The sequence below is a fragment of the Coregonus clupeaformis genome, chromosome 27 (assembly GCF_020615455.1).
Source record: "Coregonus clupeaformis isolate EN_2021a chromosome 27, ASM2061545v1, whole genome shotgun sequence".
Classification (NCBI taxonomy): Eukaryota; Metazoa; Chordata; class Actinopteri; order Salmoniformes; family Salmonidae; genus Coregonus; species Coregonus clupeaformis.
The window spans coordinates 32425945-32498033 of record NC_059218.1 but is presented as its reverse complement, the minus strand read 5'-3'; the positions used below and the strand labels follow the sequence as shown (position 1 = coordinate 32498033).

At 42.4% G+C, this 72089-nt stretch overlaps 1 protein-coding gene across 2 annotated transcripts; it reads left to right on the top strand.

Annotated features, from left to right (window-relative positions):
- The first annotated feature begins 16223 nt into the window (after nt 1-16223).
- Nucleotides 16224-64189, top strand: LOC121541808 (gamma-aminobutyric acid receptor subunit beta-4-like). 2 transcript variants are annotated; one of them, XM_041851116.2, is made up of 11 exons: nt 16224-17181; nt 17307-17424; nt 18814-18908; nt 38278-38345; nt 42308-42528; nt 51637-51719; nt 60008-60145; nt 61396-61548; nt 61983-62239; nt 62886-62975; nt 63333-64189. In XM_041851116.2, exons 2-11 carry the CDS (start codon nt 17345-17347, stop codon nt 63684-63686), a joined length of 1539 nt encoding a protein of 512 aa, XP_041707050.2. In that variant the 5' UTR covers nt 16224-17181; nt 17307-17344; the 3' UTR covers nt 63687-64189. The 2 variants fall into 2 exon arrangements, with proteins under 2 accessions (XP_041707050.2, XP_041707049.2); XM_041851115.2 differs by having other exon boundaries at nt 16224-17424.
- The last annotated feature ends 7900 nt before the right edge of the window (nt 64190-72089 follow it).

Here is a 72089-nt window from a genome sequence, read left to right as displayed (position 1 = left end):
GGAGGCAGATGCTGAAATCCATCCCTTCCTAATTAATCTCAGCTGACATGGCTCAGAAACAGATATAATGGACCATTTCACAGCTGACGCGCTGGCCTGGGCTCAAGTCATGAATCGACTGATCCACAGTGAAATTGTGACATTTCTTTGCTGATTGCAATTGATATTTGATACTTTCTTTCTAAAGACAGAGAGATGAACAACAAACATGATAGCTAAGTCCTTTGTGTAATTTCTCTGTGTGCGTGGATGCGTGTGCTTGTACACTCTGTATTCACACCTCCTCATTTTGACATAGCAGGCTTTATTGTCACAACGAATCGGGTGGAATGTTAGGAATGTGGTGGAAGGTTAGGAATGTGGCGGAAGGTTAGGAATGTGGTGGAAGGTTAGGAATGTGGTGGAAGGTTAGGAATGTGGTGGAAAGTTAGGAATGTGGTGGAATGTTAGGAATGTGGTGGAATGTTAGGAATGTGGTGGAAGGTTAGGAATGTGGTGGAAGGTTAGGAATGTGGTGGAAGGATAGGAATGTGGTGGAAGGTTAGGAATGTGGTGGAAGGTTAGGAATGTGGTGGAAGGTTAGGAATGTGGTGGAAGGTTAGGAATGTGGTTGGGCCACAGAGTGAATTCTGTGGGTTAGGGTTAGAATAGGAGGGGAGGGGATAGCAAGGTGTGGACCCTAACCCTAACCCCTTTAGTCCTCACTTATGGACAGAAAGCCCTGTCTATGGAGCTCTGCAAGTCACCAGAGGGAAGGGTTTTTAAACAGAACACACTGTGCTCTGTCCCCTCTCTCTAACCCACAAACCCATGCTTTGCCAAACATTAGTAGTCCCTATGGACCTAAAAAGCTTTTAAATTCATATCAAAATATTTATGAATCCAAATACATTTATATTGCTGTAGTGTCTAAGTACTGTACCAACAGTGAATGCTGTAAAAACTATAGAGCCAGATTTGCAGATTGAAGCATAAAAGTCAATTTGGGTAGCACTAGATATGATTAACATGCCATTGGCACGGAGGGTACTTAAAGGCACTGAAAATTGAAAAAATGTGTTCTTCTGCCTAGAGAGGGAACCAGGTTAGATGGTTATGTGCATGTCTGATTCCTATCTTTCATCTCCATATTACAGTCCTCATGTTTCTTTTGTATTTACTTGATGTGATGTATGGCACAGGAAACACACATTCAAGACTTTCAAATTCCACTCGGGACTGTCAACTCTGGACTCTTTTTACGCAGATGAGATTTATGTAGCCACTATTGTTTATTTATAATGGAAGCATTAGGAGTATCCATCAAAGTAAAGAATAACAAACAAAAATGTGTCTGTGTGTGCGTGCGAGTGCATGTTTGTGTGTGTGCGCCTGTGCGTATGTGCATGCGTAAGTGTGAGGGGGGGGTGGGGTGGGGGGGGAGAGTGTAAACGTCATCACAGCCCTCCATCTCTCCGCCCCCCTTCACTCACTCTGACTGCTAGGCACATTCCCTAACGTCTCCTCCATAGCCTGTGAATTAATTAATCTATCAAGTATTCTGTTATTATTGGGCATGTGTATGAACGCTGTAATTCCACAGCCTACAGTATGCCCACAGAGTATAGAACAAAGTATTATGTCCCACCTACTTCTCTACTGCCTTGACCTCGTATTGTGAATGCACATTGGGTATCTCCATGGTTATCCCCACATGCAGCTCCAGTCCCAGTCTCACTCCTCTGAATCTGAAAGAGACAGAGATGGAGAGGGGGGAGGAGGACAGGAGAAGAGGGGGAGGAGGACAGGAGGAGGTGGGGTACTCACTCATGTGGCTGATGCTTCTGAGGTTTTTTTAGTTCTTAAATGCAGCTATGTGTGCTGGAAAGCCTATGCTCACTGAATTTTAAAATACCTCCAGCACCATTGTTTTTTTCCTCCTGTGTGTACCGAATACAAGCTGTCAGCAGCTGTTTCCATGGCAATATCTATCTGTGAGAGGAATTCATTAACCGTTTCTTGCAAGAATACAGTTAGGCGGACAGTAGGCAGGGACGCTTCTATTTACAGAAGCTTTCTCACATTTGATACATTCTAGTAAATCCATACATGCTTAATTTTTGGACATGACACATATTGCTGACTTCCATTGTTTTCATCCATTTACGTTATATTAGCATATACATGCCTTGATGAACTTGTTCAAATTCAAGCTTGAGCTGGAAAGAGAGCCTGTTAGGTGTCTTGAGTCTAAATGTGATGGAAAGAAAATCTATTAGAATTGTCTTTATTTAACATGGCTGATCCATCCCTTGTGAAATGTGCATCAAGACCAACAGTGTGTTAAACATGCCAGCTGTGAACAGAGGGTTAAGAGGATGTCCAGATGTAGCTCATTGCCCCTTTAAGTCAGGTTCACATCACAGTTAGAGCTCAGCATGTATACTAAACAAAGGGCTGGCTGAAATTCAGCTTATCAATGAGAGAGAAAGGAGAGAGACTGAGAGAGAGAGAGGAGAGAGACAGAGAGAGAGAGAGAGAGAGAGAGAGAGAGAGAGAGAGAGAGAGAGAGAGAGAGAGAGAGAGAGAGAGAGAGAGAGAGAGAGAGAGAGAGAGAGAGAAAAGGAGCGAGACTGAGCGAGAGAGAGAGACAGAGAGAGAGAGAGAGGGAGAGAGAGAGAGAAAGAGAGAGAGAGAGAGAGATAGAGAGAGAGATGGAGAGAGACACAGAGAGAGAGGAGAGAGACTGAGAGAGAGGAGAGAGAGAGAGAGAGAGAGAGAGAGAGAGAGAGAGAGAGAGAGAGAGAGAGAGAGAGAGAGAGAGAGAGAGAGAGAGAGAGAGATGGAGAGAGACACAGAGAGAGAGGAGAGAGACTGAGAGAGAGAGAGGAGAGAGAGAGAGAGAGAGAGAGAGAGAGAGAGAGAGAGAGAGAGAGAGAGAGAGAGAGAGAGAGAGAGAGAGAGAGAGAGAGAGATGGAGAGAGAGAGAGAGAGAGAGATGGAGAGAGACAGAGAGAGAGAGAGAGAGAGAGCGAGAGAGAGAGAGAAAGACTGAGAGAGAGGAGAGAGACTGAGAGAGAGGAGAGAGAGAGAGAGAGAGAGAGAGAGAGAGAGAGAGAGAGAGAGAGAGAGAGAGAGAGAGAGAGAGGGAGAGAGAGAGAGAGAGAGTGGAGAGAGACTGAGAGAGAGAGAGAGAGAGAGAGAGAGAGAGAGAGAGAGAGAGAGAGAGAGAGAGGGAGAGAAAAATATGTCCACAGAAATCACAGGCACCCACGCAGATAGGTATGTACCCACAAACACACACACAAACACACACACACACACACACACACACAAACACACACACACACACACACACACACACAAACACACCTGCCACTTCACTGATGATTGTGCAGCAGTCTCCTGCCTGTTCATCTGGCTCAATAGCCAGTCAGGTGTGTATGTGTGTGTGTGTGTACACATGAGATTTTGCACTTGCGCCTGTGTGCACGTGTGTGAAGTAACTTAACATTACTTGACTTAGTGCTTGTACCATTGTGCAAAAAAATATGCCCCATCGACACAATGTTGACTTCTCTAAATATGGTTCAATAATGATGGGCCATTGCAAAGATTGACCCTCTATTTTCCTTTTACAAACACTTAATTATTCATGTGTTTTGAATTAATGGGTGTCATGTCTGTATAACGAAAGGTTAATAAATTGTGAGGGAAGGGGGTTGAGTAAAGGGAAGACCCCACAGACATGCCATTCTGCACGTTTGCATTGTCTTACTCATTCTCTGTCACTAACAAGAATCAAGTGTTAGGCTGTCCCAGCTCATTTCTTGAGTAGGTCACATGTCACGTGACGATGTGGGATGTGCAGTGTCCTGGCACAGAGGACAGCTGAGTGTTTGAGGCCAGGTAGTGAGCTGCTTGGAGGGAGCTGGGCCTGTGGGTCAGGCAGGTATGGGGAAGTACAGGTAGACAAAATGGTGTCTGGAGGAGGCTGGGCTTGTATGGGGGTTATTGATTACATCACAATAATAACATTCAGGGTTCTCCCCAGAATTTGTTAACAAGGTGGTGTTGCTGAGTACGGCCGGGGGGGACGCACAGTGAGATTTTAGCGGTTTTGAACACCTGTAACTACCATTTCCTGCAATTTGGAGCAAAAAATTGCCTTATATGATAACAAGTAAAGTAAAAAAAAAAAAAAAAACATTGATGTAGGTAAGAGTGAGTAGTGACAGCGTCAGCACATACTGTAGGTCTTCTATGTGCCTGACATATACTGTATGTTTCTTCAGTGACAACGTTGCAATTTATTGGCCTCATTGCTTTTCCAGTGTTTCTAAGGACGAAATGTTACACATTCAAAATAAAATATTAAATATAAAATATCATTTTTAATGACTGCATGTTTTTTGTGCTCCCATTTGGAGCCTATTGAAATTAGTGAGATAGCGTGGCAGTTTAATAAATTAATGAGTTAGATAGCATGGTAGTTGAACAAATGAATTAGATAGCATTGTAACGATCCCGGCAGTCTGAGTCGGGTCCTGTCTGGTGACTAGTTTTTCTGTTCGTGATCTCCAGTTTCCCGAGGGTTCGGGAACGCTCCGGGGAGCTCTCTTGATTTCCGCACCTGCATCCCATCAGCAATCTGCACACCTGGTCCTGATCATCACCCTTCTTAGGCTCTGGCCTAACATCCATTCCCTGCCGGATCGTTAGCCATGAACAGTAGGTTTACCAGAGTATCAGTCTTAGAGCCTAGCGTTAGTTTTGTTGTTTTTGCACCTTGTTGGTTTGTTGCTTACTTACCCCCGTTTTGTTCCATCTGCAGTCACCCGTCCGGAACCTTCATCCAACCTCTGCCTGGTGGTCGGCGGCTGCCGACCCAGGATGGGATCAACCACTGCACCCCCAACAACTAATCAACGCCGCCCGCTCTGTTCCCTGGATTATTCAGCATCACTCTTGAATTTGTAATAAACACTCACCTTCGTTTCAACTTACCTTGTCCTGGTCTGCTTCTGGGTTCTGGCTTAGCAACTCGTGACAGAACGATCCGGCCAGTAATGAACCCAGCGGACCTGGACTCTGTTCGCCATGCCATTACCCATCAGGAGAAGATGTTGGGCCATCATAGCACGGTACTACAGGAGATCGCGTTGTCAGTTCGGAACCTTTCTACCGGTCTGACGGAGGTCCAGAACCAACGCAAGTTTCCGGTGGAGGATCCACTACCGGTTTCACCCATCTCGCCTGCCGCTTCTGGAGCTGTGTCCTTCCGTGAGCCCAAGGTTCCGACGCCGGATAAATATGAGGGGGAGCTGGGAAGATGCCGTTCCTTCCTTATGCAGTGTGGATTAGTGTTCGATCTACAGCCCTACTCTTATGCCACAGACAAGGCTAGGATAGCCTTTGTGATTGCGTTGCTGCGTGGTCGAGCGCTGGAGTGGGCTTCAGCCGTTTGGGAACGACAAGACCCCTGCATGGCTTCATACCAGGGGTTCACGGCCGAGATGAGGAAGCTCTTCGACCATTCCGTCCGAGGGAGGGACGCAGCTAGGCGCCTGTTTCGCTTCACCAAGGAACTCGCAGCGTGGCCGACTTCGTGATCGAGTTCAAGACGTTGGCTGTGGAGAGTGGGTGGAACGAGGAGTCTCTGCAAGCGGCCTTTTACCAGGGTCTGTCGGAGCAGCTCAAGGATGAGTTGATCTCCTATCCGGAGCCTAGTGACCTGGACAGCTTGGTAGCCTTGTCTATTCGGGTGGATAATCGAGTCCGAGAGCGAAGGAGGGAGAAGCAATGGGGTCCGTCCAATCGATCAGCTTCTCAGTTCCCAGTCGGGTCGGGTGGTGGACCAGAACACGTCGATCATTCTCCACCACAAAGGATTAGTGGAGAGGTCCTCTCTCCCGATTCTGAACCCATGCAAGTGGGGGCGGCACGGGTTAACCAAGGAGGAGCGTCAACATAGACGTAAGACCAACTGCTGCCTCTACTGTGGTAGCTCGGGACATTACATCTCCACTTGTTCCCGGCGGTCGTCAAACTGCCCGGCTCGCTAAAGTTGGGAGGACTTTTAGCGAGCCAGTTTCAACCTCTCAGTACCTCTGTCAGACCCCGCTTCCCGGCTACCCTTGTGAACAGGAATCAGAGCTTAGCGATTAACGCTTTTATCGATTCAGGTGCCGATGGAAGCTTTCTTGATGCCGAGTTGGTGGAACAGCTGGGGCTTTCCAAGGAGCAATTGCCGGAAGCCATTGAAGCGACCACTCTGAACGGCAGTAGTCTGGCACGTATCACGATGAGGACTGAACCGGTTAAGATGCGGTTGTCGGGGAATCATTCTGAGATGATTTCATTCTTCATTCTGCCGTCTTCCCATGTTCCTCTGGTCCTTGGATACCCCTGGCTGAAGGAACACAATCCCACGTTCGATTGGGTGACGGGCAAGGTAACGAAGTTGGAGCCTTGATTGTCATGCTAACTGTCTCAAGACTGCCTGCCCCCATTCGGTTCCCAGTCAGGTGATTGAGGCTAAACCCCCAGATTTGTCCCTGGTTCCCGAGACATATCACGATTTGGGGGAAGTTTTCAGTAAGCAGAAGGCTCTGTCACTCCCTCCCCACCGACCATATGATTGTGCCATCAACCTGTTCCCTGGAGCTGTCTACCCCAAGGGAAGGTTATACAGTATCTCCCGACCTGAACGTGAGGCTTTGGAGACCTACATCAAGGAGTCCCTAGCTGCTGGTCTCGTTCGTCCCTCGTCATCACCCCTGGGGGCAGGATTCTTCTTTGTGGGTAAGAAGGATGGCTCTCTTCGACCGTGTATTGATTATCGGGGGTTGAATGACATCACGGTCAAGAACAAGTATCCCCTGCCCTTGATGAGTTCTGCCTTCGACTCCTTACAGGGTGCTACGGTGTGCACCAAGCTAGACCTACGCAATGCGTATCACATGGTCCGGATCAGAGAGGGGGACGAGTGGTTGACGGGTTTCAATACACCGATGGGTCACTCGGTATCAGGTGATGCCGTTTGGACTGACCAATGCTCCAGCGGTATTCCAGAGTATGGTGAACGACGTCCTGAGAGATATGATCGGTCTCTTTGTGTTTGTTTACCTGGATGACATTCTGATCTTCTCGAAGGAACCTTCCGACCACGTCCAGCATGTCCGGCAGGTTCTGCAGCGATTGTTGGAGAATCGCCTGTTCGTGAAGGCCGAGAAGTGCGAGTTTCACGCCCACACGACATCCTTTCTCGGGTACATCATCTCCAGGGGAGAGATTAGGATGGACCAGGAGAAGGTTAGAGCGGTTCTGGAATGGGCCCAGCCCGGTACGAGATTGCAGCTCCAGAGATTTTTGGGGTTTGCGAATTTCTACCGCAGATTCATCCGGGATTACAGCCGTGTGGCCGCTCCGTTAACTGCCTTGACTTCCAGTATCAGGACCTTCAAGTGGAATCCGGAGGCGGATCGAGCGTTTCTGGATTTGAAGAGGCGATTCACCAACGCACCGATTCTCTCTCAACCGGACACGGCCCGTCAGTTCGTCGTTGAAGTGGACGCGTCTGATGTGGGAGTTGGCGCCATCCTGTCGCAGCGATGCTCCACGGACAGTAAACTCCATCCCTGCGCCTACTACTCTCGTCGCCTTTCGCCTGCGGAGAGGAATTACGATGTGGGTAACCGGGAGCTTCTCGCGGTGAAACTTGCCTTGGAGGAGTGGCGCCACTGGTTGGAGGGGCGGAGCAACCGTTTATTGTCTGGACTGACCACAAGAATCTTGCTTACGTGCAATCGGCTAAACGTCTCAACTCCCGTCAGGCCAGGTGGGCGTTGTTTTTCGGACGATTCAAGTTTTCCCTGACGTTCCGACCTGGATCTAAGAACGGCAAGGCGGACGCCTTGTCCCGGATGTTCTCCAAGACGGAGGAGAGTGGGTCCAAGACCGAGACAATTCTCCCCCGGAACTGCGTCGTGGGAGCAGTTATGTGGAAGATTGAGGAGGAGGTGCTGGCGGCCCTTCGGACTCAGCCCGGTCCCGGTAACGGTCCACCCGGTCGGTTGTTTGTGCCTGAGTCGGTTCGTCCTGCTGTCCTCAAATGGTCCCACGCCAGCAAGATGGCTTGTCACCCTGGCGTGGCTCGGACAATGGCGTTTCTTCGCAGACGTTTTTGGTGGCCTGCCATGGCCGAGGATACTCGGGGTTTTGTTGCTGCCTGTCCAGTGTGTGCGCAGAATAAGAGTACCAATCGGCCCAGCTCTGGACTACTTCACCCCCTTCCTATTCCCCGGCGACCATGGTCGCATCTGGCCCTGGACTTCGTCACTGGGTTGCCCGCTTCTGAGGGGAACACGGTCGTTCTGACTATCGTGGACAGATTCAGCAAGTTCGCCCACTTTGTGCCAATTGCCAAGCTTCCCTCTGCCTCGGAGACGTCCGAGATCCTGGTTAGGGAGGTTTTCAGGGTCCACGGTTTGCCCAGTGATATCGTTTCCGACCGTGGCCCTCAGTTTACCTCTGCTGTCTGGAAGTCCTTCTGTTTGGCCATTGGAGCTACAGTCAGTCTCACATCGGGTTTTCACCCCCAATCCAATGGTCAGGCGGAGAGAGCCAACCAGAAGATGGAATCCACGCTACGCTGCCTGGTCTCTTCCAACCCCACCTCCTGGGTCTCTCAGTTGCCTTGGGTTGAGTATGCCCACAATACTCTCCCTACATCTGCCACTGGGATGTCTCCCTTCCAGTGCCTGTATGGCTACCAACCTCCCCTGTTCCCTTCTCAGGAGAAGGAGCTCTCAGTGCCTTCTGTTCAGGCCCATATTCGTCGTTGCCACCGGACCTGGCATCGGGCCAGAAAGGCACTCCTTAGAGTTTCGGACCGGTATCAGCTCCAGGCGAATCGTCGCCGGATCCCCGCTCCCACCTATTCCATCGGAGATAGGGTCTGGTTGGCCACACGGGATCTTCCGTTACGGACTGAGTCTAGGAAGTTGTTACCGAAGTTCATTGGTCCGTTTGTGGTGGAGAAGGTGATCAATCCGGTGGCAGTTCGACTCAAACTCCCGAGGACGCTCAGAGTCCATCCCACCTTTCATGTCTCCTGCCTCAAGCCTGTTTTCCTCAGTCCTCTGTTGCCTCCTCCGCCTCCTCCTCCTCCTCCTCGGATGATCGGAGGTGGTCCTGCCTACACGGTGCGTCGCATCATGGATTCCAGACGGCGGGGCCGGGGTTTCCAGTATCTCGTGGACTGGGAGGGGTATGGTCCTGAAGAGAGGAGTTGGATTCCGCGGCGACAGGTCCTAGATGCTGACCTCATCAGTGACTTCTACCGCCTCCATCCTGGCGCTCCGGGGAGTCCGCCCGGTGGCGTTCGTCGGAGGGGGGTACTGTAACGATCCCGGCAGTCTGAGTCGGGTCCTGTCTGGTGACTAGTTTTTCTGTTCGTGATCTCCAGTTTCCCGAGGGTTCGGGGAACGCTCCGGGGAGCTCTCTTGATTTCCGCACCTGCATCCCATCAGCAATCTGCACACCTGGTCCTGATCATCACCCTTCTTAGGCTCTGGCCTAACATCCATTCCCTGCCGGATGCGTTAGCCATGAACAGTAGGTTTACCAGAGTATCAGTCTTAGAGCCTAGCGTTAGTTTTGTTGTTTTTGCACCTTGTTGGTTTGTTGCTTACTTACCCCCGTTTTGTTCCATCTGCAGTCACCCGTCCGGAACCTTCATCCAACCTCTGCCTGGTGGTCGGCGGCTGCCGACCCAGGATGGGATCAACCACTGCACCCCCAACAACTAATCAACGCCGCCCGCTCTGTTCCCTGGATTATTCAGCATCACTCTTGAATTTGTAATAAACACTCACCTTCGTTTCAACTTACCTTGTCCTGGTCTGCTTCTGGGTTCTGGCTTAGCAACTCGTGACAAGCATGGTAGTTGAATAAGTTAATGAGTTAGATAGCATGGTAGTTCAACAAACTAATGAGTGAGATAGCATGGTAGTTGAACAAACTAATGAGTGAGATAGCATGGTAGTTGAACAAACTAATGAGTGAGATAGCATGGTAGTTGAACAAACTAATGAGTTAGATAGCATGGTAGTTTAAGAAACTAATGCGGTGAGATCTGAAGGCCTCATAACGCATGATTGGCTGCACCCAGCATTTTTATTTGTTGTTCTCCCTGACGATTTCGTTCATTACCCTTTCTGTTCATGCTTTGTCAAGACTTGCTCATCCATTTGGTTCAGATCTACTGTATTTTTGTTCATCTGCCCCTTAACTCTCTCTCTCTCTCTGACCAACATTAGCCTAACATAATGGCAGTAACAACGTACTGATTATAACTATATGTAATCCAATGATGTGGCCTAAATGGCTGTGTTATATGTCTGTCAACACAGCTTTTAATGGCAGTTGTGGATCTACATGGATGGGAACCCCCAGACGAGTGAGATTGTTTGCCTCAGTAAGACTTTTCACAGTACTGTACATGATGCTTGACGCCCAAGTAGCATCTCATAGCATGTATTAAATAACATTGTTATAATACACTATGGAAATGTCATGTTATTATTCAGATTCAGTCCTCAAAAGGCAATACATTTTGCAGCAGTCAAAGTACATACAGACAAGATCAAGTCTAAAGTAATTTTCTCTGTATCATGTTGCTTCAGTTCCTCTTTATTCGCACTATACATTTTGCCGTACCATAGCATTTATAGCACTCAAACAAATGACCTGATTCTAAACCTCTTCAAAGCAAGTTTTAAGGTTACAGTTACAATGAACTCCCCTTTAGAGCAGAACCCTATGGGGGGATTCAGCTGGCTGTGGCTGTCATAGGGTTGGCCTACAGTACAACACATCGTTTATTACTGGCCTTTACGATTTCTGTTCTGTCTAAATATAGTGAACTGAACCCCTCATGCCCCATCAGGCCTTGCAACAGGGACCAGGGAGAGACTAGCAGGGTCAGTGAGTGCATGTGGAAACTCATCAGTGAGATAATACCCTGAGCAGAAAGCCCAGAGCATTCATTAATTATACAACCATTGATTTTCACATTACTTTCTTTCTTCCGCCCAGGCGCTAGTTGTCAGGTGTGACTTGAGAAAAAGCAGTGTTTTTCAATCCCTGTTGCTCCATAGAGGTCTAATGGAACTATCTGTTCCCTATGGAGGAGAGAAAACATGAAGACAAATGATGGTCTAGCCCTGGAGAGATGGACTTGAGCTCTTCACCCAACAATGTCACCCTCCCTATCCCTTTATCGGGCCAATGTGGCCCTCCCAAAACAGATGTGTCACAGGAATCATTGAGTGGCTTGAAAGAGAACATTAACAAAAGTTTATCTGTGCTGTTTGTGGGAAAGAGAAGAAAATTATAGCTTTTTAACAAATCAAAGACAGTCTGTAGAAATGTCCCCTATTCTTTATCAAGCATGACCAAGGGACCTCTCTGTAAGGAATGAGATGGAGTAGCATGTAGATGTTGCTTAGTTTAAAGGCCCAGTGCAGTAAAAAAATCAGTTTTGCCTGTGTTTTGTATCATACTGTACAACAGCTGATGAAACTAACAATACAGTGTGACAAAATGTGATCAGTGTTAATTCCTCATACAGTGAGGGAAGAAAGTATTTGATCCCCTGCTGATTTTGTATGTTTGCCCACTGACAAAGAAATGATCAGTCTATAATTTTAATGGTAGGTTTATTTGAAAAGTGAGAGACAGAATGACAACAAAAAAATCCAGAAAAACGCATGTCAAAAATTTTATAAATTGATTTGCATTTTAATGAGGGAAAAAAGTATTTGACCCCCTCTCAATCAGAAAGATTTCTGGCTCCCAGGTGTCTTTTATACAGGTAACGAGCTGAGATTAGAAGCACACTCTAATCTCAGTTTGTTACCTGAATAAAAGACACCTGTCCACAGAAGCAATCAATCAATCAGATTCCAAACTCTCCACCATGGCCAAGACCAAAGAGCTCTCCAAGGATGTCAGGGACAAGATTGTAGAACTACACAAGGCTGGAATGGGCTACAAGACCATTGCCAAGCAGCTTGGTGAGAAGGTGACAACAGTTGGTGCAATTATTCTCAAATGGAAGAAACACAAAATAACTGTCAATCTCCCTCGGCCTGGGGCTCCATGCAAGATCTCACTTCGTGGAGTTGCAATGATCATGAGAACAGTGAGGAATCAGCCCAGAACTACACGGGAGGATCTTGTCAATGATCTCAAGGCAGCTGGGACCATAGTCACCAAGTAAATAATTGGTAACACACTACGCCGTGAAGGACTGATTGTTATTCTGTCTCTCACTTTTGAAATAAACCTACCATTAAAATTATAGACTGATCATGTCTTTGTCAGTGGGCAACCGTACAAAATCAGCAGGGGATCAAATACTTTTTTCCCTCACTGTAGTTGCTGGTTGAAAATACAATTTAATTTACACAGGACCTTCTAATCAGCGGGTTTTGCATGGGTGGTGTTTTGGCTTGCCTGGTGACATATCACCAGGTGGTATAAGTTAATAGACCAATAACAAAGAGATAACAGCTAGTTTTCAGGTTACATATACCTCCCATTATTCCCCTCCAATTAGGTCCCTCACTGAGACCACTGCCAGACAGTCCTAGCAAAATTCTTAATGAGAAATTGTTTTTACTAGAATAACCATTTTTCTTGCTATTTGACCATTTTAATGGAGAACTGTTACAGTAAGGTACAAATTGTTACCCAGAAATTATTTGATATTGAGATGAAAACGGCTGCATTGGTCCTTTTAAAAAATGATGGAAGAAATCTATTCCCTATTATTTACAATGAAAAAGATGAACGTTGGAATGCAATATGGATGACACAGGCTAGAAAACAGATCAAAGTTCATGGGAAGCCGTCCCCTTCGGCCTTCTTGCTTCTTCCTTCCTGATTAGGTGTTCCTGTATTTATTTCCAGGGATTCTTGGCTGCGCTTAGACGTCGCTGTCCATTATCTTGTGGCGCTGAACTTCGGGATTCACATGATGGCGCTGTCCATGGTGCTGAATCACCGATCGCCGCTATATACTGTTTGTTTAGCACCATCGGACCTTTTTGTCTTGTGACAAAGTCACCACCGCTAATCCAACGGAAACATTGTAATTTAATAGTTTATAGATGAACACACCACAGTAAAGGAGATGTTGAGAGAGAAGTGCAACGTGGTTTTATGTATGTCATTATGCCCAGGCTATATGTTAAGTGCAATTAGCAAAACACGTTAATTCCTCTCTCCACAGGGTGGTAAAGCAGAAACCCGCACATAGTCTACCTACAGTAGTTAGCTGATTCCAAAGCTTCAATATTTATCAAGATGTTGTTTTTGTTTTGTTTTGGTGTGATTTGAACGTTTGGATGAGATGAATAACAAGTTAAAAAGAGCAAGCGAGTGTCTGGAAGGCCGCAATGCATTAAGAATGTGATACTATTTATATCGAGGTAGCGGTGACCCAGTAACTCACATGCCTTATGCAACATGTGAGAGAAGGTGAAAAAGAGCAGAGGGCATACATATCTGGAGGCTTGGATGGCCCTACCACAGAAGCCAATAAGAGCCAGGTGCTGTGGTCAGGTGAACCTGGAGTCCAGGTTTCCAGCGTGCATGGATGGGCTTGCGGGAAAAGACAAGTGTACAGAGGCGTTGATTTTGTGTCCCCCATAGATGTTGCCAAGGGAGATCCGTCTGCCACATTGTGTGAGATGCTCTTTCGCGCTTTCTACATACTAGTGCTCCAGCTAAGCTGACCCTCGACCTTCCTCTGCCACAACACACAACCCAGCCTGCTGAAGACATGTTAAAGGTTGTCTGAAGGACATAAAAGGGAAATCAATTGAAGTGAAATTTAAATCGTTATTTTCCACATTTTAATATTTTTTGTTTGTTTTTTAATGAATATAGCCTACTATATGCCAACCCTAACCATATACCAGCACATACAGTAGTAAGAAACTCATAGGCCTAAATGTTATAAAATACTTATTGAAAATGTTTGACATAAACATGTTTGAGATTCACCAACCAAAATGTGTGATGTTTACAAAGTAAATGTGTGTTGCCAACAATGCATTGCAGTGTTGCAGTTCCAAACAGCATGCTTGGCTTTGTTCATTGGGTCAGGAAAAATAAGTATGTTGGCTTCTTTCTCTCTCTCTCTCTCTCTCTCGCTCTCTCTCTCTCTCTCTCTCTCTCTCTCTCTCTCTCTCTCTCTCTCTCTCTCTCTCTCTCTCTCTCTCTCTCTCTCTCTCTCTCTCTCTCTCTCTCTCTCTCTCTCTCTCTCTCTCTCTCTCTCTCTCTCTCTCTCTCTTTCTTTCTCTCTCTGTCTCTCTCTTTCTCAATTTCAATTCAATTCTCTCTCAATTTTCTCTCTCTCTCTCCCTTTTTTCTTCAAGAGTGCCTCTTAAGTTTATATTTTTACAATCATACAGGGAAATGAATGAATTAAAAAATATATACATATTCAACATCTTGTGCTCTTCAAGACTGTATATTTGAATTTAAATGTTCATGCAACAAATATAATTAACTTTTAAAATGTAAATACAGAGGCTGAAATTAAAAGTTAATTAAATGTTTCCAGGTGTATTGCCATGGATTAAGGTGGCCTAAGTGTATAAAGCAGGGATGCCCAACCATCTTCCTGGAGATCTACGGTCCTGTGGGTTTTCAGTCCAACCCTAATTTAACACACCTGATTCTACTTATTAGCTGCTCAACAAGACCTTAACTAGCTGAATCAGATACGCTAAATTAGGGTTGGACTGAAAACCTACAGGACAGTAGATCTCCAGGAAGAGGGTTGGGCAGCCCTGGTATAAAGGTTTTCTGCTAATTAAGATCAGCGTCAGCTATTGACACATCTGACAATGAGCAGTCCACCACAGGCGGCTGCTGAGGGGAGAACGGCTCATAATCATTCCTGGAACGGAGCAAATGGAATGGCATCAAACACCTGGAAACCATGTTTTTGATGTATTTAATACCCTTCCACCAATTCCACTCCAGTCATTAACACGAGCCCGTCCTCCCCAATTAAGGTGTCACCAACCTCCTGTGCTGTCCACTGATATTGATTAGCTGTTTTAATACTTTTTTTGTGCAAATGTGTACTTTATCATCAACAATCAAGTTGATGATGCAGAGAAAGCCCAAATAGTTGCTGGTTTGACCTCAATATCAATCAACCCAGCAGCACTGACAGAGTGGCTCTCTAGCACAGAGGTTCAATACAAACTCTTGTCCTACTTGGTGAGAACATAAGTTACAGTAAGTTTGTTCTATTATTTTTGTTATATTTCAAAGCTTTCCTCAAGATTGTATTACATGATGTTACTGTCATGATGATGATGATGATAATAATGAGGTGAGGTGAGGTGGGGTGATTCAAACTGTTGTTAGCCATAACAGGGGAGGGCAACTAAGTTCATTATTGTGCAGTCAGAAAACAAGCTTGTCTCTGTTATAACACTGACAAAACACTAGAGTGTGGTGAGGTTTGAAAACAAGCTGAAAATAAGGTGAATCAAACTGTAGCCATAGCAGTGACTTCAGTCCTCTCTAAAATGTAGGGGAGGCCAAATAAGTGAATAACTGCGCAGTGGGAAAACAAGTTTGTCTCTGTTAAAACACTGACAAAGATAACAAGATGTAATGAAATTAAAATATAATTAATACAGTATTCCTGACCCATCACATCACTTAACCCTAGTTATTAGTTCAGATATATGTTAAAATTTGGAAGTATGGTTCACACATGGGCCTATACATCAGTCAATGTCTTCTCCTCTGTCCCAGAGACCCCATAGTAGTGGCAACGGTCCTTTAAATGAGCCTTGGCACATAGCCTTCAAAACACCACAACTGCATCAGTGCTTGCTGGGTTGCTTAGCAACTGGACAGCACATAAGATCCCTGCAGAAAGCCTACTCTTCTGTATAAAATACATATTGTCTGATTGTAGCATGTGATGTGCATGAGTAATGATATGATTATCATTCAAATAAATACTTAATAAAATTGTTTCATGCTATTCAAAGTATTGATGCTCAAGTGGCCGCAGGAGTGTGTATGTGTGTGTGTGTGTGTGTGTGTTTCCTTCAGTGAGTAGCCTATGAGTGTTGCTGTGTGTTCAAATATGTGGTAAAGTGGTATAAATGGATGAAAAGGCACTCGCAGCATTCTAATGGGTTGCAGGGGGAATATAATCATATGGGCATAATTGTATCTTCAATCCTTGGCGATTCAGTGGATAGGCTGCTGCTGAAATTTCTCCTTCGATTTCAGTTTTTTTTTATTTCATTAAACATTAGCATTTTATACAATGCATTAGGCAGAACTTATTTCCCACGAAATATTGTAGGCTACAAGGGAATTTCAACACTTGTTTTCACCACCAGTGCTCTTGCGGGTGTTTCTAAATCTGTTTCATTATTTGCTCAGCGCTTCGAGGAGAAGATGAACGAAACATGTTAAGGTATTCAATCGAGAGATAAGGTTGGACAACGGAGACGACTGGGCTTTTCAGTAGGTTATCCTCTTTGACATTAAATCCAATGTTGTGATACATGCATTGGCCGATATATATGGACGGGTCATCCATATTTCTCTGTGTCTAATTTTTCACCAGAGGGTTGATATAGCCTGCTCTGACGTCTGCATTAGATATTGCCCTGTGCATTTTTTTATGTTCATTTTTTTCCTCAGTGACTTTGAGTTGAGAGAATCAACTCTACATCATCATCAGCAACAAAAAGGGAATGAAGATTTCATTCGTCATTTTTTTACCCTCCGCTGCCCCTCACCCCCTAACGTTTACAGCTGAAACAAATCCTTAAACACATCATAGCCTACATTGTGGAACAATTTATAGAGCCGGAGCACCGCTGGAACCATGTCTCTTCCGCAGGTTTGGACTGGGAAATTGCAACTGCCAATTTAATCAACCAGGCGCTGCTGTTCTTTATCAAAAGTCTCTCGTTTTTGCCGGACTTATTCGTTTTTAAGGAAGAGGACTTGTTATCACTTTTTGAAAGTCTTCTGTAGGCAGTTTTGAGCAAGATGTCGGATCTTCTGGTGTTGGTTGAGGGGGTCTGTGACCTGCACGGATTTCCATAGCTTGGGAAAACATCTGGGACCAATTACGAGGTTTAAACACACGCATGTTTTTTATAAAGCCATTACATGACCAAATTTATCATATCTTTTTTTCAAGCAATTTCTTTGAATTGCTTTTGTAAAACTTTATTTTCACAATTTTCTTTGGACCACAGGCGGTTGGATTATTGAAACTATATAAGGATTTGTGGAAATGTTGGGTCCTCAAGAAGATAAATTATGTGGAATTTTCTCTGCTTTGGCGGCTCTGTCCTTCGTTTGCTTTGCTCAAAGGTAAGAGAGCATTCTAAGATGTATTTCCATAAGAGCAAAGGCTTATCATAAAGCTGCAGTATAGGAAATAAAAAACACACTGACATTTTTCTCGGCACCGACATTAAGGCGACATTACTCATATTGCACTTATGCGAAACCATTTTCTGCGGCGCACGGCCTGTGTGTGGGAGCAAGAGGAGCGCGTGCATGTTGTCTATTGTAAAACGCACTCCTAGATCCAAATTGTAAATAGCGGCTAATTGGCTGGGGCGAGTATCAATCCTATTAAATAGATAGTCATACTGGACATAACCGATAATTAGGCAGTATTAAGGCTGGGTCCATTAAATTAGCCATATCACTGATCAATCAGCATGACTATCTTGTTAATGGATGTTAGCCAGAGGAATGTAAGCCATGTCCTTACCTTCATTTAAGGCATTAACTATAGACTGTATAGGCCTAATACCGATTCATAATTGATCAGCAGGATAAAATCTAACCAAAACGCCTGTCAGTCATTTCAAGTAGGTCATCATCACTTCAACACATATTAGATTAAACCTTTTAATTAGATTAAACCTTTTAAATTCAATATTCACACTACTCTTCAGTCCTCCAATATTGCGTATTTTGAGCACCTGTAACCGCCCTAGCTGAGATGGAGAAGTAGGCTTAGCTATAGATGGACGATTTCTTAACCAATATAGGCTTTGTCATGTTCAGTGTAAATGAAGACATACATGTAGGCCGAGAAAAATAAGGGCAATATTCACCACGTTACCATGGTATATTCCCAGCTGGCCTACATTGCATTATTTTTAAAGAGACTGACAACATTCTCCCGCTAATCAAGTAGAGGGGGCCCCAAACTGGGTCTTCCATTTTGACATTTCGATTTCATAGTGGCCTATCGTGACAGGAGATATACGGGAAGATCGCTTTAATTACACTTCACACGCGCCTACAAGCATTGACAAATCTGCTCTTTGATTTCATACTTGTTAATGTATCATGAATTATGTGGTTAATGACATTGTTATTCAGTGTTAATAACTAACATATCAGGCCTTTCATTTAATTCGAGCTATTATGTCAAAATACTTCTGTTTTCTCAATGGCCTACTGACACTGACATGCATTTAGATTAGATATATGTGAATAAGAGGTGAATCTTTAGCATGCCAGGTGTAGCCTAATTCAGATCCCCTCAAGACAACAGGCTTACCAATTAGAAATGTCAGAAATATGGAAATGTCATCTTTTAGGTTTGGTATTGAATATTGAGCACGTTGAAGGCTACAAGTGTAATGTGAAACATATTCAAAAGTAGGCTAACTGAGCTTCAAGTTTAGTTTCCACTCAAGGCTCTTGACAGGGTCTTAAAAATGTGATTTCTTTCCTCAGCACCTCCACTGGACAAACTGGAATATCTGTGGCCAAGGCCACCGTGGACAAGTTGCTGAAGGGGTATGACATCCGTTTAAGGCCTGATTTTGGAGGTATGTGAGATGTGCTTGAAAATGATACCCCACTCCCCCTTCATCAACGATGTAGGCTATTGGTCATTATTTTCCTGAATCCAGTTGAAATGTTAGCCTTTGGAACAGCAAAGGCAGATGCTTTGAGGTGACTGCAACCATCTCATTGCTATGCATCTATTCACCACCACACATGGAAGATGGATTCTTCTCTAGAAGTGGGGCACACGCATAGAGAACCATTCTAACACTACGTTTCTTGGCGTGCAGCTATGTTGTAGGATTGTGAACCAAGGGTTGCACTAGTACACAAAGTCTTTGGAATAGAAAATGACAACAAACTTCTGAAAGAGGCTTTGATGCAGCTTGTGCCAAAAGCAATTAATAGTAGGATCTAGTCTAGTACACAGTTATAACCATAGAGAACAACATAATGGGTTGAAACACTACTCTCTCTCTCTCTCTCTCTCTCTCTCTCTCTCTCTCTCTCTCTCTCTCTCTCTCTCTCTCTCTCTCTCTCTCTCTCTCTCTCTCTCTCTCTCTCTCTCTCTCTCTCTCTCTCTCTCTCTCTCTCTCTCTCTCTCTCTCTCTCTCTCTCTCTCTCTCTCTCTCTCTCTCTCTCATTTAGCCTGCTGGTCATTAGTGGGAGCACAGCCTTTGAATGATGCTTTGCTTAATGGTCTACACTTGAGATCACCATAAAAACAGTGCAGGAAGCTTTTTCTCGTCCAGCTCTATCCCTGCTTTGCAGCCCTAGTCAGTTCCCATTGCTCCTCCACACTGCAGCACACTAAGTTGTTAGTCTGAGTGTCCCGGGCAGGCAGCGGCAGCGCCTCTTCCTCCAGCCGCGGCTCCCTCAGGCCAAGGAGCTGTAGTCCATCACATCCTGATAACTCCATCATCAGTCAGCCACTTCTGTCCTGACACAACTGCTGACCAACTTCAGCTCCGGAGAGCCAAAAGAACCAGGCCTGCCTTTTAATTGGCCGTCATTGTAAATAATAATTTGTTCTTAACTGACTTGCCTAGTTAAATAAAGGATACATTTAAATGTAAATTGGTGCCCCATGCTGGACTCGGACATTGTGGCTATTGTGCTGTAAGTCTGAACCAGAACAGAGAACTCCCAGCCTGAACCAGAACAGAGGAAATTGGCCCAGAACACTATCCTTGTTGAGGATAGAGGCTGTAGTTTAAACGGTTGCCCAGGGTGCTGCCGTGGGAACCAGTTGATGTGTGGTGGCCTTAACTCTGGTAGCTCCGCATGAAAAGCCCAGGCGGCACTCACTGTCCCCTGTCCTCTCTCCTCTTCATTGATCTCTGAGCCAAACTGGAATTCAATTGACAGAGCCCTAAAACGGTCAACACAACCCAACGCCAGGCTTTCACACACTATCCCACCACCACCACCGCAACAACCACCTATCTCCACTACTCAGGGGGATCATATCAATGGGATTTCATTCTCTATGCTTTTGTTTAAGGACAAACTAGTAAACCTTTACGTTGTAGCGTGAATGGCAACTGTAGGGCTGAAGGGCTACTGTGACTTTTCTCTACCCGTATCTGTGGCCAATTTGGATGTTTATTTACATACAGTCCAGAGTATGATCAGCGAGGTAAGCAAAATGGGGAGCCCACAGTACGCTAAGATAGTATTGTGACACGGCCTAGAAAAATTATAATACGGATGATACTGTACGTCTGTAATGAAACAATAAAGACTTAGCTTTTCCAACTCACTGTACTCTCCTCTGCTATGTTCCTGTAGTATTCAGTGTTGGGTTAGTTGCAGATGGTGATGCCTTGTATTTCTCTCCTCTTATACTCCTTTCATTCTTTGTGTAGATGGTTGGCTTTGGCTCTTGCTTCTCAACAAATAGCCCATGGTTGTCGTGCACTGTCTGACTGAGAAAGAGCCTGTGCTAAGCAGAATCCAAACCACCCGGGTGCTCTGTTGAATCTGATTATGCATTGATTGTAACTAGACAGACAAACAGCGCAGGAAAATAATACATCAAAGTGCTTGATGATGATGATGGCCATGGTGGTAAGGTCAGTGGTTGGTTTATAGATGGCATTACATTCATTATATTATAATGTTACTCGACAATAGGAAGAAATATTTAGAGAAGGAAATTAAAGAAAGAGAAAAGGAGAGAGAGAGTTTATGATGGTAATCATCTCTTGTCTCTGTCCCTTCTTAGAGTAGAAAGTAAAGTGCATTTTATAAATGTTGTTTATTTGGTGTTTATTTGTGTTGTTTCAAGCCTCTTCGTTGCCTTTTTAAAATTCTACCAAGTCCATGGGCTATTTTATTTCACTCAACCGTAAATGCTGTTGTGTAGTCAATATGCAAATGTGGGCATTGTCAACTGCTGTTTTACATTTAGACAAGAATCTCTTAAATCATAAAGTACACTGCCATCTCTAATTGAATGAACGTTTTTATGCACTTATGGACAGATATTGTATGGATTTATATAAAATTCCCACCATAAAAATGAAATGGAATCAGCTATTGTCCCAGCGATGCTGCCACTAAAGTGATTACCTTCTTTAAAGGCTTTATTTACAACATCTATTATCATGTCAGCTTTCGACAACCTTGATCTTTATGATTGTGGTTTCTCATTTTGAGCCAGGCCTTTCAACAAAGACAGCCCCATGTGGCCCCACACACGGGCGGGCTCATGATGACGGAGTCCATTTAAGGAACATGTCCCAAAGTTTAATTAGCAAAACTGAAAAGGGAAGCAGTTGCCTGGATATGCAACATGACACACCCAAGGCCAGGATACAGAAAGTGGGATTTTCTCCCCTTTAGTTTTGTGGTTTGAAAATAGGGTCTGTGAGAAAGATGTGGTGTGATTTCAGCAGTGACTAATGTGTTGCACTTGAATTTGTTTTAATTTCAACGATGTGAGGACACATCATCATCCCTCTGTCACTGCAGGGAAGTCACAGCGCTGGGAACATGTGGACAGTATTAAAGCCCCTCCCGCATAAACGTAGGCACGCTCTCTCTCTCTCTCTCTCTCTCTCTCTCTCTCTCTCTCACACACACACACACACACAAGCACACACACAGAACTAACAGTCTTATTCTAACCCTTTTCATCCCCATCTTAGTCACCATACCGTCTCTTTCCCTCTCTCACATAAATACATGCATGCATACACACTCCCTCATACACACTCCCGCATACACACTCCCTCATACACACTCCTGCATACACACTCCCTCATACACACTCCCTCATACACACTCCCGCATACACACTCCCGCATACACACTCCCGCATACACACTCCCGCATACACACTCCCTCATACACACTCCCTCATACACACTCCCGCATACACACTCCCTCATACACACTCCCACATACACACTCCCTCATACACACTCCCTCAAACACACTCCCGCATACACACTCCCTCATACACACTCCTGCATACACACTCCCGCATACACACTCCCTCATACACACTCCCGCATACACACTCCCTCATACACACTCCCGCATACACACTCCCGCATACACACTCCTCATACACACTCCCGCATACACACTCCCTCATACACACTCCCTCATACACACTCCTGCATACACACTCCCTCATACACACTTCCGCATACACACTCCCTCATACACACTCCCACATACACACTTCCTCATACACACTCCCTCATACACACTCCCGCATACACACTCCCTCATACACACTCCCTCATACACACTCCCACATACACACTCCCTCATACACACTCCCTCAAACACACTCCTGCATACACACTCCCGCATACACACTCCCTCATACACACTCCTGCATACACACTCCCGCATACACACTCCCTCATACACACTCCTGCATACACACTCCCTCATACACACTCCTGCATACACACTCCCTCATACACACTCACTCAAACACACTCCTGCATACACACTCCCGCATACACACTCCCTCATACACACTCCCTCAAACACACTCCTGCATACACACTCCCGCATACACATTCCCTCATACACACTCCTGCATACACACTCCCTCATACACACTCCCTCAAACACACTCCTGCATACACACTCCCACATACACACTCCCTCATACACACTCCCTCAAACACACTCCTGCATACACACTCCCGCATACACACTCCCTCATACACACTCCCACATACACACTCCCTCATACACACTCCCGCATACACACTCCCGCGTACACACTCCCTCATACACACTCCTGCATACACACTCCCTCATACACACTCCCTCATACACACTCCCTCATACACACTCCTGACCACTCGCTCCGTCACACACACGTCACTCACGCAGGGAAGCATACACATGCATACACACACGCACACACGCACACAGACACACACAGATACACGCACACACACACACACACACACGCACGCACACATACACACACATACACACAAGCAAGCTCAGACTGAATGAGAGGCTGCCTATCTCTTTGCATCAGAGGATAATTTTGTACTGAGATCCCTATCCTAGTCGCCTACCACCATGATTAGAATCTAAAGTGTACATCCCAGACGGCTATATCTCACTTTTCAGTCCACCTTAATCAGGGGGATAGAATGCTAGCTGCTGAAGTACAGTACATGTTGTCTTTGGGTGGTTTTTAAAATGTTATGGTAAGACGCACAATGCAAGTTCAATACTGTTAGACAGCCATGACTTCTGACAAACCATTAGGCCTGTAGTATTTTTTAAATGTTGTGATCTTCATTGAGGACAGGACTTTTTTAGTAAAAAAATTATCCAAGTCCATCCAAATTCGAAGCTTGACTTTGTCTCATAGTCAATTATAACATGATGACCACTTATTAGTACATTATAATCATTTTGTCTTACACATTTTTCCAAACAAGGTTGTCCAGTCCACCAAACCATCATTTGATCACAGTGGTCAGATGGTCATATCAGGAAATAAGTGCTGAATAAGTAAGGTGATGGTTAAATAGGGAAATCCCATAGAAATGACACCATGAGCTGAAAACCACTAATTACATTATCTTTGAGCAGCTCACCATTTGGAGTTTTAAGTGGCCTCAACGGACTGTGTGAAATCTAATAAAAACTAGTGGTCTGTAAATTGTATCAGTAAGTGTTTTTCTCTATGTTAGCTACATCCTCTTTGTTTTTGAGCGCCATTGGAAGTTACTTTTAAAAGCTTTGTCAAATAAGTTTTAGGCAAATTTGTTTTAAAAGGGGGAATTATTGCAATTGTATCTCACTCTGTCTACATATCCATCTTGAATATCATTACGTGTAGACAGCCTTCTGTGTAACAGTATGTAGGAATGGATATGGAATTCCTTTACTGTAGTACGTTTTGTCAACTTGCTTTTGCTGCAGGGTCTAGCTGGAGGTTGTTGAACATCGTAGTCTATTGTAGTAATATGGGTTTGTTTATAGAAATGTGTTGTCGTACTATACTTCATGCTGCCATATACTGTAGAGTACTGTGTATTACTATCTCAAGGTTGAATTAAGAACTTAAACAAGGTCGGCCATACGCATCTGATTTATATGGTAGTTTACATTGCAGGGCCTATGTAAATTATAAGTGGAATGGACAGCGTCTTAGACAAATGGCAGCATTCGGCAGCCTGAGGGGAGCAGAACTCGTTAGAGATGTGATTTAACAGCCCCAGCCACAGACAGGGGCGGCCAGTCCACAGAACAACACTGACCCAGGGCTTCTGGTTCCTCCTGGTTCTGACTGGTCCCTTCCCACCATGCATCTGTAACACATATGAGACACCTTTATAAAGCATGAATAATTTCTAAAGCATTTTATAGCACATGGATGTATTTGTATTGTATTAATATTTATTGTGCATTATACATGCCAAATGCAACCTATATAGCATTTACATTAAACAAGGGGACAAAATGGAGCATGGCTCTGCCTCTGCCTGTGTCTCTGCCTCTTGTCTCTCCTGCCATCATTGATTTGGGCAGGGGTGCAGTGCTCTGGATCCTACCGAGGGGAATTCAGTGTAATGATCTCACACAAGAGTCGCAAAACAAAAAGCGAAGCCGCAGCCGAGTCAGTGCAAAGCAGCGAGAGCCGTCACCTCCGTCCCACACCCCTCCCCCCAGGAGAGCGCACTTTAAATCTAGCTGTCATCACCGCTGAAATGGGTTTTATGGTCTAGGCTTCCACCGTTAACAAAGCTTGAAATGGGGGTGACATATCACTGGTGCTGTGAACATTCCCCTCTTGCCCCTGGGCCCAGAGCCCAGTGTGTGTGTGTATGTGTGTGTGTGTGTGTGTTGGTGGGGGAGGTAGGTAGGTAGGTTACCTTCATCTATGAGAGCGGACATTGGAATGAAAGTTATGCCAAATGGAGTAGCATTGTCTTTAGACAAATAAGGACAAAATGGCGTGAAAGACTGTGATATTTGGTGGAAGTTCAGTACAGGCCCAAGGGGGTTACTATGTCGTATTTGTCAGCATCCCCATCCTAAGTTTTCATCCCTAAAACTGAAAGGTTGTGGGGATGACACGCTCTCTTCCTGTGTAGGTGCCTCTGGTATGTCCTGTTGCACGTCTGGCCTTCCTGTGGAGCCAGATTAGCAAACATTCTTTGATGACTCCCCTAAGCCTGTCCTGGGGGTTGGTCACAGTCTACTGTAAAGCTCCTGTACTGGGGGGCTGTCCCAGTCTACTGTAAAGCTCCTGTCCTGGGTGTTGGTCCCAGTCTACTGTAAAGCTCCTGTCCTGGGTGTTGGTCCCTGTCTACTGTAAAGCTCCTGTCCTGGGTGTTGGTCCCTGTCTACTGTAAAGCTCCTGTCCTGGGTGTTGGTCCCTGTCTACTGTAAAGCTCCTGTCCTGGGTGTTGGTCCCTGTCTACTGTAAAGCTCCTGTCCTGGGTGTTGGTCCCTGTCTACTGTAAAGCTCCTGTCCTGGGTGTTGGTCCCTGTCTACTGTAAAGCTCCTGTCCTGGGGGTTGGTCCCAGTCTACTGTAAAGCTGCTGGCCATTAATGTTATTGGTTCCAGTCCAAGGACCAGTTCCAGGATCCTGTACAGTGTGGAGCGTGGTGAGGGGCCGCAGCCATGTGGAGTAGGAGTCTGAGAAGTCACCCTGACTGACGCATCATTCAGCCATAACCATAAGCACCTGGGCTCCCACTATGGGTGGCCCAGGCACACACTCCAACACTCTAACACTCTCAGTGCCAGTTCACCCCTCGGCCATGGCATCAGAGCACGGCCACCAGTCAGTCCCCCTCCTCCACACGCAGCCCTCTTTTTACTGATCTCATTCCCCATTGAGCCCAAATGAGTCCCAGCTGCAGCCTGATCTTATTTGTAATGGCAGAGCAGTAAATGTAGTCATGAAACAGCACAGTCATTGCAATGACATTGATGCTCAGTACAGTACAGTATTTATGTACATCTCACTGACCGAATGCAAAAGTTGTTCATTAGATTCAAGCATGTCTTCCATCTGAGAAGGCGAGGCCTAGCTGTCATAATAGCTGTTATTCATCTTCTTTGCTATATTATCTGTAACAGTATCGAATAAAACACGCCCCCTCAAATCTGTTTATCAAAGCAGAATGGCTCACACAGAGCATTTACTCTTTACGTACAGTATGTAGAGAGAGTGATTCCCATGCTTTGAAATGTGTCCATTATAAACATGACTCGTAATTAATGCATACAAGCCCATCCGTACAAACTTCATATATCAGCAACAGCCCTTAAATGTTTTATGCATATTTTCCCATGATGCTCCGATCTAAATTTCACCCAACACCTCTAGCATGTTGGAGGCAATCTGTTCTTGGTGTGTCGCCACATGTTAAATGATGGGCTGACTGTAACAGTGCAAAACGAATGCCCATTCAGCACAAAACAGGAGTGTGTTGTCAGAACAGCAGGATGGATGTTCGGGTGTGCAGGAATGATATCTATCCTGATTAAGAGAGAACAGCAAATGATTTATTGCAGAGGGAGTAGAAGGTGAAAAGGGGTGTGGGGGGCAGGGTGTGGGGGGCAGGGTGTGGGGGGCAGGGTATGAGGGTCAGGGTGTGGGGGGCAGGGTGTGAGGGGCATGGGTGGCGAGGGATGGCATGCAGGCGATGGGAGGCATTTCATCTTCAAATTCAGCAAGTTTGAAGTGGAGAGAGAGAAAAAAGCGCCGATGGAAATTACACCCAAATGCATCCCAGCGAACTGCGAAGTACAGAAACCAAAAGTCGCACACTGCCAAGGCATCTTGCACGCAGGGCATTTTTTTCCCTTTCGACTCCCCTCCTCATGCCCTTTTTGCACCCCCAGTGATTGATGGGAGATGTGTACCTGAGCGGGCCGAAAGGGACTGGCCAAGGGTGGGATGCGGCTATCCAATTGTTTAGATATATAAGGAAAGAAATTTCATTTACGGCACCTAGAGATTGATGCCACCAGCCCCAATGCCAGGAAGCATGTTTAAAAGCCAATCTCATTACTGAAACTCAGCTTTCTGGAGTCATTGGATGGTTTTGTTGGATGGGGCAACCTTTCTATCTTTCCTTTCTCTATGTCCCGGTGTCCCTCTGCATGCTCTGTCCCTCTTTCTCTCTCTTTCTCTCTCGCCCTCTCTCTTTCTCATGTACTCTGTCTTCACTGTGCCCTCTGTCTGACATCACTATATAACTAGTGGAATGATCTCCCTTCATCCATCCACGATCGTGTCAACTCAGAAGTTGCTGTGCAGGACATTTCCTGAAACAACAGGGTAATCTAATTAAGATCCTACACCTGTAGCTTGCAGATCAGGGGCTTCTCAACCACAGGTGTGTCACAGATGTTATCATAAATGGTTGAGGAAAGCGATGAACATTGTATGAGGGAGAGTCATTTGAAGACATGTAAATAGGGATACATTGAGAACTCCACTTATGTAGCACAGCTGTCACTACCAATAGAGCTCTGCTTTCACTACTGCATCAACTGTCACTACTGCTACTACTAGTAATATTAACCAATATATAATGATAATAACCACAATGCGATTGAAAAATGACGATGTGGACTAATTATATACGATTCCGTTGTTCGTCTCCACAGTGCTCTTGATAGTGTGGCTGTTTCCGATGACTATTAAAGCGTAACGAGCCAACCCTTAATTATGACTCATAGCTTCCAGCTACACATGTTGGAAATGTCAACAATCTATTGATGATGACAAATATCAGGTTTGAGGGATATCAAAATATTCTAGTTACTTCCGGAGACATTCAATCCCTTGTCTCAAATTAGGCAGTGGCCTAAATGTCGGAAGAGTATGCATATTGGCACACGACTATGAAGTCATACATTTGATGCATAAACAGCATTGCATGGCAACACAGCATGCAGGTTTATTGGTTTATTGTCTCAAGAAGGAGCTTTCATGACAGCAGTGGCCTTTGAACACAAAAGTGAGTGCAAATTCAACACAATGTATGTAAAGCACCGTGCTTCCCTTGTAATGTTATAGTGAGAATGCTGCGCAGTTGCCATGGAACCCTCTGTTGCTAAGCAATGAGTCAATTATTAGTTTTTTATATCAGAGGCAGGGTGGTATTTTCTGTGCAATGGTGTTATCCAGCAAATGTGTTTTCAGTGTTCAATTGACTGTATCCATGGAATAACATGATCGATGCAAACCTCACAAATAATGCAATTACACCAGAGTAACATGAAATGGGCACAAAGCCAAAGTGCAACAATATCAACTTCCTTATCATCTACAAAGACTACTACTGCAGTCACCACCTGAGAAATAGCAGTGTGACGACACGCTTCAAAGTAATCCCCTATGTATAGTTATATTCTTTGTAAGGCATTATACAACACAGTCCTTTTCTGGTGATCAACAGCAAAACAGAGGGTAGAGAGGCAGTGAAAAGCCAGTAGAGGGCACTTCATGGTGTGTACTGTATTTGTATGTGGGGTCCTGACTTTGTCTGAAAGTGGGGGTGGCAAAAATATATATTATTTTTTAACCATTTCCTTAAATTCTACACTGTTTCTTCACAGGGGGAATTTATATTCATGGTTTTGCCACAATAATTTCAGCACACAATGCCAGAAAAAAATATGTGCACATTTACCTATATGCCAACAGTGCGCAACAATGCCTAATTTATCATAACCATTACAGATAACAAATCCTAATTGCTAAATTGCCCCATATACAGTAAATTCACTAAATAAATAAAAACTAGTGTAATTTAAGATTGATTTATTGAAACCGTAATATCAACTGGTAATATTATATTATGGAACACAGTCTTCAAAAAGGCAGTATCCTCAGCAGTGGCATAGCCTTGTTTTGTTAATATTGCAGACAAGATGCTCTTATTTTCCGAGTCGCTATCACAGTCAAAACACACCTATTTTATAGTAAAAAAACATGATGTAATATAGAATAAAATATAACAGAATGATAAACGTTGCTAGTGCCAAGTGATGCGGATTTCACGAGTCTGGAACAGTTATTCTCAAAGATCATTTGAAACGGGGCTCAATTTGGTGAGTTGAAAGACAATTTTTTCAGAATCTGTCTTCTTTTCCATATACAGACGTTGTATTTAGTTTATTTAGCCTATTCTTTGGAATTTTCTAAATGGACAATTCCACATTGAACACTGCATGATGATGAATTATGGCCACAACATCTGTTTGGTGAGTAGGCCTAGGCTTAATGATTCTGATGAAAATAAGCTCTTTGTCTTTATCAAACTAATGTTTTTTCATATTTTCTGTGAACTTTGCGAACTGCTAGTGTCTATGTTTAGGGAGGTTATAGCCTAGCCCTAGGCTAACTAATTATTAATGGCACTAGCAGTTCGCAAAGTAGCCTAAGTTTAAATTAAACGGGATGCAATTATTCCCTACTTCAATCAACCAGTCCATTTTGCATTTGTCGTAAACTGTCCGCATTTGGCAAGGAATGTAGTTTTGTATCCCATAAGTTAGATATGTTTTTATAGGCATTTATTTCTGTAGGCCTAACGGGAGCTTGAGTGAGCACTCGTTGTAAAGGGAGCGGTCAGAATGCAATTGAGTGAGTGAGACACAGAGGGGAAAGGGAATTTAGGGAGAAGTACTGCGTGACGCTTGGCTTGGTTTCTTTTTTGTTGTGCCCCACAAATGCACATGAAGGCATACAAATGGAACACTAGAGTCAAAGAAAATTAACGTTGTGAGTGTATTCAGGGCATAGTGGGAGGTGTGGGCTTTGTCCTGACACATTTAGGTCCTGACGTTCTAATTTCACAATATCTTATCACCAACATACATTCCAGCTCCACCACTGGCCCCAGCCCTACTTAGATAATTAGGATCATAAATCTTACCTGAGCTACTGCGAAACCAGCACTTTCTCTAGCATGTAGATATACTGTACCTACTGCGAGTGATTCCCTCTCCGTCCCCAACCTCCTACTGTTAAGCAATTTGAGATCATTATTATCGTCTTTACCTATAAGACAGAAAACACTGCCGCATCAGGGATAAAAACATACCGAGAGGGGATTGTTGGCCCTGAAGAGGGAGCCAGTCTAAAAGGCCCCATCCACCTGAGGTATTCCTGAAAACACTAGCTCTGTGTTCCATGGAGCATCTCCCAGGCTTCCAGGGACGGGGCCCTCTGTTTAACCCTTTACACTCGTACACGTATACAAGTTGAAAATGTCAGATTTGGGCACTAATAATACCCTAAACTGGAACGTAGTGGCTGTACAGTAATATGCTATACATGACTTTAGAGCTCTGCGCTTCACAGCGCTGTATGGTTTTGACTGACAGCCGCTCTGAACTTGAGCACAGCGCACGACAAGAAGTTGCCCCCATCGCTCCCGTGAGTCCAAATGTGCACTTCACATTTCCAAATCATAAAACTCATGTCATATACAGTGTCAACTATTATTGATCACTATGTTTGATGTACAGTTTAGTTACAGGATGACATGGAGTCATACCCTAGGTTGTTCTGAACAGAATGAGCCTATGTTTGTTTATTGTGAAGAAAATTTGTTGGGGCACATGCACCTGAAAGCACCCATGACTCCTTTCTATGGGCACCAAAATTACAATCTGTTGCTCTGAATTGCCTTCTAAAAGACCAACACTGTAAGATCATATTTTATAACTTAGCTAGTCATGTAGGCAATAGAACAAGCTTTCAAATCATGCCAACCTGACCCAGATTGTGATTTATAATGGACCGTTTTCGGATTGCGTAAACAACAACAGTAATTGTGTTCCAAATGAAACAACTACAAGTGTGCTTGCTCTAGTTTCTCAACGGCACAGCTAGGATACCACAAAAAAAGCACCTTATAGTTGAAGACTCTTCTTTTAGTATTAAAAGTGCATTGACATTACTTAGGAACTGTGTGGCCACTTGGAGACACCAGTTAGTCCTCTCACTCCATTTTTTTTGTCTTATGTTGCACCTACCCCATATTTTCCAGGAATAGTCTTATCATGTTACCGAATGTATCCAGAGTCTTTTCAGATTTCGTTATCAACAAATGCGGCAAAAAGTACCCCAAATGTAAAATGCACATCAAATCAACAGTGTAATGTTTGGATTCAGTCTTGTGTCAGGTGAACTGTTGTGTCCTCACCTTTGGTCTAATAATTTTCCCATAATCTCCAAACTCTTCCCTGTCAATTGCTACCATGGTTATGCATATGTTTTTCACATTTCTTCTGTAAGAAACATTTCAATTTAGCCCTATCTATATAGGCCAATTCCCATGAGTGTAAAGGGTTAATAAAACCCAAAACCAGGCAGTCCAGTGATGCCACCTGGTTCACCGTTGTCATTTAAATATGGACACAGATGATTGGGCCATCTGGCTGCTGAGTGTAAAGATGGAGGAAAATAACTGAAGCTTTGAGGAAGCAGTGGATCTGCTCAGAGAAGCCCAAAAGCACAACATACAGTGGGGAGAACAAGTATTTGATACACTGCCTATTTTGCAGGTTTTCCTACTTACAAAGCATGTAGAGGTCTGTAATTTTTATCATAGGTACACTTCAACTGTGAGAGACGGAATCTAAAACAAAAATCCAGAAAATCACATTGTATGATTTTTAAGTAATTAATTTGCATTTTATTGCATGACATAAGTATTTGATCACCTACCAACCAGTAAGAATTCCGGCTCTCACAGACCTGTTAGTTTTTCTTTAAGAAGCCCTCCTGTTCTCCACTCATTACCTGTATTAACTGCACCTGTTTGAACTCGTTACCTGTATAAAAGACACCTGTCCACACACTCAATCAAACAGACTCCAACCTCTCCACAATGGCCAAGACCAGAGAGCTGTGTAAGGACATCAGGGATAAAATTGTAGACCTGCACAAGGCTGGGATGGTCTACAGGACAATAGGCAAGCAGCTTGGTGAGAAGGCAACAACTGTTGCCGCAATTATTAGAAAATGGAAGAAGTTCAAGATGACGGTCAATCACCCTCGGTCTGGGGCTCCATGCAAGATCTCACCTCGTGGGGCATCAATGATCATGAGGAAGGTGAGGGATCAGCCCAGAACTAAACAACAGGACCTGGTCAATGACCTGAAGAGAGCTGGAACCACAGTCTCAAAGAAAACCATTAGTAACACACTACGCCGTCATGGATTAAAATGCTGCAACGCACGCAAGGTCCCCCTGCTCAAGCCAGCGCATGTCCAGGCCCGTCTGAAGTTTGCCAATGACCATCTGGATGATCCAGAGGAGGAATGGGAGAAAGTCATGTGGTCTGATGAGACAAAAATAGAGCTTTTTGGTCTAAACTCCACTCGCTGTGTTTGGAGGAAGAAGAAGGATGAGTACAACCCCAAGAACACCATCCCAACCATGAAGCATGGAGGTGGAAACATCATTCTTTGGGGATGCTTTTCTGCAAAGGGGACAGGACGACTGCACCGTATTGAAGGGAGGATGGATGGGGCCATGTATCGCGAGATCTTGGCCAACAACCTCCTTCCCTCAGTAAGAGCATTGAAGATGGGTCGTGGCTGGGTCTTCCAGCATGACAACGACCCGAAACACACAGCCAGGGCAACTAAGGAGTGACTCCGTAAGAAGCATCTCAAGGTCCTGGAGTGGCCTAGCCAGTCTCCAGACCTGAACCCAATAGAAAATCTTTGGAGGGAGCTGAAATTCCGTATTGCCCAGCGACAGCCCCGAAACCTGAAGGATCTGGAGAAGGTCTGTATGGAGGAGTGGGCCAAAATCCCTGCTGCAGTGTGTGCAAACCTGGTCAAGACCTACAGGAAACGTATGATTTCTGTAATTGCAAACAAAGGTTTCTGTACCAAATATTAAGTTCTGCTTTTCTGATGTATCAAATACTTATGTCATGCAATAAAATGCAAATGAATTACTTAAAAATCATACAATGTGATTTTCTGGATTTTTGTTTTAGATTCCGTCTCTCACAGTTTAAGTGTACCTATGATAAAAATTACAGACCTCTACATGCTTTGTAAGTAGGAAAACCTGCAAAATCGGCAGTGTATCAAATACTTGTTCTCCCCACTGTAAGTAGAGAGTGTAGAGAGAGTCAAAATGTCCAACAGAGAAAGGCAGAGAGGAGTGAGGAATCTGTGTGCTATGGCTTGGAGGGGTCTAGAATGCAGCAGCTCTATTGACAAACAAACATGTTTTTCTCATTCACTGGTGCTGTCCATAGATTATTCCTGTTCAGTGGCAGACACAGGAATTTAGTGAACTGCGGATGTGTTATTGAAATATTTTGGAAAGTACCCATGCTTTTTTCAATGTTGCTGACAGGATTGGTAAACATTTTAATGTTGTTGTCTGTGTCTGCATTCGCATTGATACTAACCTCAGTGGTGACGAATTTAGATTGAGTTACAGGTTGTGCACTTACTATGCTTCTTGTCATAGGGACCACACCCATCTATGCCAATAGCTGCATCAGATCCTCACAGCCACTATCAAAGACTCTGGGATAAACAACTGTAAACCGCGGATTAAGAACATCCATTCTTCTTCTGTTCAAGATTTAAATTAAAACTATGGCCAAGTGGTAGAATTTGTTTGGTTCCTCAGAGGGCTGTGCCCTCCTTGGCAGGGGGAATGTGCTGAGATCAGAGAGGAGAGAGGAGACTGGCAGACAATCAAAGATCAGGAGATTAAGTGCCTTGATGCTGGACATGGAGTTGGATCCAAGCCTGACTTTATTAAATACTATTTTCTATACTCCACACTCCTTTAATGTGCCACATCAATACCTAGCAAGTTATGGGACTCAGCTGGAAGTAGTCTCTACTCTGGGAGATCAGGTCAGAGTTTGATGTCGGCGAACAGCATCAGGTCACAGCAGTCAGTGGCTTAGATGCAGTTTATTGGGAAAGCAGTGGAAAGTGCTGACACACTCTGATGTGATAATTGCTAATAGTAGTTGGGGTTTGGCTCTGGACATTGCTATACCCCATCTCACTCACACACACATTAGCACACACAAACACACACAAGCACACACAAATGGATGCACATACGCACACACACACATAATTATCTGATTTAATATCCTGCTTGTTCTATTTTCAGATACCCCTTATGTACAAATATTTAAAACATTTTCTCAAATGTGTTCCAATGAGAACACGTGAATTGATAAAAGCAGACATATCTGAGCCTCTCAGAAAGTGCAGCTGCAGGTAAGTGCTTTTATTTTGAGAACGCCATGGTGAAAAGTGGATCCCTCTGTTTCATTGAAGCAGGGTAAAAAATATGCAGTAAGAGAGTGAGAGAGAGAGAGATCCTGGTGCTTTCTGTTTACAACCAGGGAACGAATGTACTTTGACATCTCTGGGGAAAATTGTTACTGGTTGCCTTCACAAAGCGCAATGGAAAATGGCCCCACATTTTCCTATTTATTTTTTCTCAGAAAGAGATGGGTCAGGGAATATGACAAAGCTGCAGGGCATTGACGAGAGAGGTGGGCTGCCTTGTCATGGCAGCTGGAGTTGGAGGAGAGGGGGAAAGAAAATAGGACTAGAAAAAAAAAGGAGAGATGTGCACTCTAAGTCAAGTGCTGTGCTGCTTAATATTTCAGTACCAGTATTTTGAGAAACATGGTAATTGTCAGATTGTTCCAGCGTAGGCCGGACCGGGAGTCATCTGCAGATTATTTGAAGGAAGGAAAGAAAGTACACATAAACAACGGTAATGGATTTGAGATAGACTCAGAAAATCACTGTTTTCGAGATTCATTTCACTCCCTTGAAAAATGAGCACAAATTGAAATGCATTGAATTGCATTCAGAGATGCAGTTACAGTAGCCGTACTCTTAGGTACATCTTTCACACAGTCCTCTCTCTGTTTCTTTGTCTGTGTGTTGTGTCTCTGGAGGGAAGGTGGAACACCTTTTTCTGGATGGGTCTCCTTTGCCTGGCGTAGTTTGAGAGATTATTTTGTTCAATGCCCAACGTTGCAGTACTTGTCCTGTTGTGTGTAAACCCCCTCTGAAATATTCATGCAACTAAAAAAACATTGCTGTTGGTGGCAAGCCAGCCATTTCAAAAGCCAGCAGGGAGCTTGTTTCTCACAAGCAAATCTGTGACCGTGTGAACAAAACACAGCTGATGAAGTAGACAATGCCTAGGTAACTGTTCAAGCAACTCTCCCAAGCACTGGTCTGTGTGAAAAAATCATAAGAGCCGATTTTTTCTTATGTTTAATAATGAATTTATGGGACCATATTGGCTACTTTGGAAGCTCTCAATTGTGTGAACATTTTTACATTTTAGTCATTTAGCAGACGCTCTTATCCAGAGTGACTTACAGTTAGTGAGTGCATACATTTTCATACTGAACAATAATGAAAGATAATTGAAATAGATGTTGAAGTTAGAAAAAATGCTTCATTGGATTGTTTAGGTCCTTACTGTAACAGCTTATCTGCTTATTTTCACGGTACATTACATGTACATAGCTATACACACTAGCTGTATGCCTCTTTTACTTACATCACTCTTAGCTCAAGGAAATAGTAGTTTACCTAAAACATACTGCTGTAATAAACTTGCATTGAACCCAGTGGTTGAGATGGTTCTTCCCCGGCCACTACTAGAAACAAAGCTTTGGAGAAGTCCCGCAACAAAGATTGGATGTTACTCTCAGCCTTTTCTGTGTGCGTCTGGTCATTGTTTTTGTGGTTACACTTCCTTTCTCCTTCACTTGATCATCATGATTCAGTGGTCTGCTAACTGGGAAATGGCTAATGTATTTATTTTGGGGGTGACACAATTCCCTTGTGCAGAAATGTTGGAATTTTTACAGATCAAGGAGTGAACATTTGGGGTGAGGGGAGGGGGGTGTCCTTGCTTTGAGCTCCAAAGTTGGCGCTGCATGAATTATCGCCAGATGTTGTGAAGGTGAAACACCTACAGTATGAAATAGCCCAACTTCTAGAATGTTCAAAATGCATTTTGTGTAGGCCTATCCATTTTAATGTCAGGTTACAGATTTAGCTACATTCTGTTTCTAACACCGACATACTCTATGCAGATAAACTGTATCCTCATTTATGTTAATTGATTAAGCAGATGCTCCTATCCAGAGATATTCACAAGTTAAGTAACACTGAATATATTTTTAGTGTCAGTACTGTCAGTATGTTTGCGTTGTTTTCCAAAAAATTGCCTGCACATACCCTCATCTTCTAGACAGAGAGCTCTTACAGTATGATTTACATTTTTGTCATTTAGCAGACACTCTTATCTAGAGCAATTAGAGTTAAGTGCCTTGCTTAAGTGTACATTGACAGACTTTTCACCTAGTCAGCTCAGGGATTTGAACCAGCTGCCTTTTGGTTAATGGCCCAACGCTCTTAACTGCTAGGCTATCTTCCACCTGTGCTACGTTGACCATCCCACTATTTCAGCATCATTCTTTGACACAGCCTCTCAACCTTTTAGATGGTGCATAAACAGTATATGGACAAGTGAATTTATATTAAATATGCACACATTTTCAAATAAATTATTAATTGAACACAAGATTATACACAAGATGCGAAGTCTTCTCGCGCAATGCAGTCACATGTTCAGCACTTCTTAAAACCAAAGATTCAACATTAGCTTTGATGAATACACAATGACAACTGCTATTTCTTATGGGAGCAAAGGTCTCTCAACCAGTTTCTTCTAATATCCAGGATTTTAACGAAGGTTAAAGCACTCCCCGGGACAAGGCTCTGTAGAGGGCTGACTAACTCCTCACTACTAAGACAAAGGCCAAATTGAGTAAATTAGTCATACACAGTAGTTGAGTATATTTGTGGCTAATTTTCAACTTTTTTTTGACCTGCCATTTACTATGACTAGGCCCACTAGGTGCCCACACATAAATCCATTTTGATTAGTTATTTTTACTGACTCAACACAGATCTACAGTCCATTATAGAATCCAGGCCACTTTATACTGAAGGCCAGCTATATCTGAATGTAACTAAAACTGATGGAACATTTCCTTTAATTATTCACTTTGACATTGCTGAATATCAACACACTTTGACATCCCTTTCACTTTAATGTTTCAGTTTCTTGTAAGGAGAAAGAGGTAGGATGAGATAATACGATTACATGATTTGGGGGGCGAGAATATTGAGCGTGAAATTAGCACGATGTACCTGAATGTCATGTGGATTCAAATTTTATGAAGATTAAAGAAAGATTTAGTCCGATTTTATATGGCTGTTTAAACACAGTGACCCTAAAGAGACGCTCTTTCCTCCATAAAATTGGATGTTACAATTCATTAGCCTCCTCTGCATTTTAGTCTTTTTGTGTCATTTTATTCTTACTTTAAAGACTGCCGCCCTTTTGGTCACTTTCCACATACTGTATGAGAAAGGTAAATGGGTTCAAGGTTTAAGTAATGCTGGTCTGTTTTCTTCATGCTTTCCTCCTGTGTCTCCTCTTGTCTACCTCGCTACCATCAATGGTCTACTCCTGCTCACATGAGGCTTGTTCCCACAGTTTTCCGAGAATGTTTGATTCACTGATACTCTCTCCCACATCAGAAATGTCCAGTTCCAGTCTCATGCATAATGCATCCAAAAAAAAAGAGCTATATCATGGTACATGCAGTAATATCATGATAATTCACTGAGATAATCCAGCATGTGAATTTTAACATTATAAATTTATTCTTGCTTATTGCATACTACTTATGCACATAAAGTACACTATAATGTGTGAATGTGTTTTCCTACGTTATTTTTTAACAGAGACCAAAAAGGGTATTTTTGGCCCAGTTTGAATAATCTGTGTGAATTTGTTGTGTGACTGTACTGGCTCTTGTGTTCCCTCAGGTGCCCCAGTCATCGTAGGAATGAGCATCAACATCGCTAGCATTGACTCCATCTCAGAAGTGAACATGGTGAGTTACGAAATCCCTTCTCTTACAGTAGCCCTGTCCATATAGTACATCCACTCAATGTTTCAATTCTTATTTATAAGGGTACCTAGTTAAAGTATGATGCACCCTTTTATAAACGCCATTAGGGTGTAGTGCGGTAATATTTTGTATATACTGTATACAGTGGGGGAAAAAAGTATTTAGTCAGCCACCAATTGTGCAAGTTCTCCCACTTAAAAAGATGAGAGAGGCCTGTAATTTTCATCATAGGTACACGTCAACTATGACAGACAAATTGAGAGAATTTTTTTTCCAGAAAATCACATTGTAGGATTTTTAATGAATTTATTTGCAAATTATGGTGGAAAATAAGTATTTGGTCACCTACAAACAAGCAAGATTTCTGGCTCTCACATACCTGTAACTTCTTCTTTAAGAGGCTCCTCTGTCCTCCACTCAGTCACACTCCAAACTCCACTATGGCCAAGACCAAAGAGCTGTCAAAGGACACCAGAAACAAAATTGTAGACCTGCACCAGGCTGGGAAGACTGAATCTGCAATAGGTAAGCAGCTTGGTTTGAAGAAATCAACTGTGGGAGCAATTATTAGGAAATGGAAGACATACAAGACCACTGATAATCTCCCTCGATCTGGGGCTCCACGCAAGATCTCACCCCGTGGGGTCAAAATGATCACAAGAACGGTGAGCAAAAATCCCAGAACCACACGGGGGGACCTAGTGAATGACATGCAGAGAGCTGGGACCAAAGTAACAAAGCCTACCATCAGTAACACACTACGCCAAAAGTTTCTCAATACTTTGTTATATACCCTTTGTTGGCAATGACACAGGTCAAACGTTTTCTGTAAGTCTTCACAAGGTTTTCACACACTGTTGCTGGTATTTTGGCCCATTCCTCCATGCAGATCTCCTCTAGAGCAGTGACGTTTTGGGGCTGTCGCTGGGCAACACGGACTTTCAACTCCCTCCAAAGATTTTCTATGGGGTTGAGATCTGGAGACTGGCTAGGCCACTCCAGGACCTTGAAATGCTTCTTACGAAGCCACTCCTTCGTTGCCCGGGCGGTGTGTTTGGGATCATTGTCATGCTGAAAGACCCAGCCACGTTTCATCTTCAATGCCCTTGCTGATGGAAGGAGGTTTTCACTCAAAATCTCACGATACATGGCCCCATTCATTCTTTCCTTTACACGGATCAGTCGTCCTGGTCCCTTTGCAGAAAAACAGCCCCAAAGCATGATGTTTCCACCCCCATGCTTCACAGTAGGTATGGTGTTCTTTGGATGCAACTCAGCATTATTTGTCCTCCAAACACGACGAGTTGAGTTTTTACCAAAAAGTTATATTTTGGTTTCATCTGACCATATGACATTCTCCCAATCCTCTTCTGGATCATCCAAATGCACTCTAGCAAACTTCAGACGGGCCTGGACATGTACTGGCTTAAGCACGGGGACACATCTGGCACTGCAGGATTTGAGTCCCTGGCGGCGTAGTGTGTTACTGATGGTAGGCTTTGTTACTTTGGTCCCAGCTCTCTGCATGTCATTCACTAGGTCCCCCCGTGTGGTTCTGGGATTTTTGCTCACCGTTCTTGTGATCATTTTGACCCCACGGGGTGAGATCTTGCGTGGAGCCCCAGATCGAGGGAGATTATCAGTGGTCTTGTATGTCTTCCATTTCCTAATAATTGCTCCCACAGTTGATTTCTTCAAACCAAGCTGCTTACCTATTGCAGATTCAGTCTTCCCAGCCTGGTGCAGGTCTACAATTTTGTTTCTGGTGTCCTTTGACAGCTCTTTGGTCTTGGCCATAGTGGAGTTTGGAGTGTGACTGAGTGGAGGACAGAGGAGCCTCTTAAAGAAGAAGTTACAGGTCTGTGAGAGCCAGAAATCTTGCTTGTTTGTAGGTGACCAAATACTTATTTTCCACCATAATTTGCAAATAAATTCATAAAAAATCCTACAATGTGATTTTCTGGATTTTTTTTCCTCTCAATTTGTCTGTCATAGTTGACGTGTACCTATGATGAAAACTACAGGCCTCTCTCATCTTTTTAAGTGGGAGAACTTGCACAATTGGTGGCTGACTAAATACTTTTTTTCCCCACTGTATGTATGATATACAGTATACCCCACATGCGACCCGTGATAAGACTGTGCAGATAATATTAACAAAGCCTATTAAAATGTCTATAATCTAACCCATAAAGATGATCTAGCAATGTGCAAGAGACTATAGTCGAGTTACAGTAATATCAAGAAAGGGTACAAGGGTCATTTAATTAGTTTCATTTGAGTGTTTGCAACGCAATACCATTTCAATCAGTCATATTTGCCCTTGCAAACATTAGATAACCATAGACGTGTTGTGCATCTGTTTTTCTTGATTATATTATTATATTATTATATGAACTTGTGTTCATTAGAGAGCGGTGAGAAATCAGGCACAGTCTTGTCCATCTCTGATATTCTGTGCACATAATGATTATGATAATAAATGTAATGGCTGATACATTTATGCACATTAGGTAGTATGTGCATGGTGTAGGATAGGGCAAGTACAGTAGGGGTAACTTGCAAACATTAGATAACCATACACGTGTTGTGCATCTGTTTTTCTTGATTATATTACGCAGTTAACTTGTGTTCATTAGAGAGCGGTGAGAAATCAGGCACAGTCTTGTCCATCTTTAAAGAAGACAATATGGCTGGTGTCTCAGCAATGACATCATTCTGTCGCTCTCCTCTCCCTTGTATTAAAAAAAATTCTGGTATTCAATGTGGCACAGTCACACTCAGAGCTCACTCCACCCACAAGCCAGAAGAGCTTTGCTATTGTGTTTTGGGTTTCTTCTCCCGGCAACATTGCCATATGGGGTCACTAGAGGATTTTCATCCAGTTTCAAGCAACATCAGATTTTATTTTTTTATTTGTTAGAGGTAGTCACTAACGTATAAAGCTGTTTTCTTTCTTTTTAAATGCATGCGAGGCCCTTTGATTTATTAATCTTGAAGTTATTGCAGAGATTTATTTTGTACTCTGGTGTTTTTGAAGACACAGCAACTTTTAGCTTATGTTTTATGTTATTTTGGTTTCCCTGGACATTGGAGAAGGCAGCATCAAGTGCAAAGCTGAAAAGGTTGAAAAAAGTTCAGGTGAACAAAGACAGACAGAAAACAATATGACATTGTCAACTTGGAAAACTCTTGATAATCACAACATGTACGTTATGTCTAACGCCATAACTCATCTATTTTAGCTGTTTGTTTTTGTACTTTATCAGCCAGCCAACATAGCCATAGCAAAGGAAAACCAAATTTCACCCAAAGAAATTGCAATCAGACAAAAGCCATGTAAAACAAAGATACATTGTGTTAATATTTAATTTAATTATATTTTTTCATGATGCTGCAAATATATATATATTTTTATGGACAATATGGAATAGCCTTTTCATAGGGTAAGACTGAGAGAATGTAGGTCATGTCCAGCTGACTAACCACTGAGATTAGCTCTCAGTCCGCTTATAAAATGTGTCGTACATTATGGTTCACTTGTATTTTAAGACAATTATATATTGAGATTTCGGGACACTGAGGTTCCCAGAATAATTGGCAGCATTTATCATGCAAAATTCAGAAGTACTGTACTGTCATCGGAGGATGTATTAATCTTAACTTGGCCTTTAAATCACTTCCCTGTACGTCTTTCCTTTTCATTATAGTTCCATTGTATCCTAGAAAATCACTGTTAATGCTTTCTGATATTCTGTGCACATAATGATTATGATAATAAATGTAATGGCTGATACATTTATGCACATTAGGTAGTATGTGCATGGTGTAGGATAGGGCAAGTACAGTAGGGGTAACTTGTACTTCCCATAGTTGGAGCTTTTGTTAATGCATAACAACTAGTTATTCTCAATCTGACAGTACTGTTTACCCTTTTTCAACAGGATTACACCATCACAATGTATTTCCAGCAAAGTTGGCGAGACAAGCGGTTGGCATACGCTGAGCTGCCCCTCAACCTGACTCTGGATAACCGCGTGGCGGACCAGCTGTGGCTCCCAGACACCTACTTCCTTAACGACAAGAAGTCCTTCCTGCATGGTGTGACAGTAAAGAACCGTATGATTCGACTGCATCCTGATGGCACTGTGTTATATGGACTCAGGTAAAGCTAACTTTCACTGGAATTCTACTGTACCTAAACTGGTTAAAGCCTGGTCTGTCAGACAGGACTGGAAGAGACCTTGGGAACAGTGAGGCATGGGAGGAACTAGGTCTATGTCTAAATAGTATCACGACCCTCCCGCCTTTTCACGTTCCTTACTTCCTTCCTTCCAAGAAAATAAAAAGTCCAGAGAATCACTGATGAAAGCACAACTAACTTGAAATATTTTGCTGAATTGCTGAAGCCAGAATTTAATTATAAGTAGTTGAGGCGGCAGGTAGCTTAGTGGTTAAGAGCGTTGTGCCAGTAACCGAAAGGTCGCTGGTTCTAATCCTCGAGCCGACTAGTTGAAAAATCTGTCGATGTGCCCTTGAGCAAGGCACTTAACCCTAATTGCTCCTGTAAGTCGCTCTGGATAAGAGCGTCTGCTAAATTACTAAAATGTAAAATGTAGTTATAGCCTACCTTGACAATGACATGCTAATACCTCACACGCAGTCAGGTACATAAAGATGAGCAAAAAAGACTGTATAATACAAATACTGAGCTATATTGATTGCTCCAAAAAAAGGGTATGTTATATTATTTTGTACTAATACAATTGCTCAGAGAAAGGGATTTTGTTTAACAAGTAATATAAAAAATCAAAAAAAGATAGGTGGCAGAATTATTGCCACCCGTTTTCAGTACTCTAGCATTCTTCCCTTGTGAGGATAACGACACTGAGCCTTTTTCTAAAATGTTTTATGAGATTGGAGAACATGCTTTTCTGCATATGCTTCCGTTTTTCATGTCATCTGACCATAGCACCGCCTGGAGTTTAATAAATGCCATTGGCACTTGGATTGGAACCGGTGCTATGGTCAGACGACATGAAAATAGAGCTCTTTGGCCATGCACACCAGTGGTGGGTTTGGTGTTGAAAAACAGAAGCATATGCAGAAAAGTACATCATACCTACAGTAAAATATGGTGGTGGATCTTTGATGTTATGGGGCTTTTTTTCTTCCACTGGTCCTGGGGCTCTTGTTAAGGTCAACGGCATCATGAACTTTACCAAGTACCAGGACATTTTAGCCCAAAACCTGGTTGACTCTGCAAGGAGGCTGACACTTGGCTGCATGTGGATCTTCCAGCAAGACAATAACCCCAAGCAGTAATCAAAATTCACAGCAAAAAATGGTTAATTGAACACAAAATCAACATTTTGCAATGGCCATATCAGTCTCCGGACATGAACCCCATTGAAAACCTGTGATTAGAATTGAAGAGGGCAGTTCATAAGCGCAGACAAAGGATATCAAGGATTCTGTATGGCAGAATGGTCTAAGATCACTTTTTTATTTCTCTGAGCAGTATAGATAGCAGTAGTATAAAATAATATAATTTCCCCCTTTTTTGGAGCATACAATATAGATCAGTATTTGTGTTTATAAAGTCTTTTTTGCGCATCTTTATCAAGGGTGTCAATAATTATGAACCTGACTGTACATATGGTGCACATGTTTGTGTTTTTAAATCAATTAATTTCAATTAACTCTATTTCTGGTGCATCATTTGTCTCTGGTGAATGGAGGCCTTAGAGGACAAGACAGAGAGTCAGTGCTCTTTGGGTTATATAATGCTGATTTGCTTTGGCCAATTATGTTTGTTGATTTGTTCCACAGGGCAGTCCCATTTTGAAATGTTTCAAAGCTAAAAACAAATTCAGCTGCAAATGTTAATTATAGGAAGCTTACAGCTAAAGGCACAGATGCTGCTGAATGGCTACATGACTATGTTATGCCACTGCTATTACCTAATTCCACTCCACAATCAGTGGAGATGGCATTTGGCTCTTGTCATGCGCTTTCCTTATTGTCTAGAATATTAAATATATCTTAGGTAAGCCTCTGGAAAAGGATTTTGTTATTTTCAAGAATGGGGGACTTTGCACATGCCCATTGATATGAAATATCATGATAGCATTATGGCAGTGGTCTCCATTCCCACATGAAAAAATACTATAGTATACAAGGGTATAAATACTATAGTATACAATGATATAAATACTATATTATACAATGATATAAGTACTATAGTATTCACTGTAGTGTTTTTGCAGACTTTACTAAAGTCAGCAAAAACACTACAGTGAATACTGTAGTATTTACTGTAGTATACTGTAATATTTACAGTTAACTATAGTATAAATACTGTAGTAAAAGAAAACGTAGTATATATTGTAGTAATTAATGTAGTGTTTATGTGGACTGTACTATACTGTAGTATTTACTGTAGTGTTTTTGCGGACTGTGGTATACTGTAGGATTTACTGTAGTGTTTTTGTGGACATTACTGTAGTATTTGCTATAGTTCTATTATCTTTGACATAGAAGTGGAGGCTTTCTCCTTGAGGAAACTTACTGGAAAAATACTAAAAGAGTCAAAAGTTTTGAGAATGACACAAGTATTGGTCTTCACAAAGTTTGCTGCTTCAGTGTTTTTAGATATTTTTGTCAGATGTTACTATGGTATACTGAAGTATAATTACAAGCATTCCATAAGTGTCAAAGGCTTTTATTGACAATTACATTAAGTTTATGCAAAGAGTCAATATTTGCAGTGTTGACCATTCTTTTTCAAGAACTCTGCAATCCGCCCTGACATGCTGTCAATTAACTTCTGGGCCACATCCTGACTGATGGCAGCCCATTCTTGCATAATCAATGGTTGGAGTTTGTCAGAATTTGTGGGTTTTTGTTTGTCCACCTGCCTCTTGAGGATTGACCACAAGTTCTCAATGGGATTAAGGTCTGGGGAGTTTCCTGGCCATGGACCCAAAATGTATATGTTTTGCTCCCCGAGTCACTTAGTTATCACTTTTGCCTTATGGCAAGGTGCTCCATCATGTTGGAAAAGGCATTGTTCATCACCAAACTGTTCCTGGATGGTTGGGAGAAGTTGCTCTCGGAGGATGTGTTGGTACCATTCTTTATTCATGGCTGTGTTCTTAGGCAAAATTGTGAGTGAGCCCACTCCCTTGGCTGAGAAGCAACCCCACACATGAATGGTCTCAGGATGCTTTACTGTTGGCATGACACAGGACTGATGGTAGCGCTCACCTTGTCTTCTCCGGACAAGGTGTTTTCCGGATGCCACAAACAATCGGAAAGGGGATTCATCAGAGAAAATGACTTTACCCCAGTCCTCAGCAGTCCAATCCCTGTACCTTTTGGAGAATATCAGTCTGTCCCTGATGTTTTTCCTGGAGAGAAGTGGCTTCCTCGCTGCCCTTCTTGACACCAGGCCATCCTCCAAAAGTATTCGCCTCACTGTGCGTGCAGATGCACTCACACCTGCCTGCTGCCATTCCTGAGCAAGCTCTGCACTGGTGGTGCCCCGATCCCGCAGCTGAATCAACTTTAGGAGACAGTCCTGGCGCTTGCTGGACTTTCTTGGGCGCCCTGAAGCCTTCTTCACATCAATTGAAACTCTCTCCTTGGAAGTTCTTGATGATCCGATAAATGGTTGATTTAGGTGCAATCTTACTAGCAGCAAAATCCTTGCTGTGAAGCCCTTTTTGTGCAAAGCAATGATGACGACACGTGTTTCCTTGCAGTTAACCATGGTTAACAGAGGAAGAACAATGATTTCAAGCACCACCCTCCTTTTAAAGCTTCCAGTTTGTTATTCTAACTCAATCAGCATGACGGAGTGATCTCCAGCCTTGTCCTCGTCAACACTCTCACTTGTGTTAACGAGAGAATCACTGACATGATGTCAGCTGGTCCTTTTGTGGCAGGGCTGAAATGCAGTGGAAATGTTTTTGGGGGATTGAGTCGATTTTCATGGCAAAGAGGGACTTTGCAATTAATTGCAATTCATCTGATCACTCTTCATAACATTCTAGAGTATATGCAAATTGCCATCATAAAAACTGAGGAAACAGACTTTGTGAAAATTAATATTTGTGTCATTTTCAAAACTTTTGACCACGACTGTAGGTAGGTAGGTAGGACTGGGATCTGAGCAGATAGTTCAAAGCTTCTGCCCTTTTCTATAACTTGTAGCAAACACAATCTATGCTTGGCATGTAGGTTTCTCACTTATGGGTGGCACAAATTGGTATATTGGGGAGTGGGATGGGCGGGGTATATGCAAATTAAATACTGTAGTATATACAATGCCTTCAGAAAGTATTCACAGCCCTTGACTTATTTCCAAAAAAATTGTGTGACAAGGTGGGATTAAAATGGATTTAATTTTAATTATTTGTCAATGATCTTGTCACGCCCTGGCTCTGGGGACTCTTAAAAGTTGAGCCAGGGTGTGTAGTGTCTGTGTTGTGTTTTCTATGTTCATGTTCTAGTTTGTGTATTTCTATGTTGGCCGGGGTGGTTCCCAATCAGAGGCAGTTGTGGCTCGTTGTCTCTGATTGGGAACCATACTTAGGCAGCCTGTTTTGCACAGTTCATTGTGGGATCTTGTTCCGTAAGGTTTGTTTTGGTGTGTTTTGGTGTTTAACCTAGGACTTCACGTATCGTTTTATTGTTTTGTTATTTGTGTATAGTACTCATTAAAAGTATGCATATCACGCTGCGCCTTGGTCCGCTTCTTACAACGATCGTGACAGATCTACACAAAATACTCTGTACTGCCAAAGTGGAAGAAAAATAAAAATAAAATTAAAATTAAAAACACTAATATATCTTAATTACATAAGTATTAAACCCCCTGAGTCAATACATGTTAGAATCACCTATGGCAGCAATTACAGCTGTGAGTCTTTCTGGGTAAGTCTCTAAGAGCTTTGCACACCTGGATTGTACAATATTTGCACATGATTATTTTTTAAATTCTTCATGCTCTGTCAAGTTGGTTGTTGATCATTACTAGACAGCCATTTTCAAGTCTACCATAGATTTTCAAGCCGATTTAAGTCAAACTGTAACTAGGCCACTCAGGAACATTCAATGTTGTCTTGGTAAGCAACTCAAGTGTATATTTAGCCTTGTGTTTTAGGTTATTGTCCTGCTGAAAGGTACATTTGTCTCCCGGTGTCTGTTGGAAAGCAGACTGAACCAGAATTTCCTCTAGGATTGTGCCTGTGCTTAGCTCCATTCTGTTTGTTTTTTTCCTAAAAAAAACCTCCCTAGTCCTTGCCGATGACAAGCATACCCATAACATGATACAGCCACCACCATACTTGAAAATATGAAGAGTGGTACTTAGTGATGTATTGTGCTGGATTTGCCCCAGACATAATGCTTTGTATTCAGGACATAAAGTTCATTTATTTGCCATATTTTTTTGCCAGTTTTACTTTAGTGCCTCATTGCAAACAGGATACATGTTTAGGAATATTTTTTATCCTGTACAGGCTTCCTTCTTTTCACTCTGTCATTTAGGCTAGTATTGTGGAGTAACTACAATGTTGTTGATCCATCCTCAGTTTTCTCCTATCACAGCCATTAAACTCTGTAACTGATTTAAAGTCCCCATTGGCCTCATTCATGGTGAAATCCCTGAGCGGTTTCCTTCCTCTCCGGCAACTGAGGTAGGAAGGACTCCTGTATCTTTGTAGGGACTGGATGTATTGATACACCATCCAAAGTTTAATTAATAACTTCACCATGCTCAAACGGATATTCAATGTCTGCTTTTTTTTAACCCATATACCAATAGGTGCCCTTCTTTGCGAGGCATTAGAAAACCTCCCTGGTCTTTGTGGTTGAATCTGTGTTTGAAATTCACTGCTCGACTGAGGGACCTTACAGATAATTGTATGTGTGGGGTACAGAGATGAGGTAGTCATTTAAAAATCATTTTGAACACTGCACACAGAGTGAGATCATGCAACTTATTTTGTGACTTGGTAAGGACATTTTTACTCCTGAACTTATTTAGGCTTGCCATAACAAAGGGGTTGAGTACTTATTGACTGAAGACATTTCAGCTTTTCATTTTTATTAATTTGTTTAAAAAAAATCTAAAAACATAATTACACTTTGGCATTATTGGGTATTGTGTGTAGGCCAGTGACAATTAAAATCTCAATTGAATCGATTTTAAATTCAGACTGTAACACAACAGAATGTGGAAAAAGTCCAGGGATGTGAATACTTTCTGAAGGCACTGTACTATAGTAATTACTGTAGTGTTTTTGTGGACTATAGTGTTTATGCAGACATTTCTATAGTATTTACTGTAGTGTTTTTGCGGTCTGTAGTATACTGTAGTATTTACTATAGTATTCTACAGTTTACTACAGAATTCTATAGTAAGTACTGTTTGTATTCTATATATAGAAAGCTGTAGTATTTTGTCATGTGGGGACTTCAGTATTAATGAGAGAGTTTGATGATGTTTGGAAGTGAGAGGGGGAACTAATAGGCTGGTAAATGCTTACTTAATATGTCTCTTGGTGAAATCAGCTGTAGGTGCAGGGGAGGGCGGGATGGAGGGGTGGAAGTGGTAGCAGCTTCTCCTGCTGCCCAGAGGGAGTTGGTGAAAAGGTGGAGGGATGAATTGAGGACAGAATCATAAAGTGAGAACAGAATCATGCCTGTGTAGAGTACCGAATGAATCTAGGGCAGTGGTATTGGTACTGGTATTGGTAGTGGTATATAGGGCAGCAGGTAGCTTAGTGGGTAAGAGCGTTGTGCCAGTAACCGAAAGGTCGCTGGTTCTAATCCCTGAGCCGACTAGGTGAAAAATCTGCCGATGTGCAAGGCACTTAACCCTAATTGCTCATGTAAGTCGCTCTGGATAAGAGCGTCTGCTAAAAATGTAAAATGTATTCAAAGCTGGGGTAGCGGGGAATTGCAGATGGGGTTGACAAATTAAGAGTGAATGTATTTATTGGTTCTCTTAATTTTGATAAGAGAGAGGAAATGTAATGAATTGAAGGTTATTCGTTAATGTAAAAATCTAGATTCACCGATTTTAAGATTGTGTCATTAGATTTGGGGTGAGGTGAGCCTCTATGACTTATCATAAAGACCATGACCCCTTTACTTCACGGGAAGATATATTCATACTTTTTTGTTGTTGTGTTCCTGTTAATTTGATTGATTGACATGTGAGCTTCTCTTACAGTTTAAGCCTGGAGTGTTTTCAGCAGGCATGACACATGGACACAACATTGTTTTGATTGTGCAACAGAACGAATATAGTAGTCACTATAGTACTGCACAAGACAAACAAATATAGCGTACCACTTATTCCTGTTTATTTTGATTTGCTGGGATGTGAGGAGGAGGAGGCACATTTCCCATCCAGAATTCTGTGCCCCAGAAAAAAGCAACAAAAAACCCTTCTAATCCCTCATCACCACAATGTCCCAGTTTCATCAATGAACCAGCCCAGACAGTGAGTCTGCAGTGAGGTTCTCACAGAGACCCACCCAGATGACTGGGGGGCTGCTGGGGGGAGAGGAGCATCCTGGGGCCCTTTCAAAGTAACACAGAAGCCGAAGCCCCAGGGGTCACAGGCTTTGTTTCTTCCCCCAACATGTTGCAGCTTTGGTTTACAGGAGTCATGTACAGTAAAGTTGTGAGATAGAAAACAATGTGCAGTGCAGAGTGAAATGCCCTTGGTCTATGATAAAGCCGGAGGGCAGTGATAATGAGGTTATGTTGTGTTGGGCCTTGGGGAGAGTCAGAATACCTTTGCGACGGCATTATGCCTTAACACACCAAAGTGAAGGTTGTCAAAAAGTATGTCATCACAAAAGGTGACTTACTGGATGGAAATGTGTTCTGTTTTCATCATGGTTGTATAGCCCCTGCAGAAAACCCCACATTGTTTTGGTATTGCACTCTATACACTTCACCAGTACCTGTGTATGTGTTTGATAGTAGTTGTAGTGGCTTGTATTAGCCTGCACACTGCAAACCTCTTGCTTTGTGCTGAATTGTCCAGCAGCCTGGAAGACAGCATGGACTCAGGCATCTTAAATTATGGATCGGAAATGTAAAATAGGCTGTTGTAAAGGGTCTCTCCCCCGCCTCCTAAAACACACAAACACACAAACTGTGTACCTATCAAACTCTCTCCGTGAATGTGGCAGTCGATCTGACACACAGGGGTGATGAGTTGTAACTCAATTACTTTTTCCATTCAGGCAAACCAGTGAGCTCCCTGTTTCATTTAAACAAGAAGCCTGAAAACAGGCGAAAGATGGTATGATTTAACAGAACAGATGTAATTATTAAAATGTGCTGCACTGGTAAAATCTGTAACCAGTGTGATTTTCCTGGGCTTCTGGATTTATGGAAATGAAATATAATGAATATATTTATATCTAGCAGTCAATCACAATTTAGTGTGAGATTAAAGCACATACTCAATGCACAGGTGCTAACATTTTGCTAAACATTTTCTACTGATTCAATGTATCCCAAGGGAATAAAACAAGCTTGGTAAATTGACTTTCTGCATTTGATTGTTGGCTTTTGGGCTTGAATGAATTAGATGTTTACATTCAACATTACCTATGGTTTGTACCTATGGTTTTGTTTGAAGTTAGTGGTTTAACAGTTTGAATTCATTCAAGATGTTTCTATGGGTGGAAGTGTAAATATGTAGCAAACATCTCCAGTGTTTGAGGTTGCTGTCACAACATAGATTAGGGCTGTCATACGGCCTATGTGAGCACAAAAATGCTACTCACTGAGACACAATCATTTTGTATTCCAACCTCTCTCTATTTGGAATCCACTTGCCTCAGTCAGAACACATTCCCAACAACCTCACCTTCTGCTATTTCATTCATTTAAAATTCATAAAGAGCTGGCCACGGCTATTATGGATGGTCTCAAACAGTTGGCCAGATTATGAGAAACGAACCCACGTATCTTTCTCTCCTTCCCCCTTCCTTTCTCATCCCTCGCTCCTAAGAAATAGACCTTGGACAGGTTTGTATGCAACACTAGTCTGCCAATGATTGCATTTCCTTTTTCCTTTTTTTTCAATACGAGACAACTGCCTAACATTACTCATTTAAAGATTCACATCGTGCAGTCAAGGCTAAACTACGATTTCTTAAAGGTTACCAAGGTAACAGCGGTTCTATCTACCCCCCTTTTCTCTCACCCTCTATGTCTCTGCTCTCCTTTTTTCCAGAATAACCACCACAGCAGCTTGCATGATGGACTTGAGGAGGTACCCGCTCGACGAACAGAACTGCACCCTGGAAATCGAAAGCTGTAGGTGGACTTAATACAAGCGTCTTCTCCCCCCATTCCTCCCCACTCTGGCCAAGTAACAACCCCCCCTCCAACAACTGCCTGCCTGGGCTTCTCAAGGATCTCAGCAGGAATGTCATCCTGACATTTTCACTGGGTAACACAGCAAGGGACAGCCCATGATTGCAGGCAGTTAGTGTTTTTTATAATTCAGCACACGTCTCTCTATACATTTCAAGCAAAAGCCAACCTTTAGACCTGTCATACGGTACTGTATGTCTCTAGTAGCCTGTTGTTTCTGTCAATATATACAAAACATATTTGGAATTTAACCTTTTGCAGTATGGGTTGCAGATGGGTAGTTCACATATTTTCTGAAACGAGTAGTCTTACAATGCATTATAACTGCATCATAATGTGTTATACCTGCAGGCGTTAGGTGTTACTGAGAGATGAAACCCAAGTAATTCGGCCAAAATCCTCCATACAGTCTAACTTCAACCTCTAGCTTAGACTCCCTGGGGATTCTGATGTAGCTTTGACTCCCGGGTGATTCTGATGTAGCTTAGACTCCCGGGTCATTCTGATGTAGCTTAGACTCCCGGGTCATTCTGATGTAGCTTAGACTCCCGGGTCATTCTGATGTAGCTTTGATCTGGGGTGGTTTAGGTCTGGGCAGGGCTGGTGTAGCTTTGACTCTGGGCTGATTCTGGGTGCAGTCCTCAGAGGCCTGCTCTCAGCAGATGTGATCATTATGGATCATTTAAAGGCCTGCTCTCAGCAGATGTGATCATTATGGATCATTTAAAGGCCTGCTCTCAGCAGATGTGATCATTATGGATCATTTAAAGCAGGATTGGCCAGCGTTATTGGCATCTCTGACTCTGAATGCCATTTCTTATAGATGCTTTCACTCCAAGGGCAATGACTGCATTGACAGAAGCAGGTGAAATGTAAAATACTTGCTTGTATTTCAATTAGAAGTCGTTACGTATTGACCACTGAATGCAACTAGAGCAGGCAGATGGACCCACTCTGTTGTAACAACATCAATGCTCCTTTCATGGCAAAGCAGCACATAGGCATGGCATTGGATGGATTTCTTTATTCGACCCAAAAACAGGATACACTTGATTTTACAACCCTGAGTAAAAAAATATTTATCACATCCTAACATATACAGTGAGGGGAAAAAAATATTTTATCCCCTGCTGATTTTGTACGTTTGCCCACTGACAAAGACATGATCAGTCTATAATTTTAATGGTAGGTTTATTTGAACAGTGAGAGACAGAATAACAACAAAAGTCCAGAAAAACGCATGTCAAAAATGTTATAAATTGATTTGCATTTTAATGAGGGAAATAAGTATTTGACCCCTCTGCAAAACATGACTTAGTACTTGGTGGCAAAACCCTTGTTAGCAATCACAGAGGTCAGACGTTTCTTGTATTTGGCCACCAGGTTTGCACACATCTCAGGAGGGATTTTGTCCCACTCCTCTTTGCAGATCTTCTCCAAGTCATTAAGGTTTTGAGCCTGACGTTTGGCAACTCGAACCTTCAGCTCCCTCCACAGATTTTCTATGGGATTAAGGTCTGGAGACTGGCTAGGCCACTCCAGGACCTTAATGTGCTTCTTCTTGAGCCACTCCTTTGTTGCCTTGGCCGTGTGTTTTGGGTCATTGTCATGCTGGAATACCCATCCACGACCCATTTTCAATGCCCTGGCTGAGGGAAGGAGGTTCTCACCCAAGATGCGGTGAAGTTGTCCTGTCCCCTTAGCAGAAAAACACCCCCAAAGCATAATGTTTCCACCTCCATGTTTGATGGTGGGGATGGTGTTCTTGGGGTCATAGGCAGCATTCTTCCTCCTCCAAACACAGCGAGTTGAGTTGATGCCAAAGAGCTCGATTTTGGAGTCATCTGACCACAACACTTTCACCCAGTTCTCCTCTGAATCATTCAGATGTTCATTGGCAAACTTCAGAAGGCCCTGTATATGTGCTTTCTTGAGCAGGGGGACCTTGCGGGTGCTGCAGGATTTCAGTCCTTCACGGCGTAGTGTGTTACCAATTGTTTTCTTGGGGACTATGGTCCCAGCTGCCTTGAGATCATTGACAAGATCCTCCCGTGTAGTTCTGGGCTGATTCCTCACCGTTCTCATGATCATTGCAACTCCACGAGGTGAGATCTTGCATGGAGCCCCAGGCCGAGGGAGATTGACAGTTCTTTTGTGTTTCTTCCATTTGCGAATAATCGCACCAACTGTTGTCACCTTCTCACCAAGCTGCTTGGTGATGGTCTTGTAGCCCATTCCAGCCTTGTGTAGGTCTACAATCTTGTCCCTGACATCCTTGGAGAGCTCTTTGGTCTTGGCCATGGTGGAGAGTTTGGAATCTGATTGATTGATTGCTTCTGTGGACAGGTGTCTTTTATACAGGTAACAAGCTGAGATTATAAACTACAAGAAATGTCTGACCTCTGTGATTGCTAACAAGGGTTTTGCCACCAAGTACTAAGTCATGTTTTGCAGAGGGGTCAAATACCTATTTCCCTCATTAAAATGCTAATCAATTTATAACATTTTTGACATGCGTGTTTCTGTATTTTTTTGTTGTTGTTCTGTCTCTCACTGTTCAAATAAACCTACCATTAAAATTATAGACTGATCATTTCTTTGTCAGTGGGCAAACGTACAAAATCAGCAGGGGATCAGATACTTTTTTCCCTCACTGTACAAATGTGAAACCGCCGATGCATACAGGGATCGATTCAGACATAAGAAATGTACGCCTTTCCTATGCACTCCTTTCCCACGCACTTCTCAGTAGTTGGTATTCAGACTTAGCTTATGCAGGTGCGTAACGGGCTTTGCAGGCGTGGTTCCCTTGCGCACAATGAATACATTTAACTCAACCACTGAAAACACTCCCACTTGCTGGCCAACAGATTTTCTCGTGGAGTTTTCATTCCATGGGGTTTTCAGTACATTTATCTTAAGCCATCCCTTTAAATACAGTGTACCTTTAATTATAATTTTGTCGACAGACTCACTAGAATACACCTAATATGATCCTCTAATGCTAGCGACCCTCAGGAACAACTACACAGACGTGACAGAGGAAAGAAAGGTAAACGGAATGGAATGATACAAAATGTAGGCAACAAATTGAAGGAAACGAACACTAAAGTGACAGTTATAAATGTATGTGGGTATTACTGACGGTGACTCCCAATAGTGGATAATATTTAACATGATACAAATTGTAAAATAACATTGAAAAAAGGCTGAGCATATAATTAAAACATTCTGAAGCGCATACATCAACTGGGCAGGTTCGGCCCTACAGAAGCCTATAGCTTGGGTCTCCAAATTTCATCCACGCAAATTATGAGGGCATACAATTACAATTCAGAATAACGGTACAGCTATTTATAGCCTACTTCACTGTGGAAAAGGGGCCGCAATACATGTCATGTTGATTTTCAGTTTGCTTCTAAATATGACTGGTTTCACATTCGTCTCCAGGGATCATAAGACAAAGTAATTGAAAACAATTGCTATGTGCCAAAACATGCCAAATGCATAGTCATAGTTCCTGGACCTCTAACTTAAAAAAAATATTACAAGTGGATGAATGGTGGTCCGGTGCTTGCTGCTATATGACCCTGGACAGAGAGCTGGCACAGCCAGAAGGCAGAAGAGGGGTAATTCAATGTATAATACAGTATAGGCACCTATATCCAGGGAATGTAATTACAGTGAGGTTTAACTTTACAGTGAATGTGTGAGGCAGCATATTACCTGAACCACACTACATAAATCTATCTCATACTTCTCACTTTGATTCCACTGGCATTGTAATGGAGCCCTGGAGACACTGGCAGACTCACCATTAGGCAGAAGAGGCAATTGCCTCAGGCCTCACATAATCAAGGGGCCTCATGAGCTGGGCCCCTTGATGATACTGTATATATACACTACCGGTCAAAAGTTTTAGAACACCTACTAATTCAAGGGTTTTTCTTTATGTGTACTATTTTCTACATTGTAGAATAATAGTGAAGACATCAAAACTATGAAATAACACATATGGAATCATGTAGTAACCAAAAAAGTGTTAAAATATATTTTATATTTGAGATTCTTCAAATAGCCACCCTTTGCCTTGATGGCCGGTGTAGGCCGTCATTGTAAATAAGAATTTGTTCTTAACTGACTTGCTTAGTTAAATAAAGGTTGAAAAAAATAAAAAAATAAATGACAGCTTTGCACACTCTCTGAATGAGTAGGTGTTCTAAAACTTTTGACCGGTAGTGTATAAAAAATATTAAAATAATCTCTCTGTTCAAGGCAAAATAAATAATATATTTTAAAAAATCCCCATCAAAATCTGTCTGTTTAAGATAGAGATATCTGTTTTGCATGGGCCACTGCATCCACAAATGTCGGCCTTCCACATCTGCGGTGGAAGGTGGCAGATCTACAGCGGTGTTTGTCAGACCAGGAGACATGTCGAATATCGGTCTTCTCATGAAAACATCTGTAGCGTCCGAACGGTTTGGCCTAGAAATTAATATGACCCCTCTATGGAAAGATGGGACTCTCACGGACACGATGGAGGTGTCCGTTACTGGGCCAAAAAAATTAATGGAAGTGAATAGGGCATTTCCACAGTAAAAAATCAAATTAAAAAATCTGAGCAGTTTATAGGACACACACTTCAAAATATACTTCCTTTTGATTGCATTTTTTACTATCTGTTTTTATGAATCTGTTATTCAATGTGTTTCTATGGGATAATCTGACCATAACTCTATCCTCCTGATTCCTGCTTACAAGCAAAAACTCAAACAGGAAGTACCAGAGCCGTACTCAATACGGAAGTGGACCGATGAAGCACATGCCTAGCTACAGGACTGTTTCACTTGAACAAACTGGAATATGTTCCGGGATTAATCCGATGGTATTGAGGAGTTTACCACATGAATAAGTGCATTGACCACGTCGTCCCCACAGTGACAGTACGTACATATCCCAAACAGAAGCCATGGATTACAGGCAACATCCGCACTGTGCTAAAAGCAAGAGCTGCAGCTTTCAAGGAGCGGGACACTAATCCGGATGATAATAAGAAATCCCGCTATACCCACCGACAAACCATCAAACAGGCAAAGCGTCAATACAGGACTAAGATCGACTCCTACTACACCAGCTCTGACGCTCATTGGATGTGGCAGGGCTTGCAAACTATCACGGATTACAAAGGGAAACCCAGCTGCGAGCTGCCCAGTGACGTGAGCCTACCAGACGAGATAAATGCCTTCTATGCTCGCTTCGAGGTTAGCAACACTGAACCATGCATGAGAGCACCAGCTGTTCCGGACGATTGTGTGATCACGCGCTCTGTAGCCAATGTGAGTAAGACCTTTAAACAGGTTTAACATTCACAAGGCCGCAGGGCCAGATGGATTACAAGGATGCGTACTCAGAGCATGCGCTGACCAGCTGGCAAATGTCTTCGCTGGCATTTTCATCTCCCTGACCCAGTCTGTAATACCTACATGATTCAAGCAGACCACCATAGTCCCTGTGCCCAAGAACGCCAAGGTAACCTGTCTAAATGACTCTTGCCCCGTAGCACTCACATCTGTAGCCATGAAATGCTTTGAAAGGCAAGTGGTGAGGGTAGGCAACAACACATGTGCCACGCTAACCCTCAACACGCGGGCCCCTCAGGGGTACGTGCTTAGTCCCTTCCTATACTCCCTGTTCACCCAAGACTGCATGGCCGCGCACGACTCCAACACCATCATTAACTTTGCAGACGACACAACGGTGTGTAGGCCTGAACACCGACGACAATGATAGGAGGAAGTCAGAGACCTGGGAGTGTGGTGCCAGGACAACAACCTCTCCCTCAACGTCAGCAAGAAAAAAGAGCTGATCGTGGACTATAGGAAACGGAGACTGCTGAACAGTTAATCAAATGGCTACCCTGACTATTTGCATTGACCCCCTTTTTTTTGCACCAGCTCTATGCACATTCACTGGACTCTACCCACACACTCATACATATTACACTGACACTCCAACACACACATACTCACACACACATGCACACACACATGCACTACATACGCTCACACAAAACACACACACACATGCACATTGATGCCACACACAAACACACTCACAAATAGACACACTTTCACACTCTTTCACACTCTTCACATACGCTGCTGCTACTCTGTTTATTATCTATCCTGATTGCCGAGTCACTTTTACCCCTACCTACATGTACATATTATCTCAATTACCTCAACTATCTCGTACCCCTGCACATTGATTCGGTACCGGTACTCCTTGTATATAGCCTCGTTATTGTTATTTTATTGTTACTATTTCCTTTTTTATTTTTTGCAAATTTTGCTTACTTTTTAACTCTGCATTGTTGGGAATGGGTAAAGTCTATACTTGTTCTATTCGGCGCATGTGACAAATAAAGTGGGGGAAAAAAGTATTTAGTCAGCCACCAATTGTGCAAGTTCTCCCACTTAAAAAGATGAGGGAGGCCTGTAGTTTTCATCATAGGTACACGTCAACTATGACAGACAAATTGAGATTTTTTTCTCCAGATGATCACATTGTAGGATTTTTAATGAATTTATTTGCAAATGATGGTGGAAAATAAGTATTTGGTCACCTACAAACAAGCAAGATTTCTGGCTCTCACAGACCTGTAACTTCTTCTTTAAGAGGCTCCTCTGTCCTCCACTCGTTACCTGTATTAATGGCACCTGTTTGAACTTGTTATCAGTATAAAAGACACTTGTCCACAACCTCAAACAGTCACATTCCAAACTCCACTATGGCCAAGACCAAAGAGCTGTCAAAGGACACCAGAAACAAAATTGTAGACCTGCACCAGGCTGGGAAGACTGAATCTGCAATAGGTAAGCAGCTTGGTTTGAAGAAATCAACTGTGGGAGCAATTATTAGGAAATGGAAGACATACAAGACCACTGATAATCTCCCTCGATCTGGGGCTCCACGCAAGATCTCACCCCGTGGGGTCAAAATGATCACAAGAACGGTGAGCAAAAATCCCAGAACCACACGGGGGGACCTAGTGAATGACCTGCAGAGAGCTGGGACCAAAGTAACAAAGCCTACCATCAGTAACACACTACGCCGCCAGGGACTCAAATCCTGCAGTGCCAGACGTGTCCCCGTGCTTAAGCCAGTACATGTCCAGGCCCGTCTGAAGTTTGCTAGAGTGCATTTGGATGATCCAGAAGAGGATTGGGAGAATGTCATATGGTCAGATGAAACCAAAATATAACTTTTTGGTAAAAACTCAACTCGTCGTGTTTGGAGGACAAAGAATGCTGAGTTGCATCCAAAGAACACCATACCTACTGTGAAGCATGGGGGTGGAAACATCATGCTTTGGGGCTGTTTTTCTGCAAAGGGTAAAGGAAAGAATGAATGGGGCCATGTATCGTGAGATTTTGAGTGAAAACCTCCTTCCATCAGCAAGGGCATTGAAGATGAAACGTGGCTGGGTCTTTCAGCATGACAATGATCCCAAACACACCGCCCGGGCAACGAAGGAGTGGCTTCGTAAGAAGCATTTCAAGGTCCTGGAGTGGCCTAGCCAGTCTCTAGATCTCAACCCCATAGAAAATCTTTGGAGGGAGTTGAAAATCCGTGTTGCCCAGCGACAGCCCCAAAACATCACTGCTCTAGAGGAGATCTGCATGGAGGAATGGGCCAAAATACCAGCAACAGTGTGTGAAAACCTTGTGAAGACTTACAGAAAACATTTGACCTGTGTCATTACCAACAAAGGGTATATAACAAAGTATTGAGAAACTTTTGTTATTGACCAAATACTTATTTTCCACCATAATTTGCAAATAAATTCATAAAAAATCCTACAATGTGATTTTCTGGAAAGAAAATTCTCATTTTGTCTGTCATAGTTGACGTGTACCTATGAAGAAAAATACAGGCCTCTCTCATCTTTTTAAGTGGGAGAACTTGCACAATTGGTGGCTGATTAAATACTTTTTTTCCCCACTGTACATTTGGATTTGATTTGATTTGTTCTCATACAGTTTAGCTAAGTGGGTGACAAAAGCTTAGACCATGTTATATACAGTACCAAGGGACTGAAGGCCTATTTGCCACTGCTTTGGTCCATTCTGCTTCCCTAATGTCAAAGGTGCGAGATTCTGCCAGTACTGAACCTGTTCATTCTCCTCTCATCCCCTCCCCCCATTCCCTGTAACCTGAGACAGATGGGTACACCACAGACGACATTGTGTTCTACTGGCATGGAGGGGACACTGCGGTGACGGGGGTGGACAAGCTGGAGCTTCCTCAGTTCTCCATCGTAGCACTTCGCCTGGTGTCCAGGGAGGTCAGGTTCACCACAGGTAAGGCCGCCGCACCTCATATCTGTGCTGAAGGGTTAGTGTGCCATAAGAATTTATTCTCAGAAATATGCAGAAATACATTTTAATGATCCTGTATATACATATTAGTTATTTTTCAACTTAACAATGATAGAATGTAGGTTTGCTTGTAGGATGAGTTAAATTGTCAGTCCAGTTCCACTCACTGTTTTGTGTTATTAATGTTATTCCAATGGGTAGCACTTCCAACTAGCTGCTTATCAATTCAGAGAACGTTGCCTGCAGAATATTTTAAGTAATCTCCATGTGACAGTTAACTTGAGTTCATTTAGTAGTCTAGTCTTTAAGTAGTCTTGCCCTTGTGTGTGCACTTGTTTATTTAGATTCACGAGGTACAGCAGGAAGGAATAAAATATGCCCGGATATTGATTCATTAAAAGATTTACCGGACCAGGGAGATGAAAGGGTCATTTCTCATTGTGTGTAGCACACAGTTGATTGCCTTTTAAATGAAAACCATCATGGCTATCTTAGGCCCTTTCTTTCATTTTGATAAAGTGGTCATACAAACTCCCTTGAGGGAATTAGTTGTGCATTCATAGCGGTAAACATTTCTCTCTAGCTGAAGTAGGGGAAAGTCAAAGCCACAGGGGAATATCTTTCTCATTAACAACTTGTTGTTGAGCTTGTTTGAATAATCAATACATTCAATGCAACCAATTAATGTCTCATCATAACGAGCTGACATTTTTCTCTGCAACATGCATTAATGTTAAGCGCCATAGGTTCACCCCACTAGCTTCATCACAGTCTCATGTGGGTTCCTCCTCCCCACTTAAGTAGTGAGAAGACGTGCTCTCCAATTACGAGCCTTTTTAAATCCCCTTTTGGTGATATTTAGAGGACAGAGAAAGTGCTAAACAGAGTAAAACACAGCAGCTCTCCGTGACAATTCTCAGAGGGATGCTGGAGCTGCCTGCTGAGATGGGGGGTTGCAGAAAAATCTGCTGTGTTTGCGACTTTCTGCCATGTTTAATTGGAATCGAACTTGTCCCTGGAAAGGAATCCATTGCTTTGGGGAAATGAAGTGCTCCTTCTGAACGAATGGAGAAATGACTACCCCGCGCATTGTCAAAGTGCAGACTTTGGAACTCATAAGTTGTGCCAGCGGTTCTTCCTTTTCTGCACTGATGTGTTTCCTCTGCCCCTCTCAATCACTCTATCACTCCATCACTCCATCCTCTCTCCTTCTCTCTTGTTCTCTGTGAAAGGTTCCTATCCCAGGCTATCATTGAGTTTCAGGATTAAAAGGAACATAGGCTACTTCATCCTGCAGACATACATGCCCTCCATCCTGATCACCATCCTCTCCTGGGTCTCCTTCTGGATCAACTACGATGCCTCTGCAGCTCGGGTGGCCCTGGGTAAGAATCCATCTCCACTGCAATGTTTCAGCAACACAGAGTATTCCCAGTGAACACAGTGGGCAACGGTGTCTTCAACGTTTCTCACAAGGTTGCTCTAACATTGCAGTAACTTATGTTGCTACTGCAGTACAAAATGCTACGTACAATTTTGAATCAGGATAAACAGATTAGAAACCATCTCCCACTTACACAAAGGAGCCATTACTACCACTCATAATTTTCACTTTTCATTGAAAACAGAAAGCTACGAATCTACCCAGCAGGAGCAACGTGTCAAACAATGTTTAGAGGCGCACAAACTTCCCACTCAAAATCCTTACATTGCATTTTGGTCTTCCTGATGACCAAATACTTTACTTTAATGGTGATGACTACTGATGTATATCTAATAATAATGTATTTATGTTTGTGTTTGTGTTTGCGATTTCCAGGTGTTACAACGGTGCTCACCATGACAACCATTAACACCCACCTTAGGGAGACCCTCCCAAAGATCCCGTACGTGAAAGCCATCGACGTCTACCTCATGGGCTGTTTTGTGTTTGTGTTCCTGGCCCTGCTCGAATATGCCTTCGTAAATTATGTGTTCTTTGGCCGGGGCCCCCAGCAACAGAAGAAAATCCACGAGCGGCTGAACAAAACCAATAACGAGCGCTCGCGATACGAAGAGAAGCGCCTGAGGGAACAGGTTTGCATCTTCAGCTGCCTTCTTTCTCTCTGTATCAGAATCAGAATCCTAGTGTAAAACAATATTTTGTTTTCTTTGAGAATCCCTAGCACAGGCATCTGTTATTTTCACAAGAATACGAAATACGCTTTCCTCTATGTTGGTTTGGCATAAGACAGTACTTTCACAAGCCTATAGATGCTACCTCCACCAGATACATATCCAAAAACCATCCTCCATTGCTTTTCCTCCAGCACTGACTCTTTGATTTTAATGAATATCGTTTTTTGGCATTGAGATATACTGTAGCTGTTCATTTTACTACATTCCCATTCTCTTCTCAGGTTGTTGTCTTTGTTTTTGCTGTGGACTTGATTCAGTCTTACCACTGTGCTGTCCTGGGAGTTGCATTTTTACTAACATTCACCCACTTTTGTCTAATTTTAATGGGTATGCAGCCAGAAACATTAGTATTCAAGGGAAAATGCTAAAACGGTCCGACTGAATGAAGCCCCTTGTCTCTGTGTCTGAAATATGACATGCCATGCTTATGCAAAGTTGTTCTTGTTAGCCTTATGTTTATGCATTCTGTATTTTTAAGATGTGCTTAATTGTCAGTGTTTTATAGGCGTTTAATGTTCTCTTAACTTTTTTTTTTCATTGCAAGGACTCCATTGCCACGCCGTTTCAAACCAACACCCTCAGGTCATATACACAGAGAAGAAATCTGTACCTCGAGGAGCAAAGAAAAGTTGGGGTACATGCATTTAGAAATCATATGAGCTGTGGGACTGCAGTCTAATAGAGGTCTGCTAAAATGGTTGATAGAGTGATGGCAATTAATTTGTGTCAATTTACTCTCAGTGAAAAAGCACCGTAAGGCACTAGCTATAAGGGAGAAAATGGGAAAAGTGCATAAATTCAGAATTCTTTAAAGAGGCATGAAAAGATTACATTTCCTTCCACATCATCATTACGTTTGCTTTAGCTTGAAAATTGGACACGAAAATGAAAAGCTGGGTGGGTGTAGATTATTATTAGGGCAGTTTGGGGTAATGTCACTGTGTTCTGCTTCTCCCTGACGTTCTCTCTCTCCCCTCCTCTGTCCTCCAAGGTGGACGCTTACGGGAACATCCTGCTCACCACGCTGGAGATGAATAATGAGGTGATGCCGTCAGACGTGGGAAGTAGTGTCAGTGACTCCCGGAATTCAGTGATGTCATTCGACAGCTCTGGGGTCCAGTTCAGGAAGCCCATGGCTCCCCGCGATGGCTTCAGTCACCACTCACTGGACCGCAGCGCCATGCGCAGCAGGGCCAACTGTCGGCTACGACGGCGCTCTTCCAAGCTCAAGCTGAAAATCCCTAACCTGGCAGATGTCAGCACCATTGACAAATGGTCCCGGGTCCTTTTCCCCATCATGTTTGGATTTTTCAACCTAATCTACTGGCTGTACTATGTGAATTGATGTAAATCCCACTAGGAATCATGGGCCATATTTTGAGAGCACATTAAATTGGCTTTGATACAGTTGGAAAATATGTATACACATGTACAAGTTGATACATATGTATATGCATATTTCTATATATTATATTTATATATACACGTGTGTGTGTAAATCTGAAGGACTTTTCTCCTGTATAAAGCATTATTAGAATGACTTGAATGTTTAAGAATAATTGCGAGAGAAACTTTCAAGCCTTTGAATTTTCTCCTGAAACAAACAAACAAACTAACTAACTAACTAACAAATAACCATCAGATCCCTTTGGGGGATTTTGGAACTAAAGACTGCATGATATTTTTGCTAAAAAGAAAGCGAAAGCTCTTGAGAGAAGAGATGTCTCAGAGTCTCATTGGCTTTTTATTGATACTCACTGTAATCAGCATCCTCTACCGCAGCTCATCAAATCAGAGGTGGCTTGTGTGTTCAGGCATCGGCAGAGTCAAGTCCCTAATATCCAGCTTCCCCCATTTCCCATGGATAACATGCACGGAATTCTCCAGTTCTACTCTGTACAGCAACCTTGTTCGGATTATGTGTCGTTCCTTGGATTTTTCAGAGTGACATTGTTCTCTTTATGGGACATCAGCTCTGGTGCAATGCTGGTCTACATTGGGGCCCATCAGGATGGGATGTTAGACCACTGTGTTCCTGCCCAGAGTCAGTGCAAACTTCTCTTCATTTCTCTTCTCATGTTTGTTTTTAGAGCAGTTCTTTGGGGTATTTTCTTTATGGTTATAAAGATGATGATTATTGTAATTATTATTTTGTCTTGAAAATAATGTGTTTTTTGGGAGAGTGTCACTTGTTTTAGAGTTACTGCATTATTAGGAAAAGAGTCACAGGTATGAATTACTCATTTTGATTGTTTGAAAAATAGACATATACTGTACATTTGGTCATCCAGTATCCTCATGGACATAGTTGGCTAATATAATTGTACTCTTTCTTTAACTTCCTGTGCTTGATTCATCTATAGATACAGTATTCATTGCCTCATATCCAGCTTTGTGTTCTGTAAGGAAGGAAGGACAACTATAGTGAAGGATTGAAAGTTATTCCACTATAAAGATGTGAGAAAAAAATATTGTGTATTAAAAAAGAGATTTCGCCATTGTTTATTTGTTTGATATTGAAATCAACATATCATCCCATTGTTTGACCTGCTGTTGTATGTACTACTCTCTCACTGTAAACAACAACAAAAATAATCACCCTGAGAATGTTGGGTATGTATATTATAGTTCCTATGAAACATGCCTGTCTTAAATTCTAATTTACTCAAATTGATTATTTATTTAAGGGTTGTAGCAGGGGGCGGGGGGGGGGGCAGGATTAGAAAAAAACTCAACCTCTCACACCCAGTAGCTCTGAAAACACTGCAGAGCCACCCACCCTTCAAATGTCTCTGAGGATCAAACCCCAAAGATCAGAAACATCATCAGAATCTGAAAAAAAGGTTTTAAGTTTCTAGAGGCAAGACAAGATGTGTGATAAATAGCCATGAACTGAAGAGACAACCAAAAAGGCCTATAATCCCCATCTTATTTTTTTATTTTGCTCTAAAAGTCACTCAATTCCATTAGCTCAGATCCACTCACCAATGAGATGTCCACTGCAGCGTTGATGCCATGTCATGTTGATCCACACTGTACATTTACAGGATACAATTATTTGGGTCTGTCTAGAGTGAAGAGGAGAGCAAATGCATTCATATATTAAAACAGGCATTTACAGACTATCTCCATGTTCAAACTAGTATCACTTTGATTCAACAATGCAATGAAGTGCAGTGCATTTGAATATTCATGCTGAGGAATGCCAAATTCCTTTAAGATTCCTCCAAGATTTAAATGAAGAGAGCAGAAGGCACATTTCCGTTGTTGGCTGTAACTATGGACATTAAAGTATTATTGTAAATGTGGTTATGATTGAAACATCTAGAATCAGAACCTACAGGGTCTGCATGGTAATCAAATGGCACCAGATGACCAAGGGAGGCAAAGTCACAGATCAGATACAGAGGTAGCCAAGAAAAAGAGATGGGGGTCCTTTGGACATTCCAGAGGATAGGAGAGGAGAAAATGTTTAGAGCATCTCAGTTACTGCCTTGCACATTGCAGTGACTAATCTCCTCAGAGCTCACTGATAGGCTCCCCTAAGTTCCAAGAGCTTCTCTCTCCAACGTCTCCATCCCCTGGCCGGGCTGGCACTAGACAGGCAGGATACGGACCTCTAACTGGGAGCGCCGAGCCCCATGGAGGGCTAGCACAGGACAGGATGTACCATGGGGCCGAGAGAGAGAGAGAGAGAGAGAGAGAGAGAGAGAGAGAGAGAGAGAAAGAAAGAGAAATACAGAAATTACAGAAAAAGAGAGAGAGCATACAGATGTAGGATCTTAATTTGAGCCAGTTTGCTACAGCAGGAAAATAATCATGCAGCAACTGGAAATGTGAATTATAATGTGGATTATAATTAATGGACAATTTTGTAGGGGTTGATACATTTTTCGTAAGGGAAAATCAAGTGAAATTTCTAAATGAAAATTATAAACTTCAGGAGCCTTTTTAAACCTGAAATACACTACAAGCACTGCAGAAAATGTATCCTGCAACAGAGTGATCAAATTAAGATCCTACATCTGTTTTATTTAACTAGACAAGTCAGTTAATAACAAATTCTTATTTACAATGACGGCCTACCCCGGCCAAACCCTCCCCTAACCCAATTGTGCACCGCCCTATTGGGCTCCTGATCACGGCCGGTTGCGATACAGCCTGGGATCGAACTCGGGTCTGTAGTGACGCCTCAAGCACTGCGATGCAGTGCCTTAGATCACTGCACCACTCGATCTGTAGTATGGAGCAGAGAAGAGATCTTGGATCTTGACACTTTTCACCACAGTAAATTGGACGCATAGAATTAGGAATAATAATACTTTAATAGGATCTAATTATATGGTTGGATGCCACTCCAATGTTCTACCTGTCACAGTGGTAGTTGTGCCACCAATGACAATTAGTTTCTGCAACACATTTGAGAGAAATGAACCAGAGTTTGCATTAAATCTAACCTGTAGTGCCAGGTTATACTACAGCAGAAAATGAAGCAGTACAGAGTAGCTACTGGGACTAAAGGTTAAAAAGGGGAGTTTCTGTATAATCTAAAACAGAATCAGTGGATGATACTAATTGGAATGCATGATACTAATCTGTAGGGGGCCGAAGTATGACATCACTCGGCGTTACTCAGGAACCTGGCATCAGATTTGAAGGATCTTCCGCTTCTGCACCCTATTGATCTATGTCAGATTAGTCTACATAATACTTTATAAACATGACATAACTGTTGTTGTAACCATCCACCACCTTTTGGCAAACAACCCCTGTGGTGTCACATATAAGGACGTAGGTTTGCTAGTGTCTTTAGGGTTTCCATGAATGGTTTTGACATGGATTGTGTCATGGTTAGATGGCATTATATGGGCTTTAGCCTTCATAATTCATAATTAACCCAGTGCCATGTTGCATTTACTGTAAGGTATTGTTCACTCAGTCCTTAATTTCTCATTGGAGACATCCAGGAGCTGATCATATTGTCAGAGTAGCCCCAGATGTCTCAGACAGAAAGCATCTAGATCTGGCACCATCTTGCGTTTTTTGTTATTGTCCACAGACTATAGATAAAAAGTTGAGCTCTGTTGATTTTCATCTCTCAGTGATCAATATGAGCACTACACATATTTCCCACCTATGGTGTGTTAGGGTTGGGCTGGGTGGATAGAGCCCACTGGATATCAAACTTCATGCTATACTGAACAAAAATATAAACCCATGCAACAATTTCAAAGATTTTACTGAGTTACATTCATATAAGGAAATCAGTCAATTGAAATAAATTCATTAGGCCCTAATCTATGTATTTCACATGACTGTGAATACAGATATACATCTGTTAGTCACAGATACCTTTAAAAAAAAGGGCCTCACAATGGGCCTCAGGATCTCGTCACGGTATCTCTGTGCATTCAAATTGCCATCTATAAAATGCAATTGTGTTCATTGTCCGTAGCTTATGCCTGTCCATACAATAACCCCACCTCCACCATGGGGCACTCTGTTCACAATGTTGACATCAGCAAACCCCTCGCCCAAACGACGCCATACACGTGGTCTGCGTTTGTTAGTCCGGTTGGACGTACTACCAAATTCTCTAAAACAACGTTGGAGGCGGCTTCTCGTAAAGAAATTAACATTAAATTATCTGGCAACAGCTCTGGTGGACATTCCTGCAGTCAGCATGCCAATTGCACGCTCCCTCAAAACTTGAGACATCTGTGGCATTGTGTTGTGTGACAAAACTGCACATTTTAGAGTGGCCTTTTATTGTCCCCAGCACAAGGTGCACCTGTGTAATGATCATGCTGTTAAATCAGCTTCTTGATATGCTACACCTGTCAGGTGGATGATTATCTTGGCAAAAAAAGAAATGCTCACTAACAGGGACGTAAACAAATTTGTGCACCAAATTTGAGAGAAATAAGCTTTTAGTGCGTATGGAAAATTTCTGGGATCTTTTATTTCAGTTCATGAAATATGTTATTTCAGCTCATGAAACATGGGACCAACACTTTACATGTTGCGTTTATATTTTTGGTCAGTGTAGATAAACCTCCCAACCCCCAATTAGCCAAGTAAGTCTTGAGCAAAATGTGTAACAAATCACCTTGGCTTACATAGCCTCAACATGGAGTTCACCAAAACATTTTGTGAAAATGTTCAATGCAATACAATGAATTAAATTCTTTAAAGTGCAATACAAGTCTTACAAAAGCATACTATACAAAGCTTTGAGAAACAAGAAGAAAATACATAAAGCTATCCATCTCAACAAACATCTTATGGCCAGATGTACTAGCTAAGCATTTGCATTTAAACGGCATAGTGAACATATCAAGTAAAGGTAGAAGACGGATTACATCTTTTGGCCTTTTGATTGGAAATAATCAAAATAATCCATCTAATCTGAATTTCACTTAAATGCACTAAATAGCTCATGCATTTCTTTTTTTCACACGTAACGACAGGTATTCTTTCATATAACATACAGTAAAACATAACTTCCTTCATTTTACAAAAAATAACTAATGATTGGTCCGTATGGAAACCCTTGCACGCTTGCAGTAAATATACTCATTACATTGAACTCACACCTACTATATGTGAAAATATAAACCACGTTCATATCTCGAAAGCTGTGAGGAAACACGTTTTTCATTTGATGATTTAGTTTCGTTATGCCACATCTGTTTTGTTGACACATTAATGTACAAGGAGAAGTGGAGGTAAAAAGAAACGACAACTGTTGAACTGATTTCAATGTGAATTTTCTTGCCTCTTGTGTATATGTGTAATTACATGTGAATTGTACTGTAAATATGAAATCTTTCGCTTAATATTTCTTAATGCATGAACGAAAAAAAACTGGGAAGTTCATAATAGCAGCTAGCTTCACTGCTAATGGCATGGACAGCTTATATAGCATTGGCATATTTCTGCAATACAAAACCTAAAAAAAAAAAAAAACATTTTAAGAAGAGAAGATAAAGGTTTTGTTTTGCATGACCTAAGTTTGGAAAGGTTTCTTTTGGTATTTTTCTATTCCACACTGTTCATCAGTTTCATTCTCACAGCCAGGAAAGGAAGGACCCAGTGTTTACATGCTCTAGTTGCACTTGTTTTACAGCCAGCTTGACAAACACTGTAAAGCAAACTATATGTTAAATAAAACTGGAGAAAAACTAAAAATTAGAATGTACATTATATGATTCATGGTCAACATGAATAATATGTACCACTCTATCATTTTCACTTAATGTGTAGCACATACAATTTGGAATCGATGCACCAAGTACATACTGTAGTTTTATCAAGTTTAGCTTTAGCACTAACATCAATCACCCTCCAGCTACAAAGGATGTAAAGGAAACTCACCAGTAGTATCTGAACTTAAGCCATGGGATTGCATGCTGAGTGGGTATTCCCAGCCGTTTCTCTTAAATGAGTTGCCTCTGGACTGGGGGGTTCTGCTCTGTTGCTGATTATGATGATACTTGCAGGAGGCTGTGCTGAGCCCCAATTATACATCAGTATACCTCCCTCTTTCAAGGAGATTTTACCAGGGAAAACATACTTGTAAAACAAATAGCTAGGGGAAAAAATCTGTAAAGATTGGCAAAAAAAATTAAAGGCCAACAACCCCTATCTATTTGAAATATTTCAATCAGTAGTATTATTGTACTTTTTATATATACTTTTTTTGTAATTGGCTGTATTTTGTTGCATTTCGTCATGGATTGTTATTATTACTGTAGTTGTGGTTTTCTCATAAAAAGGAAATGTATTTCTACTTGCAACCTGCCCTGGAAGTAAAATGCATTTAGTTTTTGTACTGTAATTGTTTTGTTCACATTGAGCGCTTTATTTTGGTCAGTTATCTAATGAGGTGTTTTATTTCATTTGGGGTATGAGTTTTCTATCAACATTTCTATAATACGAAGTCGTATTTCCTTTTTTTGTCAGTGCCAATTAATGTTATAGTGTCAATCAGCTTTTTTAGGTGTTTGAGCAAAATGTGTTTTTTACAAATACAAGGTGTTAAAGTATGTGGTATAAAAAGGGTTATCATTCAAACAACTGACTTTTTACTAATAAAGGCTTATACAGTAAAGAATGACAATGTCTTTTCGTTTGCCCTTTGAGGACTAATATCTATTGTTTAATTTACATTTTGATGAATTTATTTTATTGTGTTAGTCCCCAAAAGGTAAATAAAATACTCAGTTGCAAAAAAATATATTGAAAGTTCTTTACTGTTGCAATTTCAAGCTGTTGTAGGAGGTTTTACCTATGTTGGTGTGTTGCTTTTTCATAAGGGCTGTTGGGTTATGAAGACAGACTTGAGTACAAGTAAGAGAAAAGACAAGAGAGTGTCTTCTTGTACCAGATTTTAATTTGATTACAACCATGATACATTAATGAGAGGATACATCCATTCATGGCCTATTTCCTGAATAAAGACACAAAGTGATTCCTGCTGAGAAGTGTAATGTTTGCCCCTTGTTCAACTCAAGCCATAGCGCTGCTTACTCCCCTTGCCCAATGTTGGCCAAACATCAAACTCTGCATAAAGAGAGGTGGAGACTTTAAGATAGACGCCTAGCACTAACTGTTGTCTAAGACCATTTTGCGGGACCACTGTGTTCTCTGGTTCATATTGAGTCCTGTTCCCTGTTTTGGTGTATCTAGAGTGGTGAAGGTATTTGGAGAGATTGTTGAGGACAAAGAGCATGTGGCCAGAGTGTCATCTATCTGGTCTTGTGAAGTTAGCACGTTGATACTTACAGGAGATAAAGATTCTCATTCACAAACACAAACACACAGAGCCTCTGTAGATCCTAGTTCCATACATGTTTTCCATGACATTTGGTGTGGGACATGTTAGATAGATGCAGGAGCAACTCTTACCAGGATGCCATGGGCAGAAATACATCTTTGCTGTTTTCCCCTCTTTTCTCTCTGTCTTACTTTCTATGGTAAACTTTGAAAATGGCCCCAGTAGAGGAGAAGCACTCACAGGATTGGAGTGCATTGCTCTGTTAAGAATATGGATGCAGAGCCATTGAACTAGATCGGCAAAATGTGCCCTCCATTTCCATGTTCTATTGTCAGCACTCCATATAAAAACATCAAATATTGAAAGGGTACATTAACATTGGCCAGAAATTGATGACTGCTCCACTGAGGGACAAAAAGCAGAAAATGGTCAGAAAGCAGAGGATGCTTTAGCTTCATGGCTTACACTTTCTAATGCAGTGATTTATTTTGATCTATTGTGTCATAACCAAAGCTAACCCTAACCCTGCACTGTCTGGGGTTGAGTGGTAATATCCGATTTTTACAAAATAATATGTAAAAAACGATTGTTCTTCCATTGGTGGACACACATACACGGAGTATACAAAACCGAAAGAACACCTGCTCTTTCCATGACACAGACTGACCAGGTGAATCCAGGTGAAAGCTATGATCCCTTACTGATGTCACTTGTTAAATCCTCTTCAATCAGTGTAGATGAAGGGGAGGAGACAGGTTAAAGACGGATTTTTAAGCCTTGAGACAATTGTGACATGGATTGTGTATGTGTGCCATTCAGTGGGTGAATGGGCAAGACAAAAAATGTAAGTGCCTTTGAATGGGGTATGGTAGTAGGTTCCAGGCGCACCTGTTAGTGTCAAGAAGTGCAACGTTGCTGGGTTTTTCACGCTCAACAGTTTCCTGTGTGTATCAAGAATGGTACACCACC

Bases quoted from the DNA above. Each gene is read 5' to 3' on its own strand.
- LOC121541808 (XM_041851116.2), top strand. From the start codon at position 17,345: ATGTTGGGTCCTCAAGAAGATAAATTATGTGGAATTTTCTCTGCTTTG. The intron at 17,425-18,813 runs GTAAGAGAGCAT...TTCTTTCCTCAG, and splicing joins TTCGTTTGCTTTGCTCAAAG to CACCTCCACTGGACAAACTG. The intron at 61,549-61,982 runs GTAAGAATCCAT...TGCGATTTCCAG, and splicing joins TGCAGCTCGGGTGGCCCTGG to GTGTTACAACGGTGCTCACC.